This window comes from Oncorhynchus keta, chromosome 19, assembly GCF_023373465.1.
Source record: "Oncorhynchus keta strain PuntledgeMale-10-30-2019 chromosome 19, Oket_V2, whole genome shotgun sequence".
Classification (NCBI taxonomy): Eukaryota; Metazoa; Chordata; class Actinopteri; order Salmoniformes; family Salmonidae; genus Oncorhynchus; species Oncorhynchus keta.
The window spans coordinates 7,965,999-8,038,087 of record NC_068439.1 but is presented as its reverse complement, the minus strand read 5'-3'; the positions used below and the strand labels follow the sequence as shown (position 1 = coordinate 8,038,087).

Here is a 72,089-nt window from a genome sequence, read left to right as displayed (position 1 = left end):
CATCTTCTCCACCTCCTCGATCTCCTCCTTCTACTTGATCTCCTCCTTCTCCTTCTCCACCTCCTCCTCAATCACCTCTTCCTCCACCTTCTCCTCCCCCACCTCCTCCTCCTCCACATCCTCCTCCGCCTCCTCCTCATCCTCTCCTCAAAGACAAGTTCCTGAGGTTCAAGGATAAGGTAGCTGTTCTGGAAAGAGCCATGAAGCAAAAGTATGGAAGGGATGAGCTTTAACCCTACAGCATGAACTGATCAATGGACTGCTGAATGTATAATTATTGATCTTGCATTTTTTTCTTCTCTTTTCCATATTATGTCTATATCTGATAAGCTACACAGGAAGGACTTGAGTCCATATTAATATATGTAGCCTTAGAAATAAGGTTCATGAAATCAATAACTTGCTAACATCAGATAGCATTCAGATATTAGCCATTTCTGAGACTCACTTTAGATAATTAATTTGATGATACATCAGTAGCAATACAAGGATATAACATCTATAGAATATAGTGTATGTGAAGTAAACTGAGAGGTCAAGTTTCTTGGGGACCTGATAATTGACTGGTTTTCAATCAAGCTGTCCGCTCAAGAGGAAGCTTCTTACTGTAACCAGTGCCTGTAATCTGGTTCAGGTTACTAATCAACCTAGCAGGGTGTTTACAAACACTAATTATACCCTGATGAAGACAGCTTGGCTGTCAAAACGTTGGTAATTACATTTTTGCATCTGAGCTCCTAGAGTGTATTTTATTTACAAACACTACAGGAACAAGATCATCCACATGTATTGGTCACATGTTTACTAATACTGTAGAACTTTGTTCTATAGCTGTATCCGTACTCATTGGATGCAGGGATCACAATATAGTGGATATATACAGGAGAGCCAAAGTTCCAACAGCTGGGCCTTAAATAATGTATAAGAGATCAAAACATTTAGCTGTGACTCTTATGTGGATGAAGTCAAACATATTTGTCGGTCTGATGTGATTAATGAGGAGCATCCAGATGCTGCACTTTATGAATTTATGAAATTGCTTCTTCCAATTATTGATAAACCTGTTAAGAAACTGACTGTTAGATCTGTTAAGGCTTTGTGGATTGATGAGGGATTGAAAAAATGCATGGTGATGTATGGTTGAAAGAGACGGGGTAAAAGGAGTGGCTAATAAGTCTGGCTACACATCTGACTGGCTGACTTACTGCACATTGAGAAATTATGTGACTAAACTCAACAACAAAAAGAAGAAGAAACTATATTATGATCAATGATATAAAGAATGTTGGAAAGTTAACTTTGGAGTACTTTAAATGAAATGATGGGCAGAAAAACAAATTCAACTCTTTCATCTAATCAGATCATCAGATGGCTTATTCATCACAAAAACATTTGATGTTGCCAATTATTTTAATGACTACTTCATTGGCAAAGTGGGCAAAATTAGGCAGCAAATGCCAACAATGAACAGTGAGCCATAGTATTTATGCATAAAAAACATATAATGAAAGAAAAGCATTGCAAGTTTGAATTTTGTAAAGTTAGTGTGGGAGAGGTAGAAAAATGATTATTATCGATCAATAATGACAAACCTGGCATTGACAACTTAGATGGAAATCTACTGAGGATGGTGACTGACTCTATAGTCACTCCTATCTGTCATATCTTTAATCTGAGCCTAGAGGAAAGTCTTTGTCCTCAGGCCTGGAGGGAAGCCAGAGTAATTCCGCTACCCAAGAGCCTTTACTGGTTCTAACAGCAGACCTATAAGCTTGCTGCCACCTCTTAGCAAACTGTTGGAAAGAATAGTGTTTGACCAAATACAATGTTATTTCTCTGTAAACAAATGAACAACAAATCAAATCAAATCAAATGTATTTATATAGCCCTTCGTACATCAGCTGATATCTCAAAGTGCTGTACAGAAACCCAGCCTAAAACCCCAAACAGCAAGCAATGCAGGTGTAGAAGCACGGTGGCTAGGAAAAACTCCCTAGAAAGGCCAAAACCTAGGAAGAAACCTAGAGAGGAACCAGGCTATGTGGGGTGGCCAGTCCTCTTCTGGCTGTGCCGGGTGGAGATTATAACAGAACATGGCCAAGATGTTCAAATGTTCATAAATGACCAGCATGGTCGAATAATAACAAGGCAGAACAGTTGAAAAGTTGAAACTGGAGCAGCAGCATGGCCAGGTGGACTGGGGACAGCAAGGAGTCATCATGTCAGGTAGTCCTGGGGCATGGTCCTAGGGCTCAGGTCAGTTGAAACTGGAGCAGCAGCATGGCCAGGTGGACTGGGGACAGCAAGGAGTCGTCATGTCAGGTAGTCCTGGGGCTCAGGTCCTCCGAGAGAGAGAAAGAAAGAAAGAAGGAGAGAATTAGAGAACGCACACTTAGATTCACACAGGACACCGAATAGGACAGGAGAAGTACTCCAGATATAACAAACTGACCCTAGCCCCCCAACACAAACTACTGCAGCATAAATACTGGAGGCTGAGACAGGAGGGGACAGGAGACACTGTGGACCCATCCGAGGACACCCCCGGACAGGGCCAAACAGGAAGGATATAACCCCACCCACTTTGCCAAAGCACAGCCCCCACACCACTAGAGGGATATCTTCAACCACCAACTTACCATCCTGAGACAAGGCTGAGTATAGCCCACAAAGATCTCCGCCACGGCACAGCCCAAGTGGGAGGGGGGGCAACCCAGACAGGATGACCACAACAGTGAATCAACCCACTCAGGTGACGCACCCCCTGCAGGGACGGCATGAGAGAGCCCCAGTAAGCCAGTGACTCAGCCCCTGTAATAGGGTTAGAGGCAGAGAATCCCAGTGGAAAGAGGGGAACCGGCCAGGCAGAGACAGCAAGGACAGTTCGTTGCTCCAGAGCCTTTCCGTTCACCTTCCCACTCCTGGGCCAGACTACACTCAATCATATGACCCACTGAAGAGATGAGTCTTCAGTAAAGACTTAAAGGTTGAGACCGAGTTTGCTTCTCTGACATGGGTAGGCAGACCGTTCCATAAAAATGGAGCTCTATAGGAGAAAGCCCTGCCTCCAGCTGTTTGCTTAGAAATTCTAGGGACAATTAGGAGGCCTGCGTCTTGTGACCGTAGCGTACGTGTAGGTATGTACGGCAGGACCAAATCAGAGAGATAGGTAGGAGCAAGCCCATGTAATGCTTTGTAGGTTAGCAGTAAAACCTTAAAATCAGCCCTTACTTTGACAGAGGGCCAGTGTAGAGAGGCTAGCACTGGAGTAATATGATCAAATTTTTTGGTTCTAGTCAGGATTCTAGCAGCCGTATTTAGCACTAACTGAAGTTTATTTAGTGTTTTATCCGGGTAGCCGGAAAGTCGAGCATTGCAGTAGTCTAACCTAGAAGTGACAAAAGCATGGATTAATTTTTCTGCATCATTTTTGGACAGAAAGTTTCTGATTTTTGCAATATTACGTAGATGGAAAAAAGCTGTCCTCGAAATGGTCTTGATATGTTCTTCAAAAGAGAGATCAGGGTCCAGAGTAACGCCGAGGTCCTTCACAGTTTTATTTGAGACGACTGTACAACCATTAAGATTAATTGTCAGATTCAACAGAAGATCTCTTTGTTTCTTGGGACCTAGAACAAGCATCTCTGTTTTGGCCGAGTTTAATAGTAGAAAGTTTGCAGCCATCCACTTCCTTATGTCTGAAACACATGCTCCTAGCGAGGGCAATTTTGGGGCTTCACCATGTTTCATTGAAATGTACAGTGTGTCATCCGCATAGCAGTGAAAGTTAACATTATGTTTTTGAATAACATCCCCAAGAGGTAAAATGTATATTGAAAACAATAGTGGTCCTAAAACGGAACCTTGAGGAACACCGAAATTTACAGTTGATTTGTCAGAGGACAAACCATTCACAGAGACAAACTGATATCTTTCCGACAGATAAGATCTGAACCAGGCCAGAACATGTCCGTGTAGACCAATTTGGGTTTCCAATCTCTCCAAAAGAATGTGGTGATCGATGGTATCAAAAGCAGCACTAAGGTCTAGGAGCACGAGGACAGATGCAGAGCCTCGGTCCGATGCCATTAAAATGTCATTTACCACCTTCACAAGTGCCGTCTCAGTGCTATGATGGGGTCTAAAACCAGACTGAAGCATTTCGTATACATTGTTTGTCTTCAGGAAAGCAGTGAGTTTCTGCGCAACAGCCTTCTCTAAAAGACTTTCAGCATGATGTTAGAGGACACTCAACATGTACTGAAACTGACACAAATGACTGATGATTGGTTGGAAGAAATTGAAAATAAGAATATTGTGAGAATACTGGTATATTTCAGTGCATCCTTTGATATTATTGACCATAACCTATTGTTGATAAAACATACAGTACTCTGAAAAAGTTTTAGGCAGGTGTGAAAAAATGCTGTAAAGTAAGAATGCTTTAAAAAATAGACATGTTAATAGATTATATTTATCAATTAACTAAATGCAAAGTGGGTGAACAGAAGAAACATCTAAATCAAATCCATATTTGGTGACCCTTTGCCTTCAAAACAGCATCTATTCTTGTAGGTCCACGTGCACAATGTCAGGGCTTTTGTAGGCATGTAGTTAGGTAAATGACTAAACAATTACACCAAACAGGTGCTAATGATCATCAATTCAATATGTAGGTTGAAACACGATCATTTATAAGAAAACTAAATGCACACCTATTTAGGCGAGGTGCTGGCTAGCGGAGTAGAAAACTTGTAAATAAAGGAGAGCCGCACACTCTAGGAGGTCAGATGCAAAAATGTAATATCCAACATTTTGACCAAGCGCCCTTCGGTCTCAACGTAGACTTTGATCTGAAGGCATTCTTGTGATTATTGTGACTTTGGCATTGTAATTGTTTGTACGCTTGTGTAGTTAAATTAATCTATGATCGTATGCTATACATTTGTTGTTTGTATGCTGTTCTTTGTATGACATTTTAATATTTGATTATTAACCAATGATATTAGGCCACTCTTGGCCATGATTACAGACACCTGTGTCTTTCGACACTATATAAACGAGTCATCCCGCAGTGTCAAGACTGAGTACAGCCACAAGACAGAAGGTAGTTATACTGCATCAGCAAGGTCTCTCCCAGGCAGACATTAAGGCAGACTGGTCTCTCAGGTCTCTCCCAGACATTAACGCAGACTGGTATCTCAGGTCTCTCCCAGGCAGACAGGTCTCTCAGACAGGTCTCTCAGGTCTCTCCCAGGCAGACATTAAGGCAGACAGGTCTCTCAGGTCTCTCCCAGGCAGACATTAAGGTAGACAGGTCTCTCAGGTCTCTCCCAGGCAGACATTAAGGCAGACAGGTCTCTCCCAGGCAGACATTAAGGCAGACAGGTCTCTCAGGTCTCTCCCAGGCAGACATTAAGGCAGACAGGTCTCTCAGGTCTCTCCCAGGCAGACATTAAGGCAGACAGGTCTCTCAGGTCTCTCCCAGGCAGACATTAAGGTAGACAGGTCTCTCAGGTCTCTCCCAGGCAGACATTAAGGCAGACAGGTCTCTCAGGTCTCTCCCAGGCAGACATTAAGGCAGACAGGTCTCTCAGGTCTCTCCCAGGCAGACATTAAGGCAGACAGGTCTCTCAGGTCTCTCCCAGGCAGACATTAAGGCAGACAGGTCTCTCCCAGGCAGACATTAAGGCAGACAGGTCTCTCAGGTCTCTCCCAGGCAGACATTAAGGCAGACAGGTCTCTCAGGTCTCTCAGGTCTCTCCCAGGCAGACATTAAGGCAGACAGGGGTTTCCATATGTTCTATCCAAGCTTTTGAAGAAGCACAAAGAAACTGGCAACGCTGAGGACCGTAGACACAGTGGTTGGTCAAATATACTTACTGCAGCAGATGAAAGACACATCATGTTTTCTTCCCTTCACAATCAGAAGATGTCCAGCAGTGCCATCAGCTCAGAACTGTCAGAAAACAGTGGGACCCTGGTTCACCCATCTACTGTCCACTGAAGTCTGGTAAGAAGTGGCCTTCGTGAAAGACTTGCGGCCAAAGAGCCATACCTCCGATGTGGAAACAAGGCCAACTATGCACAAAAACACAGGAGCTGATGTGCAGAAAAATGTCAGCAGGTGCTCTGGATTGATGAGTCAAAATATTTGAAATATTTGCCTGTAGCAGAAGGCAGTTTGTTCACCGAAGGGCTGGAGAAGACTGATACACAAATTAGTGTCTGCAGGCAACAGTGAGGAATGGTGAAAGTTCCTTGCAAGATTGGGGCTGCATTTCTGCAAAGGGAGTTGGGGATTTGGTCAGAATTAATGCTGAGATGTACAGGCAGATACTTATCCATCATGCAATACCATCAGGGAGGCATCTGATTGGCCCCAAATGTATTCTGCAGCATGACAACGACCCCAAACATACAGCGAAAGTCATTAAGAACTATCATCAGCGTGAAGAAGAACAAAGAGTCCTGGAAGTGATGGTACGGCCCCCACAGATCAACATCATCGAGTCTGTCTGGGATTACATGAAGAGAGAGAAGCACCTGAGGCTGCCTAAATCCACAGAACAACTGTGGTTAGTTCTCTAAGATGTTTGAGCCAACCTACCTGCCGAGTTCTTTCAAAAACTGTGTGCAAGTGTACCTAGAAGAATTGATGCTGTTTTAAAGGCAAAGGGTGATCACGCCAAATATTGATTTTATGTAGATTTTTCTTCCATTCACTCACTTTGCTATTAGTTAATTTATAAATACAATCTATTAACATGTCTATTTTTGTAAGCATTCTTACTTTACAGCATTTTTTCACACCTGCCTAAAACTTTTGCACAGTACTGTATGTGTTATGGCTTTTCAACCTCTGCCATGTCGTGGATTCAGAGCTATCTATCTTAGAACTCAAAGGGTTTTCTTTATGTATTGTGACACATTAGGGAAGCCATAGAAAAAGGAATCTGGTTGATATCTCATTCACTGCTCAATAGGGAGGCAGAGGTTTCTAAATAAGAGTCACTTCCTGATTGGATTTTTCTCAGGCTTTCGCCTGCAATATCAGTTCTGTTATACTCACAGACAATATTTGTACAGTTTTGGAAACTTTAGAGTGTTTTCTATCCTAATCTGTCAATCATATGCATATTCTAGCATCTGGTCCTGAGAAAATAGCCCGTTTACTTAGGGAACGTTATTTTTCCAAAAATGAAAATAGTGCCCCCTAGATTCAAGAAGTTAAACAAAGAATGTGTGTCCATATATGCTGATGATTCAACCATATACTCATCAGCAAACACAGCTAATGAAGTCACTGAAACACTTAACCAAGAGTGGCAGTCTGTTTTGGAATGGGGTGGCCAGTAATAAACTGGTCCTGAACATCTCTAAAACTAAGAGCGTTGTATTTGGTACAAATCAAGTTCTAGACCTGGTAATGAATGTTGTGGCTGTTGTACAAGTTGAGGAGACTAAATTACTTGGCGTTGCCTTAGATTGTAAACTGTCATGGTCAAAACATAGATTCAATGGTTGTTACCATGGGGAGAGGTCTGTCAGTAATATAGAGATGGGGAGAGGTCTGTCTGTAATAAAGAGATGGGGAGAGGTCTGTCTGTAATATAGAGATGGGGAGAGGTCTGTCTGTAATAAAGAGATGGGGAGAGGTCTGTCTGTAATATAGAGATGGGGAGAGGTCTGTCTGTAATATAGAGATGGGGAGAGGTCTGTCTGTAATATAGAGATGGGGAGAGGTCTGTCTGTAATAAAGAGATGGGGAGAGGTCTGTCTGTAATAAAGAGATGGGGAGAGGTCTGTCTGTAATATAGAGATGGGGAGAGGTCTGTCTGTAATATAGAGATGGGGAGAGGTCTGTCTGTAATATAGAGATGGGGAGAGGTCTGTCTGTAATAAAGAGATGGGGAGAGGTCTGTCTGTAATAAAGAGATGGGGAGAGGTCTGTCTGTAATATAGAGATGGGGAGAGGTCTGTCTGTAATATAGAGATGAGGAGAGGTCTGTCTGTAATATAGAGATGGGGAGAGGTCTGTCTGTAATGAAGAGATGGGGAGAGGTCTGTCTGTAATATAGAGATGGGGAGAGGTCTGTCTGTAATATAGAGATGGGGAGAGGTCTGTCTGTAATAAAGAGATGAGGAGAGGTCTGTCTGTAATATAGAGATGGGGAGAGGTCTGTCTGTAATAAAGAGATGAGGAGAGGTCTGTCTGTAATATAGAGATGGGGAGAGGTCTGTCAGTAATAAAGAGATGGGGAGAGGTCTGTCTGTAATAAAGAGATGGGGAGAGGTCTGTCTGTAATATAGAGATGGGGAGAGGTCTGTCTGTAATAAAGAGATGAGGAGAGGTCTGTCTGTAATATAGAGATGGGGAGAGGTCTGTCTGTAATAAAGAGATGAGGGAGAGGTCTGTCTGTAATATAGAGATGGGGAGAGGTCTGTCAGTAATAAAGAGATGGGGAGAGGTCTGTCTGTAATATAGAGATGGGGAGAGGTCTGTCTGTAATGAAGAGATGGGGAGAGGTCTGTCTGTAATATAGAGATGGGGAGAGGTCTGTCTGTAATATAGAGATGGGGAGAGGTCTGTCTGTAATAAAGAGATGAGGAGAGGTCTGTCTGTAATATAGAGATGGGGAGAGGTCTGTCTGTAATAAAGAGATGAGGAGAGGTCTGTCTGTAATATAGAGATGGGGAGAGGTCTGTCAGTAATAAAGAGATGGGGAGAGGTCTGTCTGTAATAAAGAGATGGGGAGAGGTCTGTCTGTAATATAGAGATGGGGAGAGGTCTGTCTGTAATAAAGAGATGAGGAGAGGTCTGTCTGTAATATAGAGATGGGGAGAGGTCTGTCAGTAATAAAGAGATGGGGAGAGGTCTGTCTGTAATAAAGAGATGGGGAGAGGTCTGTCTGTAATATAGAGATGGGGAGAGGTCTGTCTGTAATAAAGAGATGAGGAGAGGTCTGTCTGTAATATAGAGATGGGGAGAGGTCTGTCTGTAATAAAGAGATGAGGAGAGGTCTGTCTGTAATATAGAGATGGGGAGAGGTCTGTCAGTAATAAAGAGATGGGGAGAGGTCAGTCTGTAATAAAGAGATGGGGAGAGGTCTGTCTGTAATATAGAGATGGGGAGAGGTCTGTCTGTAATAAAGAGATGAGGAGAGGTCTGTCTGTAATATAGAGATGGGGAGAGGTCTGTCTGTAATAAAGAGATGAGGAGAGGTCTGTCTGTAATATAGAGATGGGGAGAGGTCTGTCTGTAATAAAGAGATGGGGAGAGGTCTGTCTGTAATAAAGAGATGGGGAGAGGTCTGTCTGTAATATAGAGATGGGGAGAGGTCTGTCTGTAATATAGAGATGGGGAGAGGTCTGTCTGTAATAAAGAGATGGGGAGAGGTCTGTCTGTAATATAGAGATGGGGAGAGGTCTGTCTGTAATATAGAGATGGGGAGAGGTCTGTCTGTAATATAGAGATGGGGAGAGGTCTGTCTGTAATATAGAGATGGGGAGAGGTCTGTCTGTAATAAAGAGATGGGGAGAGGTCTGTCTATAATAAAGAGATGGGGAGAGGTCTGTCTGTAATATAGAGATGGGGAGAGGTCTGTCTGTAATAAAGAGATGGGGAGAGGTCTGTCTGTAATATAGAGATGGGGAGAGGTCTGTCTGTAATAAAGAGATGAGGAGAGGTCTGTCTGTAATATAGAGATGGGGAGAGGTCTGTCTGTAATATAGAGATGGGGAGAGGTCTGTCTGTAATAAAGAGATGGGGAGAGGTCTGTCTGTAATATAGAGATGGGGAGAGGTCTGTCTGTAATAAAGAGATGGGGAGAGGTCTGTCTGTAATATAGAGATGGGGAGAGGTCTGTCTGTAATATAGAGATGGGGAGAGGTCTGTCTGTAATAAAGAGATGGGGAGAGGTCTGTCTGTAATAAAGAGATGGGGAGAGGTCTGTCTGTAATATAGAGATGAGGAGAGGTCTGTCTGTAATATAGAGATGGGGAGAGGTCTGTCTGTAATATAGAGATGGGGAGAGGTCTGTCTGTAATATAGAGATGGGGAGAGGTCTGTCTGTAATATAGAGATGGGGAGAGGTCTGTCTGTAATAAAGAGATGGGGAGAGGTCTGTCTGTAATATAGAGATGGGGAGAGGTCTGTCTGTAATAAAGAGATGAGGAGAGGTCTGTCTGTAATATAGAGATGGGGAGAGGTCTGTCTGTAATATAGAGATGGGGAGAGGTCTGTCTGTAATAAAGAGATGGGGAGAGGTCTGTCTGTAATAAAGAGATGGGGAGAGGTCTGTCTGTAATATAGAGATGAGGAGAGGTCTGTCTGTAATATAGAGATGGGGAGAGGTCTGTCTGTAATAAAGAGATGGGGAGAGGTCTGTCTGTAATATAGAGATGGGGAGAGATCTGTCTGTAATATAGAGATGGGGAGAGATCTGTCTGTAATATAGAGATGGGGAGAGGTCTGTCTGTAATAAAGAGATGGGGAGAGGTCTGTCTGTAATATAGAGATGAGGAGAGGTCTGTCCGTAATAAAGAGATGCTCTGCTTTCTTGACACCACACTCCACAAAGTCCTGCATGCTCTAGATCTCCTCTTGATTAATGTCCAGTCATATGGTCAAGTGCTGTAAAGACAGAGCTAGTTAAGCTGCAGCTGGTCCAGAACAGAGCGGCAAGTCTTACTCTCCATTGTAATCAGTGGGCTGATATTAGTACTATGCAAGCCAGTCTCTCTTGGCTAAGAATTGAGGAGAGACTTACGCCATCACTTCTTGTTTTTATAAGAAACATTAATGTGTTAGAAATTCCAAATTATTTGCATAGTCAACTTACACACAGCACTGACACACACACACTTATCCCACCAGACATGCCACCAGGGGTCTTTTCCCAGTCCCCAGGTCCAGAACACACTTACCCCACCAGACATGCCACCAGGGGTCTTTTCCCAGTCCCCAGGTCCAGAACACACTTACCCCACCAGACATGCCACCAGGGGTCTTTTCCCAGTCCCCAGGTCCAGAACACACTTACCCCACCAGACATGCCACCAGGGGTCTTTTCCCAGTCCCCAGGTCCAGAACACACTTACACCACCAGACATGCCACCAGGGGTCTTTTCCCAGTCCCCAGGTCCAGAACACACTTACCCCACCAGACATGCCACCAGGGGTCTTTTCCCAGTCCCCAGGTCCAGAACACACTTACCCCACCAGACATGCCACCAGGGGTCTTTTCACAGTCCCCAGGTCCAGAACACACTTACCCCACCAGACATGCCACCAGGGGTCTTTTCACAGTCCCCAGGTCCAGAACACACTTACCCCACCAGACATGCCACCAGGGGTCTTTTCACAGTCCCCAGGTCCAGAACACACTTACCCCACCAGACATGCCACCAGGGGTCTTTTCACAGTCCCCAGGTCCAGAACAAATTCAAGGAAACATACAGTATTATACAGAGCCAGGAGTACATGGAACTCCCTTCCATCTTATGTAGTGCAACTGAACAGCAAATCGGGTTTAAAAAAACAGGTAAATCAACACCTCACAAAGCCTCTCCCCCATGTGACATACTGGTTGTGTGTGTGTACTGACATGTGACCTACTGGTTGTGTGTACTGACATGTGACATACTGGTTGTGTGTGTGTACTGACATGTGACCTACTGGTTGTGTGTACTGACATGTGACCTACTGGTTGTGTGTCTGTACTGACATGTGACCTACTGGTTGTGTGTACTGACATGTGACCTACTGGTTGTGTGTGTGTACTGACATGTGACCTACTGGTTGTGTGTCTGTACTGACATGTGACCTACTGGTTGTGTGTATGTACTGACATGTGACCTACTGGTTGTGTGTCTGTACTGACATGTGACCTACTGGTTGTGTGTGTGTACTGACATGTGACCTACTGGTTGTGTGTCTGTACTGACATGTGACCTACTGGTTGTGTGTACTGACATGTGACCTACTGGTTGTGTGTACTGACATGTGACCTACTGGTTGTGTGTACTGACATGTGACCTACTGGTTGTGTGTATGTACTGACATGTGACCTACTGGTTGTGTGTACTGACATGTGACCTACTGGTTGTGTGTCTGTACTGACATGTGACCTACTGGTTGTGTGTATGTACTGACATGTGACCTACTGGTTGTGTGTACTGACATGTGACCTACTGGTTGTGTGTACTGACATGTGACCTACTGGTTGTGTGTACTGACATGTGACCTACTGGTTGTGTGTATGTACTGACATGTGACCTACTGGTTGTATGTATGTACTGACATGTGACCTACTGGTTGTGTGTACTGACATGTGACCTACTGGTTGTATGTATGTACTGACATGTGACCTACTGGTTGTATGTACTGACATGTGACCTACTGGTTGTATGTACTGACATGTGACCTACTGGTTGTGTGTATGTACTGACATGTGACCTACTGGTTGTGTGTATGTACTGACATGTGACCTACTGGTTGTGTGTGTGTACTGACATGTGACCTACTGGTTGTGTGTATGTACTGACATGTGACCTACTGGTTGTGTGTCTGTACTGACATGTGACCTACTGGTTGTGTGTCTGTACTGACATGTGACCTACTGGTTGTGTGTCTGTACTGACATGTGACCTACTGGTTGTATGTACTGACATGTGACCTACTGGTTGTGTGTACTGACATGTGACCTACTGGTTGTGTGTCTGTACTGACATGTGACCTACTGGTTGTGTGTCTGTACTGACATGTGACCTACTGGTTGTGTGTATGTACTGACATGTGACCTACTGGTTGTGTGTACTGACATGTGACCTACTGGTTGTGTGTCTGTACTGACATGTGACCTACTGGTTGTGTGTCTGTACTGACATGTGACCTACTGGTTGTGTGTACTGACATGTGACCTACTGGTTGTGTGTCTGTACTGACATGTGACCTACTGGTTGTGTGTACTGACATGTGACCTACTGGTTGTGTGTGTGTACTGACATGTGACCTACTGGTTGTGTGTATGTACTGACATGTGACCTACTGGTTGTGTGTATGTACTGACATGTGACCTACTGGTTGTGTGTATGTACTGACATGTGCCCTACTGGTTGTGTGTATGTACTGACATGTGACCTACTGGTTGTGTGTACTTACATGTGACCTACTGGTTGTGTGTGTGTACTGACATGTGACCTACTGGTTGTGTGTCTGTACTGACATGTGACCTACTGGTTGTGTGTATGTACTGACATGTGACCTACTGGTTGTGTGTCTGTACTGACATGTGACCTACTGGTTGTGTGTATGTACTGACATGTGACCTACTGGTTGTGTGTCTGTACTGACATGTGACCTACTGGTTGTGTGTACTGACATGTGACCTACTGGTTGTGTGTACTGACATGTGACCTACTGGTTGTGTGTCTGTACTGACATGTGACCTACTGGTTGTCTGTACTGACATGTGACCTACTGGTTGTGTGTACTGACATGTGACCTACTTGTTGTGTGTCTGTACTGACGTGTGACCTACTGGTTGTGTGTCTGTATTGCCATGTGACCTACTGGTTGTGTGTACTGACATGTGACCTACTGGTTGTGTGTACTGACATGTGACCTACTGGTTGTGTGTCTGTATTGCCATGTGACCTACTGGTTGTGTGTACTGACATGTGACCTACTGGTTGTGTGTACTGACATGTGACCTACTGGTTGTGTGTATGTACTGACATGTGACCTACTGGTTGTGTGTACTGACATGTGACCTACTGGTTGTGTGTCTGTACTGACATGTGACCTACTGGTTGTGTGTCTGTACTGACATGTAACCTACTGGTTGTGTGTATGTACTGACATGTAACCTACTGGTTGTGTGTACTGACATGTGACCTACTGGTTGTGTGTCTGTACTGACATGTGACCTACTGGTTGTGTGTCTGTACTGACATGTGACCTACTGGTTGTATGTACTGACATGTGACCTACTGGTTGTGTGTATGTACTGACAGGTGTGTGTAACTGATAGATACACACACTACATGTTCATGTTACAGTATTGTGTCTGTAATGTATTGTTGGTGATGTGTCAGACCCCCAGTAAGACTACCTGTCTCCATTGGCATCATCTAATGTGGCAGGCATCATCATTGGCATCCATCTAATCATCTAACCCTCTCATTCTGTCTGCCGAATTCTTTCTCTTTTGCTCTCGTTTTCCTTATTAGGATGCCGGTGGGCGGAGCCGGGAGGGTCGTCAGCGACATGGGACAGGATAAATACACCACTTCCCCATTCATGGAGGAGACTCTCTCCATGCAGACACCTTTATAGATTTTGTTGTGGTGTTTTTGTGGCTGTTTTTGTTTGTTTGCTTTGGCACCTTTCAACACCCTGCATTATCACATTTATGCATGTAAACACTCACTGACACTACTGATTACACACAACATTGTTAATTGTATTAAGTTTACTTTATTTAATAAATACGTATATTTGTTATTCCTTGTCTCCACGTTGTCTCCCTTTTGTTACGAACTTCGAGCCGGTTCGTGACATAATGGGAATCCTCTCCTCCTCCTGTCCTACTCCCCCCTTCCTCCTCCTCACCTCCTCCTCCTATTCTCCTCCTCACCTCATCCTCTTCTCCTTCCCCTCATCCTCTTCTTCTCCCCCTCATCCTCTTCTTCTCCTCCTCCCCCCTTCCTCCTCCTCCCTGTCCTCCTCCTCCCCCTCCCTGTCCTCCTCCTCTTCTCCTCCTACCCCTCCTCCTCTTCTCATTCCCCTCATCCTCTTCTGCCCCTCCTCCCCTTCTCATCTTCCTCTCCTCCTCCTCCCCTTCCTCCTCCTACCCCTCCTCCTCTTCTTCTTCCCCTCTTCTTCTCCTCCTTCCCCTCTCATCCTCTCCTCCTCCTCCTGTCCTCCTTCATCCTCTCTTCCTTACATGTATCTAAAACGTTTGTATATATTTTTCTATATATATAATACATGCTAAATGTATTATATGGAAATGTTATTATAAGTAAATGGTATGTAAATTAAATGTAAATGTTATTATATGTAAATTAAATGTAAATGTTATTATAAGTAAATGATATGTAAATTAAATGTAAATGTTATTATAGGTAAATGATATGTAAATTAAATGTAAATGTTATTATAAGTAAATGATATGTAAATTCAATGCAAATGCTATTATAGGTAAATGATATGTAAATTAAATGTAAATGTTATTATAAGTAAAGTATATGTAAATTAAATGTATTATATGTAACTGTTATTATATGTAAATGATATGTAAATCAAATGTACATGTTAGCCACCCATAGAAGTCAGATAACACAATGATATACCATTAACTTCTTACAAGTTCCATGTAGAACATACGAGAAAATTATTTAAATGTGTTTACATCTTTTCAATCTTTCTCTATATGAGATTTTGCTCTGGAGATTGAATTCCTACAGTACCACAACACAGCAGCCTTGAACTTCATAGCTATGGGGCCGGGTGTTTGACCGACCAACGCGCGCACACGCACACACACACACAAACATGCACGCACACACACACACACGCACACAAACACGCACACAAACACACACACACACACATACACATACACACACACGCACACACACACACATATACACACACACACAAGCACACACACACACACCACACACACACACGCACACACGCACACGCACACGCACACACACACACACACACACACACACACACACACACACTCTACAGGCCTATCCATAGGCATCAACCCTGTCTTTCCATAGAAACAACCCTGTCCTCCAACAACCACTTCGGGGCCAAGATCCATCACCTTTATATAGCTGGCCTACTTTGACCACTAGACCAAGGGTTCATCCCAAATGGCATCCTATTCCCTATGTAGTGCATATAGATGCTATGGGCCCTAGTTAAAAGTAGGGCACCATGTAAGGAATATGGTAATATTTGGGACGCAACCTGGCCCATATCCTCAAAGTGTCTCTGAGTATAATGAGTGTTGATAGAATCAGATCCTCTATCCATGTCATTCTATGTATTGTGATCGAGAAGGCTTTGTCCTTATGGGTGTATTGTGTGTAGATAGGTGAGGGGGGCTCAATTTAATCCAATTCAAATTCAGGCTGTAGCATAAAAAAGGTTGTTCTGAAGGCACTGCAGGACCGTCAAGTACGAAACACATATTACTTTGTGAGTATATACTGTACAGAGTTTACTTTGTGAATATATACTGCAGGGAGATTACTTTGTGAGTATATACTGTAGGGAGATTACTTTGTGAGTATATACTGTAGGGAGATTACTTTGTGTGAGTATATACTGTAGGGAGATTACTTTGTGAGTATATACTGTAGGGAGATTACTTTGTGAGTATATACTGTAGGGAGATTACTTTGTGAGTATATACTGCAGGGAGATTACTTTGTGTGAGTATATACTGCAGGGAGATTACTTTGTGTGAGTATATACTGCAGGGAGATTACTTTGTGAGTATATACTGTAGGGAGATTACTTTGTGAGTATATACTGTAGGGAGATTACTTTGTGAGTAGACACTGTAGGGAGATTACTTTGTGAGTATATACTGCAGGGAGATTACTTTGTGAGTATATACTGCAGGGAGATTACTTTGTGAGTATATACTGCAGGGAGATTACTTTGTGTGAGTATATACTGCAGGGAGATTACTTTGTGAGTATATACTGTAGGGAGATTACTTTGTGAGTATATACTGCATGGAGATTACTTTGACTGAGTATATACTGTAGGGAGATTACTTTGTGAGTAGACACTGTAGGGAGATTACTTTGTGAGTATATACTGCAGGGAGATTACTTTGTGAGTATATACTGTAGGGAGATTACTTTGTGAGTATATAATGTAGGAGATTACTTTGTGAGTAGACACTGTAGGGAGATTACTTTGTGAGTATATACTGTAGGGAGATTACTTTGTGAGTATATACTGTAGGGAGATTACTTTGTGAGTATATACTGTAGGGAGATTACTTTGTGAGTAGACACTGTAGGGAGATTACTTTGTGAGTATATACTGTAGGGAGATTACTTTGTGAGTATATACTGCAGGGAGATTACTTTGTCAGTATATACTGCAGGGAGATTACTTTGACTGAGTATATACTGTAGGGAGATTACTTTGTGTATATACTGTCGAGAGATTACTAAGTGTCTTCATTGCCTGCATTTTACTCACCTAATAAAATGACGACGACAGTTTTAAGGACATTTTCTCATCTCGTTGAGACAGCAGACAGTGATAAAAATGTAATCTACGGTGTTTATTGACGAACAATGATTGATTGGTGACATTTGATGATTGATGGATATTGCTTTTGGCAAGGTGCTGTTTTTTCCAGTTCTCACAGACACAAAGTGAAAAACGGCTGAAGACGATACATCATCAAGACAACTATGTCAGAGATGCTGTCTGTCTGTCTGAAACATTGGGTGGAAGTTATGCTGTGTTTAGTGTAGCGTTTGATAACTCTTTAAAAGGGACAGTAGAATGGAGTTTGCAGTTTTGTGATTTTGTCTCTACGAGGATTAGGTTAAGATTTTGGCGGATGTCAATTGAACCTAGATCAGGTTTTATCTAGAGTAAAGGCATGGGGAAAATGAGCTGAACAGACGTGACTTTGAACATCTTCATCATCATCCTCTTTCTCAGTGAGATATCAGGCTGTGGAATATGTGAGGAAATAAAGAAAGCAGCCTATCACCAACCCCAGTGACGGATGTATCGTTAGGCAGAAGAGGCAATTGGCTCAGGCCTCACATCATCAAGGGGCCTAGTGGGTTGAGCATCATTTAAAAAATATATATATATACTAATAATGATTTAATAAAATATATAATAATCCATTAACTTACTCTGCGTCTCACAAAGACACAGCGTTTGGAACCAAAGAATCTCACATTTGGACTCATCAGACCAAAGGATAGATTTCCACCGGTCTAATTGTCCATTGCTCGTGTTTCTTGGCCCAAACAAGTCTCCGCTTATTGGTGTCCTTTAGTAGTGGTTTCTTTGCAGCAATTCGACCACGAAAGCCTGATTACACACAGTCTCCTCTGAACAGTTGATATTAAGATGTGTCTGTTACTTGGGCTGCAATCTGAGGCTGGTAACTCTAATGAATTTATCCTCTGCAGGAGAGGTAACTCTGGGTCTTCCTTTCCTGTGGAGGTCCTCATGAGAGCCAGTTCCATCATAGTGCTTGATGGTTTTTGTGACTGCACAAGTTCTTGACATTTTCCAGGTGGACTGACCTTCACGTCTTAAAGTAATGATGGACTGTCATTTCTCTTTGCTTATTTGAGCTGTTCTTCCCATAATATGGACTTGGTCTTTTACCAAATAGGACTATCTTCTGTATACCACCCCTACCTTGTCACAACACAACCGATTGGCTCAAACACATTAAGAAGGAAAGAAATTCCACAAATCAACTTTTAAAAAGGCACACCTGTTAATTGAAATATATTCCAGGTGACTACCTTATGAAGCTGGTTGAGAGAATGCCAAGAGTGTGCAAAGCTGTCATCAAGGCAAAGGGTGGCTACTTTGAAGAATCTCAAATATATTTTGATTAAAATATATAATATAAAATATATTTTGATAGTTTTAACACTTTTTTGATTACTGAATGATTCCATATGTGTTATTTCATAGTTTTGATGTTTTCACTATTATTCTACAATGTAGAAAATAGTAAAAAAATAAAGAAAACCCTTGAATGAGTAGGTGTGTCCAAACTTTTGACTGGTACTGTATATATTTCATATCAATATAATCCAAGTTTTTCTCATAATAGTAGAAACGCTTGTCAATAATCACCCACCAACTGGTTAGAAATAATGGACTATTCCTCCCTGACAGAGTTGGACTATTCTACCCTGACAGAGTTGGTCTATTCTACCCTGACAGAGGTGGTCTATTCCACCCAGACAGAGTTGGTCTATTCCACCCTGACAGAGTTGGTCTATTCCACCCTGACAGAGTTGGTCTATTCCACCCTGACAGAGTTGGTCTATTCCACCCTGACAGAGTTGGTCTATTCCACCCTGACAGAGTTGGACTATTCTACCCTGACAGAGTTGGTCTATTCCACCCAGACAGAGTTGGACTATTCCACCCTGACAGAGTTGGTCTATTCTACCCTGCCAGAGGTGGTCTATTCCACCCAGACAGAGTTGGACTATTCCACCCTGACAGAGTTGGACTATTCCACCCTGACAGAGTTGGACTATTCCACCCTGACAGAGTTGGTCTATTCCACCCTGACAGAGTTGGACTATTCCACCCGGACAGAGTTGGACTATTCCACCCTGACAGAGTTGGTCTATTCCCCCTGACAGAGTTGGTCTATCCACCCAGACAGAGTTGGACTATTCCACCCGGACAGAGTTGGACTATTCCACCCTGACAGAGTTGGTCTATTCCCCCTGACAGAGTTGGTCTATTCCACCCTGACAGAGTTGGTCTATTCCACCCTGACAGAGTTGGACTATTCCACCCTGACAGAGTTGGTCTATTCCACCCTGACAGAGTTGGACTATTCCACCCTGACAGAGTTGGACTATTCCACCCTGACAGAGTTGGACTACTCCACCCTGACAAGAGTTGGACTTTTCCACCCAGATAGAGTTTTGTGCATTGATTCGTGTGAAATGACATCAAACATGACTTTCATTGAAATGAAGCTGCATCAATGCTTTTCCGGTGACATCGTTTCAGCCACTTGCAAATTGAAAGAAAGTTGCCGAGGTGCTGGAATTCATTTGGATGAAGGTGCAAAAGGTAACCTTGGCTGGCTTACCCAAACTCCTTTGCTCCTACGCTACGCCAAGCCCACAGACTGTTTGTTTTTTTCTCCGCAATGAGTCTGGATACCTCGCTGATGATCGTCTGTTTGGTCCCAGAAACCAATGGGTTGGACCAGAGCCAGAACACACGTGGATAAAGCAGCGATTTGAAAATGTGTGACTGACATTTTGACAGTCTGATTGGTTGGAGATGATCAGTGGAAGAATTCACTTTCAGTCGGCAAAACAAAAAATGTAACCTACTTTTATAGAGCGTTTGACCATCAGATAAAAACATTGGTTGTGTTTGTTAAAAGGTCATTCATTTTTTTACAGGTCACATGACGTCTCAGACTGGCCTCTGCCCTGGTCCTCCAAATGACTAAATCCATCCCTGACAAACCCACACAGCTAAAGAGTGACTTCGAAATTGGAAGTCTATCCACTAGGGGCAACAGTGAGACTTATTACAATCAAGTCGGCTTGAGTTTTGCGAGAGAGCTGTGGATGCGAGGGGTGGCAGATGGGTGTAATAGTTAAGGTCAGGGTTAACTATTCTGAATGAGTGACTAAATGTTAACCCTGACATTAACTATTCTGAATCAGCGACTAAACGTTAACCCTGACCTTAACTATTCTGAATGAGCGACTAAATGTTAACCCTGACTTTAACTATTCTGAATGAGTGACTATACGTTAACCCTGACCTTAACTATTCTGAATGAGTGACTAAACGTTAACCCTGACCTTAACTATTCTGAATGAGTGACTAAACGTTAACCCTGACCTTAACTATTCTGAATCAGTGACTAAACGTTAACCCTGACCTTAACTATTCTGAATGAGTGACTAAACGTTAACCCTGACCTTAACTATTCTGAATGAGCGACTAAACGTTAACCCTGACCTTAACTATTCTGAATCAGTGACTAAACGTTAACCCTGACCTTAACTATTCTGAATCAGCGACTAAACGTTAACCCTGACCTTAACTATTCTGAATGAGTGACTAAATGTTAACCCTGACCTTAACTATTCTGAATCAGCGACTATACGTTAACCCTGACCTTAACTATTCTGAATGAGTGACTAAACGTTAACCCTGACATTAACTATTCTGAATGAGTGACTATACGTTAACCCTGACCTTAACTATTCTGAATCAGTGACTAAACGTTAACCCTGACCTTAACTATTCTGAATGAGTGACTAAACGTTAACCCTGACCTTAACTATTCTGAATGAGCGACTAAACGTTAACCCTGACCTTAACTATTCTGAATCAGTGACTAAACGTTAACCCTGACCTTAACTATTCTGAATCAGCGACTAAACGTTAACCCTGACCTTAACTATTCTGAATCAGCGACTATACGTTAACCCTGACCTTAACTATTCTGAATGAGTGACTAAACGTTAACCCTGACATTAACTATTCTGAATGAGTGACTATACGTTAACCCTGACCTTAACTATTCTGAATGAGTGACTAAATGTTAACCCTGACCTTAACTATTCTGAATCAGTGACTAAACGTTAACCCTGACATTAACTATTCTGAATGAGTGACTAAATGTTAACCCTGACCTTAACTATTCTGAATGAGTGACTAAACGTTAACCCTGACATTAACTATTCTGAATGAGTGACTATACGTTAACCCTGACCTTAACTATTCTGAATGAGTGACTAAATGTTAACCCTGACCTTAACTATTCTGAATGAGCGACTAAATGTTAACCCTGAACTTAACTATTCTGAATGAGCGACTAAACGTTAACCCTGACATTAACTATTCTGAATGAGCGACTAAACGTTAACCCTGACATTAACTATTCTGAATGAGTGACTAAATGTTAACCCTGACCTTAACTATTCTGAATGAGCGACTAAACGTTAACCCTGACATTAACTATTCTGAATGAGTGACTAAATGTTAACCCTGACCTTAACTATTCTGAATGAGTGACTAAACGTTAACCCTGACATTAACTATTCTGAATGAGTGACTATACGTTAACCCTGACCTTAACTATTCTGAATGAGTGACTAAATGTTAACCCTGACCTTAACTATTCTGAATGAGTGACTAAATGTTAACCCTGACCTTAACTATTCTGAATGAGCGACTAAACGTTAACCCTGACATTAACTATTCTGAATGAGTGACTAAACGTTAACCCTGACCTTAACTATTCTGAATGAGCGACTAAATGTTAACCCTGACCTTAACTATTCTGAATCAGCGACTGTACGTTAACCCTGACCTTAACTATTCTGAATGAGTGACTAAACGTTAACCCTGACATTAACTATTCTGAATGAGTGACTAAATGTTAACCCTGACCTTAACTATTCTGAATGAGCGACTAAATGTTAACCCTGACCTTAACTATTCTGAATGAGTGACTAAATGTTAACCCTGACCTTAACTATTCTGAATGAGTGACTAAATGTTAACCCTGACCTTAACTATTCTGAATCAGTGACTAAACGTTAACCCTGACCTTAACTATTCTGAATGAGTGACTAAACGTTAACCCTGACCTTAACTATTCTGAATGAGCGACTAAACGTTAACCCTGACCTTAACTATTCTGAATCAGTGACTAAACGTTAACCCTGACCTTAACTATTCTGAATCAGCGACTAAACGTTAACCCTGACCTTAACTATTCTGAATGAGTGACTAAACGTTAACCCTGACATTAACTATTCTGAATCAGTGACTAAACGTTAACCCTGACCTTAACTATTCTGAATCAGCGACTAAACGTTAACCCTGACCTTAACTATTCTGAATGAGTGACTAAATGTTAACCCTGACCTTAACTATTCTGAATCAGCGACTATACGTTAACCCTGACCTTAACTATTCTGAATGAGTGACTAAACGTTAACCCTGACATTAACTATTCTGAATGAGTGACTATACGTTAACCCTGACCTTAACTATTCTGAATGAGTGACTAAATGTTAACCCTGACCTTAACTATTCTGAATGAGTGACTAAATGTTAACCCTGACCTTAACTATTCTGAATGAGCGACTAAACGTTAACCCTGACATTAACTATTCTGAATGAGTGACTAAATGTTAACCCTGACCTTAACTATTCTGAATGAGTGACTAAATGTTAACCCTGACCTTAACTATTCTGAATGAGCGACTAAATGTTAACCCTGACCTTAACTATTCTGAATCAGCGACTATACGTTAACCCTGACCTTAACTATTCTGAATGAGTGACTAAACGTTAACCCTGACATTAACTATTCTGAATGAGTGACTAAATGTTAACCCTGACATTAACTATTCTGAATGAGTGACTAAATGTTAACCCTGACCTTAACTATTCTGAATGAGCGACTAAATGTTAACCCTGACATTAACTATTCTGAATGAGCGACTAAATGTTAACCCTGAACTTAACTATTCTGAATGAGCGACTAAACGTTAACCCTGACATTAACTATTCTGAATGAGCGACTAAACGTTAACCCTGACATTAACTATTCTGAATGAGTGACTAAATGTTAACCCTGACCTTAACTATTCTGAATGAGCGACTAAACGTTAACCCTGACCTTAACTATTCTGAATGAGTGACTAAACGTTAACCTTGACCTTAACTATTCTGAATGAGTGACTAAATGTTAACCCTGACCTTAACTATTCTGAATGAGTGACTAAACGTTAACCCTGACCTTAACTATTCTGAATGAGTGACTAAACGTTAACCCTGACCTTAACTATTCTGAATGAGTGACTAAATGTTAACCCTGACCTTAACTATTCTGAATGAGTGACTAAACGTTAACCCTGACCTTAACTATTCTGAATGAGTGACTAAACGTTAACCCTGACCTTAACTATTCTGAATGAGTGACTAAATGTTAACCCTGACATTAACTATTCTGAATCAGCGACTAAACGTTAACCCTGACCTTAACTATTCTGAATGAGCGACTAAATGTTAACCCTGACCAAAACCTTATTAACCTACATTTGGCAGATGGGTGTAACCCCATGACTCTGGATCAGAAGGTTATGAGTTCTATCCCATTGGTGGAAAACTCATATTTAAAGATGTTTAACCATATCCCAAACCATAACCATTACCTTAACCATTCAGAATGAGTGACTAAACTTAATGTTTATGCCATATCCCAGAACCTTAACCATTCAGAATGAGTGACTAAACTTAATGTTTATACCATATCCCAGAACCATAACCATTCAGAATGAGTGACTAAACTTAATGTTTATACCATATCCCAGAACCTTAACCATTCAGAATGAGTGACTAAACTTAATGTTTATGCCATATCCCAGAACCAGAACCATTCAGAATGAGTGACTAAACTTAATGTTTATACCATATCCCAGAACCATAACCATTCAGAATGAGTGACTAAACTTAATGTTTATACCATATCCCAGAACCATAACCATTCAGAATGAGTGATTCAATTTAAGGAGCGGGCTGCCTTTTTAAAGCAACAAATCCATTTAAATTGTGGCATCGATATGAGTCAGAATCAGGTATTCCAGCGTCAGAATTAAACGACAACGTGTAAATAGGATAATGTCGGTCATAAAGTCATTCTTGTTTAAAACAGAGTTTGGTGATCGTTCTCTATCCAATATATTACACAGTGAGACAGACCTGCTCAGCAGCTCCGACTGTTTAGATAAGACAATAAGTCGCAAATATTTTTACTTTAGAAATACTGTACCTTAGATGTCAAATTGCGCAACTAAACACATGAAATGGCAAAAATGACAAAATTAAGTACAGATTTCTTAAGATTCCTCCTGGGGATTTTGAGGAAGTGAAATAGGCTTCAACATCTACAGTGTCTCATGAGGGTAAAACATTACGGGGGACAAAATATCATGAACCAAACACAGAATCGGTCTGGAAACACACCTCCAAGACTGGACCCTTGTTTTTCAAATGGGCAACAGAAAAACACACGTGCCAATCGGCGCGTTCAGCGGCTCTTTTAACCAACGCTGTCCAAAAACCTTGACCTCATGAACTTGACATTTGGAGCAACAGAACAATGCTGAGCAGGAGTCATCCCAGGGTGTCAGAAACGCAACGAAATTGAACCTTTGGAGGAACTTCGAAATGTGACGTTTGGAGAAACGTCTAATTCTACAGTGAGATAGTGAAAGCTTGTTGGCCTGGCCACAGGTCCACACCACAGTAACACATCCCCACTAACACAGGTCCACACTAACACATCCACACTAACACAGATACACACTAACACAGGTCCACACCACAGTAACACATCCACACTAACACATCCACACTAACACATCCACACTAACACATCCTCACTAACACATCCACACTAACACAGGTCCACACCACAGTAACACATCCACACTAACACATCCACACTAACACATCCACACTAACACAGGTACACACTAACACAGGTACACACTAACACAGGTACACACTAACACAGGTACACACTAACACATCCACACTAACACAGGTACACACTAACACAGGTCCACACCACAGTAACACATCCCCACTAACACAGGTCCACACTAACACATCCACACTAACACAGATACACACTAACACATGTACACACTAACACAGGTACACACTAACACAGGTACACACTAACACAGGTACACACTAACACAGGTACACACTAACACATCCACACTAACACAGGTACACACTAACACAGGTACACACTAACACAGGTACACACTAACACATCCACACTAACACAGGTACACACTAACACATCCACACTAACACAGGTACACACTAACACATCCACACTAACACAGGTACACACTAACACATCCACACTAACACAGGTACACACTAACACAGGTACACACTAACACATCCACACTAACACAGGTACACACTAACACAGGTACACACTAACACATCCACAGGTACACACTAACACAGGTACACACTAACACATCCACACTAACACAGGTACACACTAACACATCCACACTAACACAGGTACACACTAACACAGGTACACACTAACACAGGTACACACTAACACACCCACTAAAACACAGGTACACACTAACACATCCACACTAACACAGGTACACACTAACACAGGTACACACTAACACAGGTACACACTAACACACCCACTAAAACACAGGTACACACTAACACATCTACTAACACATCCACTCCAACACAGGTCCCCCTCCCTCCCTCCTTCCCTCCCTCCCTCCTTCCTTCCCCCTACCCCCTCCCTCCCTCCTTCCTTCCTTCCCTCCCTCCTCCCTCCTTCCTTCCTTCCCTCCCTCCCTCCCTCCCTCCCTCCCTCCCCTCCCTCCCTCCCTCCCTCCTTCCTCCCCCCTTCCTCCATCCTTCCCCCCTCCCTCCTTCCTCCATCCTTCCCCCTCCCTCCTTCCTTCCTTCCCTCCCTCCTTCATTCCCCCTCCCTCCTACCCCCTCCCTCCCTCCTTCCCCCTCCCTGCCTTCCTTCCCTCCTTCCTTCCTCCCCTACCCCCTCCCTCCTTCCTTCCTTCCTCCCCCTTCCTTCCTTCCTCCCCCTACCTCCCTTCCTTCCTCCCTCCCCCCCCTCCCTCCTTCCTTCCCCCCCTCCCTCCCTCCCTCCTTCCTCCCCCTCCCTCCCCCTCCCTCCCTTCCCATCTTCCAGTTGTTACATGGAGACACAGAGGACGGCTGCGTGTCAACTGGCAGCCTATTCCCTATACATTCGGCCTATGGGCACTCGTCAAAAGTAGTGCACTATAAAGAGAATAGGGAAGTCATTTGGGATGCTGATTAAGCCTCACATTGGGGACAGATTGATTAAAAAAATGTGTTTAATACAGTAATGCACAGTTACTGTACTAACATTGTCAGCACACACACACCTACACACACACACACACACACACACACCCTACTCCAGGGAATTGACAGATGGCCATTAGTAGTAATTGGTAGAACTGACTGAATGAAGTAATAGAATAAGCAGGATAGACGGGGGGCAGGGGGAAGCAGGAGAGAAAGGGATGGAGACAGGGAAGAAAGGAGGTAGGGAGGGAGTCTGGGGAGAGCAGGAGAGAAAGGGATGGAGACAGGGAAGAAAGGAGGTAGGGAGGGAGTCTGGGGAGAGCAGGAGAGAAAGGGATGGAGACAGGGAAGAAAGGAGGTAGGGAGGGAGTACGAGAGACAGGAGAGAAAGGAGGAAGGGAGGGAGTACGAGAGACAGGAGAGAAAGGAGGTAGGGAGGGAGTACGAGAGACAGGAGAGAAAGGAGGAAGGGAGGGAGTACGAGAGACAGGAGAGAAAGGAGGTAGGGAGAGAGTACGAGAGACAGGAGAGAAAGGAGGTAGGGAGGGAGTCTGGGGAGAGCAGGAGAGAAAGGGATGGAGACAGGGAAGAAAGGAGGTAGGGAGAGAGTACGAGAGACAGGAGAGAAAGGGATGGAGACAGGGAAGAAAGGAGGTAGGGAGAGAGTACGAGAGACAGAAGAGAAAGGAGGAAGGGAGGGAGTACGAGAGACAGAAGAGAAAGTAGGAAGGGAGGGAGTACGAGAGACAAGAGAGAAAGGAGGTAGGGAGAGAGTACGAGAGACAGGAGAGAAAGGAGGTAGGGAGGGAGTCTGGGGAGAGCAGGAGAGAAAGGGATGGAGACAGGGAAGAAAGGAGGTAGGGAGAGAGTACGAGAGACAGGAGAGAAAGGAGGAAGGGAGGGAGTACGAGAGACAGGAGAGAAAGGAGGTAGGGAGGGAGTCTGGGGAGAGCAGGAGAGAAAGGGATGGAGACAGGGAAGAAAGGAGGTAGGGAGGGAGTACGAGAGACAGGAGAGAAAGGGATGGAGACAGGGAAGAAAGGAGGTAGGGAGGGAGTCTGGGGAGAGCAGGAGAGAAAGGGATGGAGACAGGGAAGAAAGGAGGTAGGGAGAGAGTACGAGAGACAGGAGAGAAAGGAGGTAGGGAGAGAGGCTGGGGAGAGCAGGAGAGAAAGGGATGGAGACAGGGAAGAAAGGAGGTAGGGAGGGAGTCTGGGGAGAGCAGGAGAGAAAGGAGGTAGGGAGGGAGTACGAGAGACAGGAGAGAAAGGGATGGAGACAGGGAAGAAAGGAGGTAGGGAGGGAGTACGAGAGACAGGAGGGAAAGGGAGGGAGTCTGGGGAGAACAGGAGAGAAAGGAGGAAGGGAGGGAGTACGAGAGACAGGAGAGAAAGGGATGGAGACAGGGAAGAAAGGAGGTAGGGAGAGAGTACGAGAGACAGGAGAGAAAGGGATGGAGACAGGGGAGAAAGGAGGTAGGGAGAGAGTACGAGAGACAGGAGAGAATGGAGGAAGGGAGGGAGTACGAGAGACAGGAGAGAAAGGGGGAGTCAGGGGAGAACAGGAGGAAGGGAGGGAGTACGAGAGACAGGAGAGAAAGGGGGGTCAGCGGAGGAGCCAGAGAGGTAGAGAGCAAATGCTGGTAACCTATCTCCCTCACACACACATCCCTCACAGCCAGATCTCACAGCATTATCAGACTTGGACGTTGAGCAAGCCAACATTTGTTGCGAAAGCTTTGCACATTTGAGCGGAAAGGACATGCAAATGCAGTTCACATTAGCATTTCATATCTTTAGGGCAACATAGGCTGGGTTATGCCAGGGATTGTCTGTTGTACGTGCGTGCGTGTGTGCGTGTGAGTGATATTCGGTGTGTGTGAACGACGTGGCGAGCAGCAGAGGACTCGAGCAGAACAGAAACAGGATTCACTCTTAGCGGGCGTTTTGATTTCACAAGCACATAGCATAATTTACTGATATTTAAAACCATAAAGACAAAACAGACATGGACACAGGCTGTATCTGTTAAAGAGTATAATTAACAATTAATGTGTATATGAGGAGGGGGGGGGGCAGAAAGTAAAAATGTTTTCAACCCTTCACAGAAAATAAGAGAACCAATTAAAGGGAAATTTAAACCAATTTCACAGCTGGTTACAGCCTGGGTGGTCATTGTCATAGTACATTTCCATAGCAACGAACTGTAAAATGTCTTGGAAACTGTTCACATTACAAAACAATAGAAAAGTGATTCATATTCAAACAAAAAGTGCCTTAGCGGTGAATAAGCAGTACGGTATCAAAACACCACAGTCAAACATAGACATCACAAGCATAGCTTCACGGTAGAGTGTCATAGCTTCACGGTAGTGTCATAGCTTCACGGTAAAGTGTCATAGCTTCACGGTAAAGTGTCATAGCTTCACGGTAAAGTGTCATAGCTTCACGGTAAAGTGTCATAGCTTCACAGTAAAGTGTCATAGCTTCACGGTAAAGTGTCATAGCTTCACGGTAAAGTGTCATAGCTTCACGGTAAAGTGTCATAGCTTCACAGTAAAGTGTCATAGCTTCACAGTAAAGTGTCATAGCTTCACAGTAAAGTGTCATAGCTTCACGGTAAAGTGTCATAGCTTCACGGTAAAGTGTCATAGCTTCACGGTAAAGTGTCATAGCTTCACAGTAAAGTGTCATAGCTTCACAGTAAAGTGTCATAGCTTCACAGTAAAGTGTCATAGCTTCACAGTAAAGTGTCATAGCTTCACAGTAGTGTCATAGCTTCACAGTAGTGTCATAGCTTCACAGTAGTGTCATAGCTTCACAGTAAAGTGTCATAGCTTCACAGTAAAGTGTCATAGCTTCACAGTAAAGTGTCATTGCTTCACAGTAAAGTGTCATTGCTTCACATTCCAGAATCTTCTTCCCTCATCCAGATTCTAATAGAGAGCCTCATAGAACCACCCCTCTTCTTTTTCTAGCGGGGCCAAGGCTCCCTTCTCTCTCCTCTGTAGGCTACATCTGCTCTCTGGTCCTCTGGGCAGCCTGCCCTCCTTCCAGACTGCTCTACCCCAGTATTGGTGCCCTCTACTGGGTCAGTTCTTCACTGTGGAGCCTGACGGTGATCCAGTGCTCTGTCATGTAGAGCCCTGCTGCTCCTGCAACACCTCACTGCAGAGGGGAAAAAAGAGAACACAACCAATTTCTTACAAGAACCAATCTACATTGATAGTATTAGACTATTAGCTGACCAGGATCTTTATTGGCAGTATAAATGAGCATTGGATCAAGGCTGGAAGCCTTTATCTCTCCAAGAGGATGGTTGGTCATTCCTCCCCTCTATTTCAACAACAGCCATCTATCTGGCTATACCAGGAAGGGCTGAAGAACAGCTCGTTTAAAACCACCACCCACCGCTAAGAAAAACTAGCTTGGCAACATAGTTCTGATGTTATTGTCACTTGAAATTTTTACTGCTAGTAGCCCTTTCCTGCAGGTTCAATTTCCTGTCACAATCCCCCAGGGCTCCATGGTTACTGTCCTGTCACAACCCTTCAGGGCTCCATGGTTACTGTCCTGTCACAACCCCCCAGGGCTCCATGGTTACTGTCCCGTCACAACCCCCCAGGGCTCCATGGTTACTGTCCTGTCACAACCCCCCAGGGCTCCATGGTTACTGTCCTGTCACAACCCCCCAGGGCTCCATGGTTACTATCCTGTCACAACACCCCAGGGCTCCATGGTTACTGTCCTGTCACAACACCCCAGGGCTCCATAGTTACTGTCCTGTCACAACACCCCAGGGCTCCATGGTTACTGTCCTGTCACAACCCCCCCAGGGCTCCATGGTTACTGTCCTGTCACAACCCCCCCAGGGCTCCATGGTTACTGTCCTGTCACAACCCCTCAGGGCTCCATGGTTATGGTCCTGTTACAACACCCCAGGACGCCATGGTTACGTTCCTGTCACAACCCCTCAGGGCTCTATGGTTACGGTCCTGTCACTACCCCCCATGGTGCCATGATTCTGGTCCTGTCACAACCTCACAACTCTAGAATCTGTACATTCTCATTAGTCCTGTTCCCAAGGTAACTGCTGACACCAACTGAGCATACTCACTGACTGGGACTGGCAACTGGAGAACAGCTAAGTGTATGAAAAAGCAGGTCTGCGTCACCAAATGGCCCCATTTTCCCTTTATATTGCACTACATAGGGAATAGGGTGGGACGCAGATCAAGTCCTGTTATCACTGCAGCATGATCCTTGGCTCTCCAGGGTGGTGCTACGAAATGTACCAAAAGCCCCAACTATAGTACAAGTGTAACACGCCAACTTGGCTGTGAAGGCTTGGAACCAAACCTCCACAAGAGCCTTATAAAAGAGAGCCTTACAGGTTCTGACAGCGCCCAGTGTTGCGGACAGCGCCTAGGGTTCCGGACAGCGCCTAGGGTTCCGGACAGCGCCTAGGGTTCCGGACAGCGCCTAGGGTTCCAGACAGCGCGTAGGGTTCCTGACAGTATGTAGGGTTCTAGAAGTAACATGTGTATTGGTTTATCAGCCACACACACTCCTGGAATGTGGAGTTTCAGTATCAGTATAGCTGACATTATAGCTATACATCTGGACCTGTACTCATAGTGTCTCAGAGCAGGAGTGCTGATCTCGGATCAGGTCCTTCCTGTCCATATTATTTAAGGACAGCGCCTAGGGTTCCGGACAGCGCCTAGGGTTCCGGACAGCGCCTAGGGTTCCGGACAGAGCCTAGGGTTAAGGACAGCGCCTAGGGTTCCGGACAGCGCCTAGGGTTCCGGACAGCGCCTAGGGTTCCGGACAGCGCGTAGGGTTCCTGACAGTATGTAGGGTTCTAGAAGTAACATGTGTATTGGTTTATCAGCCACACACACTCCTGGAATGTGGAATCAGGTCCTTCCTGTCCATATTACTTAAGTATTCAGACCCTTTGCTATGAGACTCAAAATGGAGCTCAGGTGCATCCTGTTTCCATTGATCATCCTTGAGATGTTTCTACAACTTGATTGGAGTCCACCTGTGGTAAATTCAATTGATTGGACATGAATTGGAAAGGCACACACCTGTCTATATAAGGTCCCACAGTTGACAGTGCATGTCAATGCAAAAACCAAGCCATGAGGTCAAAGGAATTGTCCGTAGATTTCCGAGACAGGATTGTGTCGAGGCACAGATCTGGGGAAGGATAACAAAACATTTCTGCAGCATCGAAGGTCCCCAAGAACACAATGGCCTCCATCATTCTTAAAACGGAAGAAGTTTGGAAAAACCAAGACTCGTCCTAGATCTGGCCGCCCGGCCAAACTGACCAATCAGGGGAGAAGGGCCTTGGTCAGGGAGGTGACCCGATGGTCACTTTGAGCAAAGTACAGACAGATCCTTGATGAAAACCTGCTCCAGAGCACTCAAAACCTCGGAAGGTGAACCTTCGCCCCAGTCTAACAGGACAACAACCTCAGCCTACATACAGCCAAAACAACACAGGAGTGGCTTCAGGACAAGTTTGAATGTTCTTGTGTGACCCAGCCAGAGCCCAGACTTGAACCTGTCCAAACATCTCTGGAGAGACCTTCACATAGCTGTACAGCAACGCTCCCCATCCAACTTCACAGAGCTTGAGAGGATCTACAGAGAAGAATGAGAGAAACTCACCAAATACAGGTGTGCCAAGCTTGTAGCATCATACCCAAGAAGATTTGATGCTGTAATCATTGACAAAGGTGCTTCAACAAAGTACTGAGTAAAACATCTCTGTTTTAGGGTCTGAATACTTTTTATGTCTAAAAAACAGTGTTTGCTTTGTCGTTACTGGGTATTGTTTGTAGATTGAGGGAACAAAACAATTTGATCAATTTTAGAATAAGGCTGTAACAAAATTTGGAAAAAGTCAAGAGGTCTGAATACTTTCCATTGTAGGAGCATCGTTATATCTCAGATCTGTTTCCAAATGCATTGTAGGAGCATCGTTATATCTCAGATCTGTTTCCAAAAGTCAAGAGGTCTGAATTACTTTCCATTGTAGGAGCATCGTTATATCTCAGATCTGTTTCCAAAAGTCAAGAGGTCTGAATTACTTTCCATTGTAGGAGCATCGTTATATCTCAGATCTGTTTCCAAATGCATTGTAGGAGCATCGTTATATCTCAGATCTGTTTCCAAATGCATTGTAGGAGCATCGTTATATCTCAGATCTGTTTCCAAAACCATTTTTATTCAGCGTTGCACTTGGAAACGCTTGCAATCTAACGCCTGCCTCAGATCCCTCGTAGATCAGCAAAGTACGTCGGTAGATGCTTCTTACCCCCCTCCACACGTCACTTTGTTTCTTAAAAGTCTAAGTCGTTGGGGAGGGGGGTTCTAAGATGGGTATTATGACTCATATGTATGACCGTAAAACAGTCGTTGGGGAGGGGGGGGTTCTAAGAAGGGTATTATGACTCATATGTATGATGTATGACCGTAAAACAGTCGTTGGGGAGGGGGGGGTTCTAAGAAGGGTATTATGACTCATATGTATGACCATAAAACAGTCGTTGGGGAGGGGGGGGTTCTAAGAAGGGTATTATGACTCATATGTATGACCATAAAACAGTCGTTGGGGAGGGGGGTTCTAAGAAGGGTATTATGACTCATATGTATGACCGTAAAACAGTCGTTGGGGAGGGGGGTTCTAAGAAGGGTATTATGACTCATATGTATGACCATAAAACAGTCGTTGGGGAGGGGGGTTCTAAGAAGGGTATTATGACTCATGACTCATATGTATGACCATAAAACAGTCATTGGGGAGGGGTTCTAAGAAGGGTATTATGACTCATATGTATGACCATAAAACAGTCATTGGGGAGGGGTTCTAAGAAGGGTATTATGACTCATATGTATGACCGTATAACAGTCGTTGGGGAGGGGGTTCTAAGAAGGGTATTATGACTCATATGTATGACCATAAAACAGTCGTTGGGGAGGGGGGGTTCTAAGAAGGGTATTATGACTCATATGTATGACCATAAAACAGTCGTTGGGGAGGGGGGTTCTAAGAAGGGCATTATGACTCATATGTATGACCGTAAAACAGTCGTTGGGGAGGGGGGTTCTAAGAAGGGTATTATGACTCATATGTATGACCGTAAAACAGTCGTTGGGGAGGGGGGTTCTAAGAAGGGTATTATGACTCATATGTATGACCATAAAACAGTCGTTGGGGAGGGGGTTCTAAGAAGGGTATTATGACTCATATGTATGACCGTAAAACAGTCGTTGGGGAGGGGGGGGGGGTTCTAAGAAGGGTATTATGACTCATATGTATGACCATAAAACAGTCGTTGGGGAGGGGGGGGTTCTAAGAAGGGTATTATGACTCATATGTATGACCGTAAAACAGTCGTTGGGGAGGGGGGTTCTAAGAAGGGTATTATGACTCATATGTATGACCGTAAAACAGTCGTTGGGGAGGGGGTTCTAAGAAGGGTATTATGACTCATATGTATGACCATAAAACAGTCGTTGGGGAGGGGGTTCTAAGAAGGGTATTATGACTCATATGTATGACCATAAAACAGCCGTTGGGGAGGGGGTTCTAAGAAGGGTATTATGACTCATATGTATGACCATAAAACAGTCGTTGGGGAGGGGGGTTCTAAGAAGGGTATTATGACTCATATGTATGACCGTAAAACAGTCGTTGGGGAGGGGGTTCTAAGAAGGGTATTATGACTCATATGTATGACCATAAAACAGTCGTTGGGGAGGGGGTTCTAAGAAGGGTATTATGACTCATATGTATGACCGTAAAACAGTCGTTGGGGAGGGGGTTCTAAGAAGGGTATTATGACTCATATGTATGACCATAAAACAGTCGTTGGGGAGGGGGGGGTTCTAAGAAGGGTATTATGACTCATATGTATGACCATAAAACAGTCGTTGGGGAGGGGGGGGTTCTAAGATGGGTATTATGACCATAAAACGTAGCAGTCATACAGGGAAAATGGTTCCAATAGTTTTTGCACCATTCATTGTTCCCATAGGTGATTTTAGAAACACTTAAAATATGGGCTGTGTTTGGCGTAGGCGTGACATTTTGATAACCATGTAAAAACTCTCTCGGACAGGGAGACCTAGGCCTTTTTCAATCACATAGAAATACATGTTAAGTTCAATCAGTTGAGTTCTATTTTTCTACTTGTAGGCTACCACCTGAAAATTGTCTCAATATATTTAACAATGTGTAAAGTGTGCAATCATGTGTCAGATCTGAGATTAGTGCATTATAGGGCATAAGCATTAGAATAAGCCGCCTCGATATTTGTAGCCGTAGGTGGTAATACGTCTCTAGGAGCTCATGTTGAAATAACTATAATGTTAAGGCAACATTTGAACGGAGAAAACTGATCCGAGAGCAACGCTCCATTTCTTTCCAGCCTATCAGCTCCAACGATGTAATTAGCGACCGTTCTCCCTGCAAGGTGTTTTGGGAAACGAATGTTACATCTTCAGCCGTTGCAGGAAAGATGCATCGTTAAAAAAAAACACTTGTTTTAAATTCAAATTAGAAGTTTTAAAATAAGCTTAAATTCCATCGATACCTGACACAAATGCCTACCTGAGGTATGTATGGTATCATCTCTCCAGTAAGCCGACCTCTGATTGGTTGTCTCTCTCCAGTAAGCCACCCTCTGATTGGTCCATGACTGACTAATAGTTGGACCTGAGGGAAGAGACACACTAAATCCATAACCAATGGGAAAACACTAGTGGACAGTTCAGTTAAAATCATGCAAAATGGACAGAGTAATTGTAGTCATGCAACTCAAAGCTTTAGTCCATTACGTTCTACAAAATATGTAAAACGTGTTACAGTATATGCAATGTTTACACAAATATCGCAAAGAAAAAGTAGCAGCAGCTCAACTGGTTCAGAAGATATTGATAAAGAGTCGGCTTTGCAGATTTTCATTTTAGCTAGAGTTGCATTATTAACACTATTGTAGGATATTTTGTTAGTACACAGAACATTTATTTTAGTAAATCTACAACTACAATAATATTTGGAAGTTACTTTACTTTAGATGTGTTGTTGTTGTTGACGACATGACTAGAATTCTTCTTTTACTAAATTACACGCATTTACCAGCCCCTTAATTCAATATATAAAACACACTATCAACAATGACACATTTAGGGTTAAGGTTACCTTTATAGTGGAACGATTACAGTTTAAACCATCCTCTCCCATTGCACTGCCATTACTCTCTTTCCTAAAGAAGCCACCGCGTCGGCCACTACACATGACATGTGAACATCGAGGTCAAACCCTGAAACCTACAAGACTTCAAATGGTTGGAGTCCAGTTAATTTATTAAACAAGAGTCTTAGCAATGCATTTCTCATTAAAGTTGTTCTACGACCACAGGTAAGATGGATTGAGAAAAGTCTTTATACATACCCAAGGCACTCAATGCTTTAGAGCTTTAAAACACATTAGGAACCAGGTTATTTTACAGGATTTACCTCTGGCTCCTTTTTAAAAAGTATAGAAAGAGAGAGAAAGAATAAGTTGTGTTGCTTTTTTAAATAAAATCAATCAAGACATCATTTAGTATAAGTTAAGGGCTACAATACAAATCATTTAAATTTAAAAAATAAAATTAAAAAAAGTGTTTTTTTTTTGTTGTTGTAGAGAAATACAAAATAACAATACCTCTCACTACCAGGCTGTTAAAGGTTATTTAAAAATATTCAAGAAATAAACCAAGTTACGGAAGTTTCATAGAAAAAAACAAACTAAATCTTTATTGACAAACTGCTACAAAACATCTTCTGGGCAGATGTAGTAGTACCTATTTAGACAAGCCTTACACATAGAGCATAATGCATTTTTAATGGAGAGGGTACATATACCAGTGGCAGAATAGTGGATAGGTACAGTTTGGACGTTTATTTTTAAAAGTATGTACAAAGACACCAGATTAATGAACTGCAGGATCCCTTCTCTGTGGAAAGAGAAAACCCATGTGGAGATTTTTGTCCCAATCCTTCATTTGCGTCATTTTTTTTACATGCAGTTTATAGACTCAGATTCAACCAATAAGATCCTGTAGTAAGACATGTTGTTTTCTCTTTATCATCATATATTATCTACTTCTAAGAAGTAGAATAACACAGAGACATAATAAAAATGTACTTTAAAATGTTGAACAATTTTAATAAACAAGTGAAGTATGTGAGGACAGTCCATCTCAACAGTGGTTATTAGGCCTATATTTCAAAACTCTAAATGTACAATGACAAAATATCATTTATATAAATCCCTTGCTGCCTAAATCTAAATGGACAACTTTTAATTAAAAGACTATTTAAAACCAATGGGAATTATAAATCAAGAATGAATAGATCGCTGCTAGAAATAATTAACATTGGTTTGTTTTTACTGTTTCCTTTGACTTGAGTTGACGTTTTTTTTGTTTGGTTACTGAAACAGCGTTGAATTTTCTTTTACTTCGCTTTCTACTTATTAAAACAGAATTTTGAAATGTAGCCTAAGTGGGAATCTGCAACTGTCCCTTAACAAAATTATTTTTTTAACACAATAATTAAAAATAGTTTTCTTAAGATGCTCTAGAAGAAAAGATCTTAAGATCTTCTTAAGATGCTAACAAGTGGATAAGCAGTCTCCAACTCCACTCGTAATGAGTTTAAATCCAAAATGTTTAAAAAAATAAAATAAAATAAAAAGTTTACGGTCAACAATGCAAAAAAAAAAGCCAAGGGAGAGATAAAAAACAGATTAACTAAAACTTCAAACTAAAATACAGTTATATTCTCTAACCCATCTAAAAAAAATGCTTTAGGGTTTTGCTCTGAATGAAATATCAAACCAGCTGCAATAAGTGAAGATCATCATTTTCCGTTTGTAAAAGTCCATCGTAGTAGAAAATACCACAACAAAAACAAAAACGGACAATTACTTTTTTTCGAGGTTTTTGCTTAGAGCGAGAGCTGCCGTGGTAGACAGGTTGGTTGGTTGTCAGGGCAACTCGTTAGCGTTGGTCGCTAGGCGCTGTCATGGTGAGTTCAGTATTGTCTATAGGGGTGTTCTCGGTAAGGGCCCTTAGCCGCTCTGGAAGGTGGGGCCTTCCCCGCCGGTGCCGCTCTCTGGGCTCCGTTCCAGTCATCCTGGGCTGGAAGGATGAACCAGACACAACAGAGGGACAAAAAACAGAAATGTCATTACAAAACTAACTTGCCTGTCACGTAGACAATCTCCAACTAAAACACCATTTCCTTCCGTTTCCCAAGGATGTATTGAACACGATGATGTTGTTGTCGGCATTATGCATTAAATTTACCGACTACAGAACCAAACCAAATGTTGGCACATGCTGAGAGCATTATAATCAAGCGAGAAAACAGATTTCCATAAAGGGTGAGAGGTTCGGCTTGAGAGTGGAGTAGTAATGTCTTACCGTAGGGTTCATATGCCTCCTGTACCTCTCCATGTCCGTAGTCGTAGTACTCTGGCTCTCTAAGAGAAGAACAGAGGAGAAAGAACATTTCAAATAGCAGCACACCAAGCTAGCAGGCTGAACAAGCTAACCAGGTAGGTTGCTAACTAGCTCATCAAGCTAACCAGGTAGGTGGCTAACTAGCTTATACAGCTAGCCAGAAACACAAGCTAGCCAGCAAACCAAGCAAACCAGCTGTCATCGTTGAGTTACATTTCATTCATAAAATCACTTAATATGTAAATAGAAAAGCTTTAATAACAGATGTTAGCCAAGCGATAACCTAGCCACAGTTAGCTGAAACAGCAGCCCATATCTTCCTCCGATTAACACGTAGACTCAAAATAATCCAACCAAAGAGGTAGGAAAGTTAATCCATATGAACTCAAAAAATATAGCCTATTTCAGTCCCTACAGTCCCCATAACTCAATAATCCAGTTTGTAAGTAGGGTAAGTGCAACCGTGAAGAGCAAGGAGGTGAGAGAGCAAGACCATGCGCGAGTGTGTATGCGCTAGTGTGTGTGTTGTTTGATGCCAATAGAGAGAGATGGGTGACTCACGCCTGTGGTTGACTGTAGTAATTGTCGTATGACTCGTACGCTGGCTCTGTGTAGCCCTCATCATAAGCCTAGTGAGAAGGGGAGAGCGAGAGAGAGACAGAAAGAGTGGGAGGGGGTCATAAAGAGTAGCAGAGAGAGAGAGTAAAAATAAACATAAGAAAGGCCTTTATTTGATCCTTGACCTGTGAACTGATGATGATGCAAGATGGCGCGGACAGATGGGGCAGCTCTGCTTCTAGCTCCTAAGCAACTTTGCAGTATATATATTTGTTGTGTGTTATTTCTTACATTATTAACCCAATATTTTTGGGGTGTTATTACATACAGCCTGAAATAACTTTTGGATATCAGAGCAGCAGTAACTCACCAGCATTGCGGCCGGGAATACGACTTTCCCGAATTTGTTCTTACCCCCCAGGACAATTGAACTGATTCCAGAGGCTGATCCAAAACACAGCCGGTGGAGGTATTCGGAGTGGACTTCTAGTCCGACTCAGGAGGCGCGCACACCATCCACCGCTTCCGAGTATATTACTCGCTAATGTTCAGTCTATGGATAATAAAGTAGACGAGCTCAGGGCGCGGATCTCCTTCCAGAGAGACATCAGGGATTGTAACATACAGAAACATGGCTCTCTCTGGATATACTGTCTTTGTCCATACAGCCAGCTGGGTTCTCAGTATATCTCGCAGACAGAAATAAAGAACTCTCCGGGAAGAACAAAGGCGGGGATGTATGTTTCATGATTAACCACTCATGGTGTGATTGTGATAAGATACAGAAACTCAAGTCATTTTGTTCACCCGACCTAGAATACCTCACAGTCAAATGCAGACCGTATTACCTCCCAAGATAATTCTCTTCGGTTATAGTCACAGCCGTGTATATTCCCCCTCAAGCCGTCAAAGAACTTCACTAGAAACCACATATCCTGAGGATGTATTTATTGTAGTTGGAGATTTTAACAAAGCAAATTTTTAGGAAAACGCTACCTAAGTTCTACCAACACATTGACTGTAGTACTCGCGCTGCTAAAACACTCGACCACTGCTACTCCAACTTCGGGGATGCCTACAAGGACCTCCCCACCCTCTCTTCAGCAAATCCGATCACAACTTACTTTTGCTCCTCCTCAAAACAGGAAGTACCCGTGCTAAGGACTATTCAACGCTGGTCTGACCAATCGGAATCCACGCTTCAAGATTGTTTTTGAGCAAGCAGACTGGGATATGTTCCCGGTCTAGCCTCTGAAAATAACATAGACAAATACATGGATACGGTGACGGGGTTTAATCAGTAATTGTATAGGAGAGTATACCAACTGTGACTATTAAAACCCTACCCTAACCAGAAACTGTGAATTGATGGCAGAATTTGCGCAAAACTGAAAGCTCGAACCACCGCATTTAACCATAGAAAGGTGACTGGGAATATGGCCGAATACAAACAGTGTAGTTATTCCCTCCGTAAGGCAATCCAACAGGCAAAACGTCAGTATAGAGACAAAGTGGACCTGCAATTCAACGGCTCAAACACGAAACGTATGTGGAAGGGTTTACAGACAATCACGGATTACAAAGGGAAAACCAGCCACGACGCAGACACCGACTTCTTGCTTCCGGACGAGCTAAACACCTTCTTCTCTCGCTTTGAGGATAACACAGTGCCACAGACGCGGCCCGCTACCAAGGACTATGGGCTCTCCTTCTCCGTGGCCAACGTGATTAAGACATTTAAGCGTGTTAACCCTTGCAAGGCTGCCGGCCCAGACGGTATCCCTAGCCACATCCTCAAAGCATGCGCAGACCAGCTGGCGGGAGTGTTTACGGACATATTCAATCTCTCCTAAGACCAGTATGCTGTCCCCACATGCTTTCAAGATGGCCACCATTGTTCTTGTACCCCTGAAAGCAAAGGTAAATTAACTAAATGACTATCACCCCGTAGCACTCACTTCTGTCATCATGAAGTGCTTTCAGAGGCTAGTTAAGGATCATATCACATCCACACTACCTGAAACCCTCAGCCCACTTCAATTTGCTTACCGCCCCAATAGATCCACAGACGATGCAATCGCCATCACACTGCGCACTGCCCTAACCCATCTGGTTAAGAGGAATATCTATGTAAGAATGCTGTTCATTGATCATAGTTCAGCATTCATCACCATAGTTCCCTCCAAGCTCATCATCGAGCTCAGGGCCCTGGGTCTGAACCCCGCCCTGTGCAACTGAGTCCTGTACTTCCTAACGGGCCGCCCCCAGGTGGTGAAGGTAGGAAACAACACCTCCAATTCGCTGATCCTCAACACAGGGGCCTCACAAGGGTGCATGCTCAGCCTCCTCCTGTACTCCCTGTTCACCCATGACTGGCCACGCACACCAACTCAATCATCAAGTTCGCAGATGACACTACAGCAGTAGGCTTGATTGCGAACAATGACAAGACAGCCTACAGAGAGGAGGTGGGGGCTCTGGGATTGTGGTGTCAGGAAAACAACCTCTCACTCAACGTCAACAAAACAAAGGAGACGATCGTGGACTTAGGGAAACAGCAGAGAGAGCGCGCCCCTATCCACGTCGACGGGACCGTAGTTGAGAAGGCGGAAAGCTTCAAGTTCCACGGCATACACATCACTGACAAACTGAAATGGTCCACCCACAGACAGTGTGGTGAAGAAGGCGCAACAGCGCCTCTTCAACCTCAGGAGGATGAAGAATTTTGGCTTGGCACCTAAAACCTTAAGAAGAAAAAATAGAAGACCATCACGGACAAAAACCACCCGAGCCACTGTCTGTTCACCCCGCTATCATCCAGTAGGCGAGGTCAGTACAGGTGCATCAAAGCTGGGACCGAGAGACTGAAAAACAGCTTCTATCTCAAGGCCATCAGACTGTTAAATATCCATCACTACCTGGCTACCACCCGGTTACTCAACCCTGCACCTTAGAGGCTGCTGCTCCATATACAGACTAGAAATCATTGGCCACTTTAATAATGGAACACTAGTCACCTTAATAATGTTTACATATATATATATATATATATATATATATACTGTATTCTATTCTACTGTATTTTAGTCTATGCCACTACGACATTGCTCATCCTTAAATTCCTTAATTCCAATATTTATTTTTAGGTTGTGTGTATTGTTGTGAATTGTTAAGACATTACTGTACTGTTGGAGCTGGAAACACAAGGATAGTACTACACACGCAATAACATCTGCTAAACATGTGACTGTGACGAATAAAATGTGATTTGAATTCCATTCACCTGAAGATGAGTTCTAGACTGTAAATAAATTGTCAAGGAAGAACTTCCATTAAAACCTCTTGGAACTACCCATCCCGGATCCGGGAGAATTGTCATCAACTACACTAATTAGCATAGCGCAACAGCCAAATAATCTTACTAGAAAATATTCATATTCATGAAATCACAAGTGAAATATAGCGTAACACAGCTTCGCCTTTTGTTAAGGGGTAATCAGTCTGTTAGAGCTGGTTTTACTGCAATGTTGTGTACCTTGAGCAGCCATTACCAAACCTTAACCCAGGAGGTACTGAGCTGTCAATACCAAACCTTCACCCAGAGGTACTGAGCTGTCATTACCAAACCTTCACCCAGAGGTACTGAGCTGTCATTACCAAACCTTCACCCAGAGGTACTGAGCTGTCATTACCAAACCTTCACCCAGAGGTACTGAGCTGTCATTACCAAACCTTCACCCAGAGGTACTGAGCTGTCATTCCCAAACCTTAACCCAGAGGTACTGAGCTGTCATTACCAAACCTTCACCCAGAGGTACTGAGCTGTCATTACCAAACCTTCACCCAGAGGTACTGAGCTGTCATTACCAAACCTTCACCCAGAGGTACTGAGCTGTCATTCCCAAACCTTCACCCAGAGGTACTGAGCTGTCATTCCCAAACCTTCACCCAGAGGTACTGAGCTGTCATTCCCAAACCTTCACCCAGAGGTACTGAGCTGTCATTCCCAAACCTTCACCCAGAGGTACTGAGCTGTCAATACCAAACCTTCACCCAGAGGTACTGAGCTGTCATTCCCAAACCTTAACCCAGAGGTACTGAGCTGTCATTCCCAAACCTTAACCCAGAGGTACTGAGCTGTCATTCCCAAACCTTAACCCAGAGGTACTGAGTGGTCATTCCCAAACCTTCACCCAGAGGTACTGAGCTGTCAATACCAAACCTTCACCCAGAGGTACTGAGCTGTCATTCCCAAACCTTCACCCAGGGGTACTGAGCGGTCATTCCCAAACCTTCACCCAGAGGTACTGAGCTGTCATTACCAAACCTTCACCCAGAGGTACTGAGCGGTCATTCCCAAACCTTAACCCGGAGGTACTGAGCGGTCATTCCCAAACCTTAACCCAGAGGTACTGAGCGGTCATTCCCAAACCTTAACCCAGAGGTACTGAGCGGTCATTCCCAAACCTTAACCCAGAGGTACTGAGCGGTCATTCCCAAACCTTAACCCAGAGGTACTGAGCGGTCATTCCCAAACCTTAACCCAGAGGTACTGAGCGGTCATTCCCAAACCTTAACCCAGAGGTACTGAGCGGTCATTCCCAAACCTTAACCCAGAGGTACTGAGCGGTCATTCCCAAACCTTAACCCAGAGGTACTGAGCGGTCATTACTAAACCAGAGGTAGATAAAATAAACGTGAATCCAAATATAAAACAGGGTGATTCTTTAAAATGTCACTGTACCAATGTCTTATAAAAAGGTAGACCAGGCAAGGTAGACCAGGCAAGGTAGACCAGGCAAGGTAGACCAGGCAAGGTAGACCAGGCAAGGTAGATCAGACAAGGTAGACCAGGCAAGGTAGACCAGACAAGGCTGTTGCTTCACTCGATTTGCTCTCTACAATAAACACATTACTAGTCGACTCCCACTACTAATACTGTCTTGACCTAGATCTGATCTCCCCTGGTGAAATAGAGTTCAACTAACCTGGATAAACGAGGGTTAACTAACCAGATTACATTCTTATCTATTCCTTATCGGCTTCAAAGCTTTCCACAATGAAGGTGTTCTCTGAATCCTAGTATGGTCATTGTTACAATGTATCTTAGTAACTACAACATGATTGGTTGGAGAAAAAAGAATCTGACGTCATAGAAGAATAGATGTTTCATGCATGGAATGATAAAGGACTGAACAGTCATTTTAAAATTAATTGATATTTTAACTTACATATTCCTCATATTGTTCCGGTCCTGGGCCGTGTTGGTGCTGGTGGGGGGGTGGAGGGGGCATCCTCGGTGGTCCCCCAGGGGCAGGGGGTCTGGCTCGGGGCGTTGCTGCCCCTCGGGCGGGGGCAGCTGGAGGTCCCCCTCTTCCTGCCGGTGACCCCCTCACTACCCCAACTCTCGCTGGCCCTCCGCGGGGCGCACCTCCCCTTGTGACACCTCCACGTGGGAGCATACCTCTACCCCTGGAGAGATGGAGGAAGAGAAAATGAAGGAAAGAAGGGGACCAGACATAGATAGACCAGACAATAAATTCTCACCAGCCACCTTGATAAATGTCCTGAGTCTGTCTGTCTGGTTACCTGGATGCCCCCGTTTGACCCGGTGGCCCTCCTCGGCCCCTGGGGCCCGGTGGTCCGCCTCTACCTCGTGGGGCCCCTGGCCCGTGCTCCTGGCCCCCGTTCAGATAACCCATCTCCATGAACTGTTCCTGACAGATGTCATCCATCATGTCCTGCACAGACAGAGAAAGAAGGGAGCGAGAGGAAGAGGACAGACAGAAAGGAGGAGGGTTGGTAGTAAAGAGGGAAGGAGGATAGGGAAGAGAGGGAAGAGAGGAAGAGGACAGACAGGAGGAGGGTTGGTAGTAAAGACGGACGGAGGATAGGGAGGATAGGGAAGAGAGGAAGAGGACAGACAGAAAGGAGGAGGGTTGGTAGTAAAGAGGGAAGGAGGATAGGGAAGAGAGGGAAGAGAGGAAGAGGACAGACAGGAGGAGGGTTGGTAGTAAAGAGGGAAGGAGGATAGGGAGGATAGGGAAGGAGGTAAGAGAGGGAAGAGAGGAAGAGGACAGACAGGAGGAGGGTTGGTAGTAAAGACGGAAGGAGGATAGGGAGGATAGGGAAGAGAGGGAAGAGAGGTAAGAGAGGGAAGAGGACAGACAGACAGGAGGAGGGTTGGTAGTAAAGACGGAAGGAGGATAGGGAAGAGAGGGAAGAGAGGGAAGAGAGGTAAGAGAGGAAAGGTAATTACTAAGCCGCTCAATACAAACCATTCCTCTAATGACTAAAAGAGCGAGGCAGCAGGCAATAAACAGCATGTCTCATAAAGCCTTTTAAAACAGTGTGTGTGTGTGTGTGTGTGTGTGTGTGTCTCACGCAAAGCGTGTCAACGCAGCACCCCAGTCCCTACATAGGCAAGGTAAAATAACTAGTAAAAATGTTCTCGAGTGGTAAATCTTCCACACATTCCTCTGTTTATTGGAGAGGTTTAAAAACAGATAAAAATGATACATAACCCTGCAGTAGGGAACCTTTCACACACCAAGCATCAAAACATAGTCTTTCTCCAGAGGGTCATTTTGAGGGGGAAACCACGGTCCGATGCTGTGTCTCAAAACACCACCATCTTTATACTGTTCCAACTACTATGGGCCCAGGCTACTGCATGCATTATGGTTATTTATTATTTTATTTACATTTAAGTCATTTAGCAGACGCTCTTATTTGACCTTTATTTAACCTAGGCAAGTCAGTTAAGAACAAATTATTATTTTCAATGACTGTTAAGGGGCAGAACGACAGATTTGTACTTTGTCAGCTCAGGGATTTGAACTTGCAACCTTCCGGTTACTAGTCCAACACTCTAACCACTAGGCTACCCTGCCTCCCCCCTCTAACCACTAGGCTACCTGCCTCCCCCTCTAACCACTAGGCTACCTGCCTCCCCCCTCTAACCACTAGGCTACCTGCCTCCCCCTCTAACCACTAGGCTACCCTGCCTCCCCCTCTAACCACTAGGCTACCCTGCCTCCCCCTCTAACCACTAGGCTACCCTGCCTCCCCCTCTAACCACTAGGCTACCCTGCCTCCCCCTCTAACCACTAGGCTACCCTGCCTCCCCCTCTAACCACTAGGCTACCCTGCCTCCCCCTCTAACCACTAGGCTACCCTGCCTCCCCCTCTAACCACTAGGCTACCTGCCTCCCCCTCTAACCACTAGGCTACCTGCCTCCCCCCCTCTAACCACTAGGCTACCTGCCTCCCCCCCTCTAACCACTAGGCTACCCTGACGCCCCCTCTAACCACTAGGCTACCCTGCCACCCCATGAATTAGGGAGCCATGTTCTCCACTCATCTCTAGAGCGACAACACACAGAACACCACCATTTGTCTGATTATGTATTAATCCGGATTGCCTTTGTTTGTTTTAACAATTTAGACAGTTAATACATTGGATGATTTCTACCTAGGCTAACTAATTATTAAGACTAAACAGAGGGGTTTTTTTTGGGGGGGGGGGGGCAGGGAGAGAGACCGTGTCTTCCCCCAGCTTAAAAAATCAAACCACTTCAAACTAGACAAAGGAAGCTCGCTAACCTAGAATAATTTTCAGAGGGATACGTAAATGGGTGTAATATGGAGCACTCCACTCCACTCTAAACAAGTCTGGGAAATCACACTGTTACACCAAATCACTACATTGACCCATATGAACCAAACCAACAGTACCAGTCAAACGTTAGGACACACCTAACCAGCTAGGATGGGCTTCCTGCTGAGCGGAGACTGTTGTGCTCGACGGAGAGAAATCAAGCTAGCTTCAATAAAACACTAAAGCAAAGGCTCCCAGAATGAGTTGTCGTCAACCAGAGCTTCTAGAGCCCATTAAAGGACAGAGGAGTTCATTATTTGATTCTCCACATGTGCATGTGTCCAGCGGTCAGTATGAAAGAAGTGTGTTCCTCAGAGTGTCGGGCTAACCTAACCAACAGTACCAGTCAAACGTTAGGACACACCCACTCGTTCAAGGGTTTTTCCTTTATTTTACACATTGTGGAATAATAATGAAGAAGACATTAAAACTAAATAAATCATTTATTTAGCGTGTTAAATAACATTATTAGAGATTCTTCAAAGTAGCCATCCTTTGCCTTGATGAAAGCTTTGCACACATTTGGCATTCTCTCAACCACCATGACCTGGCAAGTTTTCCAGCAGTCTTGAAGGAGTTCCCACATATGCTGAGCACTTGTCGGCTGCTTTTCCTTCACTCTGCGGTCCAACTCATCCCAAACCATCTCAATTGGGTGGAGGCCAGGTCATCTGATGCAGCACTCCCATTTACTCTCCTTCTTGGTCAAATAGCTCTTACACAGCTTGGAGGTGTGTTGGGTCATTGTCCTGTTGAAAAACTCAATGATAGTCCCGCTAAGCGCAAACCAGATGGGATGGCGTATCGCTGCAGAATGCTTTGGTAGCCATGCTGGTTAAGTGTGCCTTGAATTCTAAATAAAATCACTGAGTGTCACAAGCAATGCAGCCCGACACCATAACACCTCCTCCTCCATGCATCACGGTGGGAACCACACATGCATTGATCATAATTTCACCTAATCTGCATCTCACAAAGACATGGCGGTTGGAACCAGAAATCTCAAATTTGGACCGAAGGACAGATTTCCAGAAGTCCATTGCTCATGTTTCTTGGTCCAAGCAAGTCTCTTCTTCTTATTGGTGTCCTTTAGTAGTGGTTCCTTTGCAGCGATTCAACCATGATTCACACAGTCTCCTCTTAACAGTTGATGTTGAGATGAGTCTGTTACTTGATCTGCGTGAAGCATGAATGAACTCATCCTCTGCAGCAGAGATACCTCTGTGTCTTCCTTTCCTGTGGAGGTCCTCATGAGAGCCAGTTTCATCATAGCGCTTGATGTTTTTTGCGACTGCACTTGAAGAAACTTTCAAAGTTCTTGAAATTTTCCTGGATTGACCTTATACTCGTTAACTGATGTTAAAAGCTTTACAACAAAGCTTTCTTAGTATTCAACAAGATTTCTCTACCCTTAACCTTTTTCTGAACACCTACAAAACAAAGGTAATGTGGTTTGGTAAGAAGAATGCCCCTCTCCCCACAGGTGTGATTACTACCTCTGACGGTTTTGAGGTTGAAGTAGTCACCTCATACAAGTACTTGGGAGTATGACTAGACGGTGCACTGTCCTTCTCTCAGCACAGATCAAAGCTGAAGGTAAGGTTAAATCTAGACTTGGTTTTCTCTACCGTAATCTCTCCTCTTTCACCCCAGCTGCCAAACAAACCCTGATTCAGATGACCATCCTACACATGCTAGATTACGGAGACATACTTTATAGATTGGTAGGTAAGGGTGCTCTAGAGCTGCTAGATGGTCTTTACCATTCGTCCATCAGACTTGCCGCCAATGCTCCTTATAGGACACATCACTGCACTCTATACTCCTCTGTAAACTGGTCATCTCTGTATACCCGTCACAAGACCCACTTATTTATGCTTATTTATAAAACCCTCTTAGGCCTCACTCCCCCCAATCTGAGATACCTACTGCAGCCCTCAACCGCAACATACAACACCAATTCTGCCAGTGACATTCTGTTAAAGGTCCCCAAAGCTCACACATCCCTGGGTTGCTCCTCTTTTCAGTTCTCTGCAGCTAGCGTCTGGAACGAGCTGCAAAAAAAAAAAACTCAAACTGGACCGCTTTATCTCTTCACTCAGACTCAATCATGGACACTCTTACTGACAGTTGTGGCTGCTTCATGTGATGTATTGTTGTCTCTACCTTCTTGCCCTTTGAGCTGTTGTCTATGCCCAATAATGTTTGTACCATATTTTGTGGTGTCATGTGTTACTGCCATGCTATGTTGTCGTCTTAGGTCTCTCTTTGTGTCGTGATGTGTGTTTTGTCCTCAGTTTTAATTTGATGTTATATTTTTAATCGCCCGTCCCCGCAGGGGGCCTTCTGCCTTTTGGTAGGTCGTCATTGTAAATAAGAATTTGTTCTTAACTGACTTGCTTAGTTAAATCAAATATAAATAAAAACCTTAATGTCTTAAAGTAATTATGGGCTGTTGTTTCTCTTTGCTTATTTGAGCTGTTCTTGCCATAACATGGACTTTGGTCTTTTACCAAGTAGGACGATCTTCTGTATCCCACCCCTACCTTGTCACAACACAACTGATTGGCTCAAACGCATTAAGGAAATAAATTCCACAAATGAAATTAGCAAGGCACACCTGTTAATCGAAATACATTCCAGGTAACTACCTCATGAAGCTGGTTGAGAAAATGCCAAGAGTGTGCAAAGCTGTCATCAAGGCAAAGGGTGGCTAATTTGAAGAATCTCAAATATATTTTGATTTATTTAACACTTCTGGTTACTCCATGCTTTTACAGGTGTTATTTCATTGTTGAATAATAGTGAAGACATCAAAACTATGTAGAAACTAGTAAAAAAAAATAAAGAAAAACCCTGGAATGAGCAGGTGTCAAAACGTTTGACTGTATATGATTTGTGCATCTTCTTTACAGAGAAATTAAGATATGCAATTAGTGCATAGGTAGAATATCAATAACCAAACAATTTCTAAATACATTTCTTACTTTTAATACTTTGACTGTTTTATGGATATGATAGGTAAGGACCTTTTGGTTTTAATTCGGGAGATGGTCACACTTTAAACAACCGCTCTCGTGGTGCCCCAAATTCCTAATGGGTTAATAATTACATGATTCATTTAAAAATCAGGTAACAATTATACACAGTTGATTCGATAAATAAACATCAAATGAATTAAAGTAAAGTCACAACAAAATACTGCATAGCTACAGATATAGGATATTAATTTGACCAGTTTCTCACAGTAGGAAAATATTCCTGCGGCCAGAGGAAATGGGAATTATCGTGGACCTTTTTGTAGGGGTTGATACATTTTTCGTTAGGGCAAATTAAGTCAGAAATGTTCAAGTGGAAATTACAAACTTTCGAAGCCTCGAACACACTACAAGTTCACATTTCCTTCTATACAGGACATTTCCTGTAACTACAGGTTGATCAAATTAATATCCTACATCTGTAGGATAACAATATTAAAACGAGGTCATCAGATTCCAGAATTCCAACCATAATTCTCCAGCTTCGAATCCTTCCAAAAGTATTAGAGATAACATGGCTACAGGAATGGGCCACCAGAATTGAGCTGGGGGACATTTTCTCAGAATGCTGTTACTCAAGGTCTCCACAGAAACAGATCTGGGATAACAGCAACCTCTATATGCAAAACGTTTCTAAGAATTTTTCTAAATATTAGGAGGTACCTTTTTTTTTGTATTATCAGTGCTATGCTCTTGGCCTATGCCGAACAAACGCCTTCACAGCCTGTATGTGTAACCTGTTCATTTCAATGAAACCTGGGAGTAAAGCAACACAGCTTCGCGAGACGTTCGCACTGCACAGTGTAAAATTCCACTCTATTTTCAAGAATTCCGCTCACGCTGGCATAGCTACGGATCCAGAGAAGCAGTTAAAAGACAACTATTTTCCAGATAACTCAGTGTAACTCTGCAGTTAGAGGAGTGTCTCTGGGCAGCACTGCCCTCCTCTTCTAACACAGGAGGCTTACGGATATTTAGAGCCATATGGGGGCACCCTGCTGGCGCGGTGAAAGTGACCCAATTCTTTTTAAGCCGATTGTTTAGAGGCTCAGACTCGCTGCCCTATCAAGGCTGGTTATTCCAGGTGAGCCGACGCATCGTCGGTCAGTCCATCGGATGACGTGGTGCTTGCTTTGTGTATCGTGTCAAACTGTTCAAACAGACCAATCAATAGCATTTGATAAGTGTTAAGGGAACCAGAACCATTTCATCCAAATAATGAAACAAATATGCTGTTTTTTTTGTCTTGAAAAGTAGCCTGCACTTGCCTAATGAAAATACTACAGGTTATAGTGAGGGGAACGGCACCTCAGTACCTCCAGGCTCTGATCAGGCCCTACACCCAAACAAGGGCACTGCGTTCATCCACCTCTGGCCTGCTCGCCTCCCTACCACTGAGGAAGTACAGTTCCCGCTCAGCCCAGTCAAAACTGTTCGCTGCTCTGGCTCCCCAATGGTGGAACACACTCCCTCACGACGCCAGGACAGCGGAGTCAATCACCACCTTCCGGAGACACCTGAAACCCCACCTCTTTAAGGAATACCTAGGATAGGATAAAGTAATCCTTCTCCCCCCCCTTAAAAGATTTAGATGCACTATTGTAAAGTGGCTGTTCCACTGGATGTCATAAGGTGAATGCACCAATTTGTAAGTCGCTCTGGATAAGAGCGTCTGCTAAATGACTTAAATGTAAATGTAACGTAAATGTTATTTTTGCAACTGATCATGACCTTGACAAGGTACACTGTTTATTAAATGGTTCTTCCTCAGCTCTTTAAGGTTCCTTGGAGAGCTCTTGCCCGATAAAATAACCTTTGGGTGAAGTGTGGGGTTCTTGACATGGCATCAAATGGCTCTTCAGAATTCTAAAAGGTTCTTGAAAATGTATGGAAGCCTGCAGCTGTGTCCCTTTCATAGCACACAGCAAATCGGGCAGTCTTAGCTAGTGTTGATTTTTCAGTGTAAAGTTTCTAGTGTTGATCCAAGAGTTAAGTATGGTGGTGTAAAAAGAACCCCAGTGTTGGTGTTAATAACCAGAGTTTAACCACACATCATATTTCCCAGCATGCTCTATTGCAGGTTGATTTTTTAGAAGTGTTTGTTTCAATATCTGTTTCTGCAGGTACATTGATTGATTGATTAATGTTATGCTTCTCAAATATGTTTTATTTAATCTTTATTTAACTAGGCAAGTAAGTCAAGAACAAATTCTTATTTTACAATGGCAGGCTACCCCGGCCAAACCCTAACCCGGACGACGCTGGGCCAATTGTGTGCCGCCCTATGGGACTCCCAATTACCACCGGGAATCGAACCAGGATCTGTAGTGACACCTCTAGCACTGAGATGCAGTGTTTTAGACCGCTGCACCACTTAAAAGCCCCGAAACATAAATAAAAGCATTTTTCTAAACTATTCCAATCTGTTACTTGGACTTAATGCACCTGTTGCTGAAATGCTAGTTCCAGTTTAAATGGTTTATGTAGTGTGATATTTTAAATCCTACCCTGGCAGTCATTCTGATTGCATGTTGCAGGTGAATAACAAATCCAAATGTTGGATATTCCCACTCTTACTTCGCAAGCCAGTATAATGTGATTTGCAGTTTGATGCAGCCTGTAAACTAGGCCCTTAAAAAGGGAGTAAACTAGGAGGTTCAGGCCACTGTATTAGAGTAAAACTAGGAATATCAGGATACTGTATTAGAGTAAAACTAGGAATATCAGGATACTGTATTAGGGTAAAACTAGGAATATCAGGATACTGTATTAGAGTAAAACTAGGAATATCAGGATACTGTATTAGAGTAAAACTAGGAATATCAGGATACTGTATTAGAGTAAAACTAGGAATATCAGGATACTGTATTAGAGTAAAACTAGGAATATCAGGATACTGTATTAGGGTAAAACTAGGAATATCAGGATACTGTATTAGAGTAAAACTAGGAATATCAGGATACTGTATTAGAGTAAAACTAGGAATATCAGGATACTGTATTAGAGTAAAACTAGGAATATCAGGATACTGTATTAGGGTAAAACTAGGAATATCAGGATACTGTATTAGAGTAAAACTAGGAATATCAGGATACTGTATTAGGGTAAAACTAGGAATATCAGGATACTGTATTAGGGTAAAACTAGGAATATCAGGATACTTACTGTATTAGAGTAAAACTAGGAATATCAGGATACTGTATTGGGGGTAAAACTAGGAATATCAGGATACTGTATTAGGGAAAAACTAGGAATATCAGGATACTGTATTAGGGTAAAACTAGACCCTTAAAAAAGACCTTATGAAATATGTATTGTAATTTCAATGACAACATTCACTTAGGAGGCCACTTGGTGAAGGCCACAAGACTAAAAATGAATACAACAATCATGTCTGTCACTAGCAAACACAGCCATGGTGGTAAAATAGTAACTTGAAAATTCACTAGAAAAAAGGGACCCTGGGAAATATGTAAATAAGGCGTAAAACCACACAGCAACTCTGGTCCTAGAGGGCCGAAACGTTTCAGGTTTTGTTTGGTTCTTCATAGAACCTTCCCATTTTGTGGTTTTTTCAGAGACACTAAAATGGTTCCCGTACAGCACTGCTCTGAGGATCCATAGTTGGATTCAACTTGCAACTTTATTATTATTATTTTTTAGGGGCAGACAGGGAAAATAAAAGTTACGAAACAAAGCACTGGAACTTACAGAACCACCACACTTAATAAAAGTCTACTTCTACTCACAGGAAACAGGAACTTCTTGACTTCCTCCATGGCGTGCGCCATGCGTAGGTAAGCCTCGGGCACGGGGGCAAACACTTCGATGAAGACATGCAGCTCCATAGACAGGTGAGCGTACTTGGCCTCGCCACCTTTCCTCAGACCCTCCTCCTGAAACACAACACAGGACAGTTAGAGAGTTAATTGAGGAAGACCAGCCACCTCGGTCTGGGTGTCTGTAACGTGCCAGGTGTCTAACGTGCCAGGTGTCTGTAACGTGCCAGGTGAGTGTAGCGTGCCAGGTGTCTGTAACGTGCCAGGTGTCTGTAACGTGCCAGGTGAGTGTAGCGTGCCAGGTGAGTGTAGCGTGCCAGGTGTCTGTAACGTGCCAGGTGTCTGTAACGTGCCAGGTGTCTGTAACGTGCCAGGTGTGTGTAGCGTGCCAGGTGAGTGTAGCGTGCCAGGTGAGTGTAGCGTGCCAGGTGTCTAACGTGCCAGGTGTCTAACGTGCCAGGTGAGTGTAGCGTGCCAGGTGAGTGTAGCGTGCCAGGTGAGTGTAGCGTGCCAGGTGAGTGTAGCGTGCCAGGTGAGTGTAACGTGCCAGGTGTCTGTAACGTGCCAGGTGAGTGTAGCGTGCCAGGTGAGTGTAGCGTGCCAGGTGAGTGTAGCGTGCCAGGTGTCTGTAACGTGCCAGGTGAGTGTAGCGTGCCAGGTGAGTGTAGCGTGCCAGGTGAGTGTAACGTGCCAGGTGAGTGTAACGTGCCAGGTGAGTGTAACGTGCCAGGTGTCTGTAACGTGCCAGGTGAGTGTAGCGTGCCAGGTGAGTGTAGCGTGCCAGGTGAGTGTAGCGTGCCAGGTGAGTGTAGCGTGCCAGGTGAGTGTAGCGTGCCAGGTGAGTGTAGCGTGCCAGGTGAGTGTAACGTGCCAGGTGTCTGTAACAGGTGTGCATCAGCTCACTCACCTTCGCCTTGTCCCTCATGGAACCTTTGCCCAGTACAGAGATCTTGGCCCCAGTCTCTTCCTGAAGGCGTTTGATTGTGTTGCCCTGAGGGCCAAGAATCTTCCCCACAAAGTTGAACTGGAAACAGGACAAACAAGACAGGTTTAGACTACAGAATATCTGCGAGGTTCCTTGTGTACCAGTGTGCAGGGAAGCATATGGCTGTGAGTTCTGTACTTGTTGCATAAACCACAGTGTTTCAGTGTGGGTCATTAGTGGTGCATGGTTCACCCGCACCCACACGTAACTGCTAATAACCCACACGTAACTGCTAATAACCCACACGTAACTGCTAATAACCCACACGTAACTGCTAATAACCCACACGTAACTGCTAATAACCCAACTAAATAAACTCTTGCTCAACAGAATGTCATAAAGGGATAGAATGAATGATGTCATAAAGGGATAGAATGAATGATGTCATAAAGGGATAGAATGAATGATGTCATAAAGGGATAGAATGAATGATGTCATAAAGGGATAGAATGAATGATGTCAAAGGGATAGAATGAATGATGTCATAAAGGGATAGAATGAATGATGTCATAAAGGGATAGAATGAATGATGTCATAAAGGGATAGAATGAATGATGTCATAAAGGGATAGAATGAATGATGTCATAAAGGGATAGAATGAATGATGTCATAAAGGGATAGAATGAATGATGTCATAAAGGGATAGAATGAATGATGTCATAAAGGGATAGAATGAATGATGTCATAAAGGGATAGAATGAATGATGTCATAAAGGGATAGAATGAATGATGTCATAAAGGGATAGAATGAATGATGTCAAAGGGATAGAATGAATGATGTCATAAAGGGATACAATGAATGATGTCAAAGGGATAGAATGAATGATGTCATAAAGGGATACAATGAATGATGTCATAATGGGATAGAATGAAGGCTTCAATCTAGTTGACGTCGATACATTTCTGTCATTTCTTCTTCTTTTGCAGAGCAAAGATGTAAAAAAATTCTGCCTGTTCCCAAAACTATTTGGCAATTAGGCTGTAGGCTATTTCGCATGCGTACAGTTAGGACCTAAAGGTTAGGCTTACGCACTAGGCCAGATAGCCTAAAATAATGGAGGGGAAAAACCTTGATTTAGCCAAAATGTATAAAATTGCACAATAAATATGCATTTATGGATTTTTTTAAGGTATCGTTTTTGGTCTTTATTCCACCCACCCTTCATCCACGCAACATGTCATGACGCAGACTGGTAGAACGGCTGTACACCCACACCCTGTGGTCAGGCACCCTGTGGTCACGCAGCCTGTGGTCAGGCACCCTGTGGTCAGGCACCCTGTGGTCAGGCACCCTGTGGTCAGGCACCCTGTGGTCACACGCACCCTGTGGTCAGGCACCCTGTGGTCAGGCAGCCTGTGGTCAGGCACCCTGTGGTCAGGCACCCTGTGGTCAGGCAGCCTGTACACCCACACCCTGTGGTCAGGCACCCTGTGGTCAGGCACCCTGTGGTCACGCAGCCTGTGGTCACGCAGCCTGTGGTCAGGCACCCTGTGGTCACGCACCCTGTGGTCAGGCAGCCTGTGGTCAGGCACCCTGTGGTCACGCAGCCTGTGGTCACGCACCCTGTGGTCAGGCAGCCTGTACACCCACACCCTGTGGTCACGCACCCTGTGGTCAGGCAGCCTGTGGTCAGGCACCCTGTGGTCACGCAGCCTGTGGTCACGCACCCTGTGGTCAGGCAGCCTGTGGTCAGGCAGCCCGTGGTCACGCAGCCCGTGGTCACACGCACCCCGTGGTCACGCACCCCGTGGTCACGCACCCCGTGGTCACACAGCCTGTGGTCAGGCAGCCTGTGGTCAGGCAGCCCGTGGTCACACGCACCCTGTGGTCATGCAGCCTGTGGTCAGGCAGCCCGTGGTCACACGCACCCCGTGGTCATAGGCAGCCCGTGGTCACAGGCACCCCGTGGTCAGGCAGCCCGTGGTCATAGGCAGCCCGTGGTCAGGCAGCCCGTGGTCATAGGCAGCCCGTGGTCACAGGCACCCCGTGGTCAGGCAGCCCGTGGTCATAGGCAGCCCGTGGTCATAGGCAGCCCGTGGTCACACAGCCCGTGGTCACACAGCCCGTGGTCATAGGCAGCCCGTGGTCACAGGCAGCCCGTGGTCATAGGCAGCCCGTGGTCATAGGCAGCCCGTGGTCACACAGCCCGTGGTCATAGGCAGCCCGTGGTCATACAGCCCGTGGTCATAGGCAGCCCGTGGTCATAGGCAGCCCGTGGTCATAGGCAGCCCGTGGTCATAGGCAGCCCGTGGTCAGGCAGCCCGTGGTCAGGCAGCCCGTGGTCAGGCAGCCCGTGGTCATACAGCCCGTGGTCAGGCAGCCCGTGGTCAGGCAGCCCGTGGTCATAGGCAGCCCGTGGTCATAGGCAGCCCGTGGTCATAGGCAGCCCGTGGTCATACAGCCCGTGGTCATAGGCAGCCCGTGGTCACACAGCCCGTGGTCACACAGCCCGTGGTCATAGGCAGCCCGTGGTCATAGGCAGCCCGTGGTCATAGGCAGCCCGTGGTCATAGGCAGCCCGTGGTCATAGGCAGCCCGTGGTCACGCAGCCCGTGGTCACGCAGCCCGTGGTCACGCAGCCCGTGGTCAGGCAGCCCGTGGTCAGGCAGCCCGTGGTCAGGCAGCCCGTGGTCAGGCAGCCCGTGGTCAGGCAGCCCGTGGTCATAGGCAGACCGTGGTCAGGCAGCCTGTGGTCATAGGCAGCCCGTGGTCACACAGCCCGTGGTCACACAGCCCGTGGTCATAGGCAGCCCGTGGTCATAGGCAGCCCGTGGTCATAGGCAGCCCGTGGTCATACAGCCCGTGGTCATAGGCAGCCCGTGGTCAGGCAGCCCGTGGTCATAGGCAGCCCGTGGTCAGGCAGCCCGTGGTCAGGCAGCCCGTGGTCAGGCAGCCCGTGGTCAGACAGCCCGTGGTCAGGCAGCCCGTGGTCAGGCAGCCCGTGGTCATAGGCAGCCCGTGGTCAGGCAGCCCGTGGTCATAGGCAGCCCGTGGTCAGGCAGCCCGTGGTCAGGCAGCCCGTGGTCAGGCAGCCCGTGGTCAGGCAGCCCGTGGTCAGGCAGCCCGTGGTCACACAGCCCGTGGTCACACAGCCCGTGGTCAGGCAGCCCGTGGTCATACAGCCCGTGGTCAGGCAGCCCGTGGTCATACAGCCCGTGGTCAGGCAGCCCGTGGTCAGGCAGCCCGTGGTCATACAGCCCGTGGTCATAGGCAGCCCGTGGTCAGGCAGCCCGTGGTCAGACAGCCCGTGGTCATAGGCAGCCCGTGGTCAGGCAGCCCGTGGTCACACAGCCCGTGGTCATAGGCAGCCCGTGGTCAGGCAGCCCGTGGTCACACAGCCCGTGGTCATAGGCAGCCCGTGGTCATAGGCAGCCCGTGGTCACACAGCCCATGGTCATAGGCAGCCCGTGGTCACACAGCCCGTGGTCATAGGCAGCCCGTGGTCATAGGCAGCCCGTGGTCATAGGCAGCCCGTGGTCACACAGCCCATGGTCATAGGCAGCCCGTGGTCACACAGCCCGTGGTCATAGGCAGCCCGTGGTCACACAGCCCATGGTCATAGGCAGCCCGTGGTCACACAGCCCGTGGTCATAGGCAGCCCGTGGTCATAGGCAGCCCGTGGTCATAGGCAGCCCGTGGTCATAGGCAGCCCGTGGTCATAGGCAGCCCGTGGTCATAGGCAGCCCGTGGTCATAGGCAGCCCGTGGTCACACAGCCCGTGGTCATAGGCAGCCCGTGGTCACACAGCCCGTGGTCACACAGCCCGTGGTCACACAGCCCGTGGTCACACAGCCCGTGGTCATGCAGCCCGTGGTCATAGGCAGCCCGTGGTCACACAGCCCGTGGTCATAGGCAGCCCGTGGTCATAGGCAGCCCGTGGTCACACAGCCCGTGGTCACACAGCCCGTGGTCACACAGCCCGTGGTCATAGGCAGCCCGTGGTCACACAGCCCGTGGTCATAGGCAGCCCGTGGTCACACAGCCCGTGGTCATAGGCAGCCCGTGGTCACACAGCCCGTGGTCATAGGCAGCCCGTGGTCACACAGCCCGTGGTCAGGCAGCCCGTGGTCATAGGCAGCCCGTGGTCAGGCAGCCCGTGGTCAGGCAGCCCGTGGTCAGGCAGCCCGTGGTCATAGGCAGCCCGTGGTCATAGGCAGCCCGTGGTCATAGGCAGCCCGTGGTCATAGGCAGCCCGTGGTCATAGGCAGCCCGTGGTCATAGGCAGCCCGTGGTCAGGCAGCCCGTGGTCATAGGCAGCCCGTGGTCATAGGCAGCCCGTGGTCACACAGCCCGTGGTCATAGGCAGCCCGTGGTCACACAGCCCGTGGTCAGGCAGCCCGTGGTCATACAGCCCGTGGTCACACAGCCCGTGGTCACACAGCCCGTGGTCAGGCAGCCCGTGGTCAGGCAGCCCGTGGTCATAGGCAGCCCGTGGTCAGGCAGCCCGTGGTCAGGCAGCCCGTGGTCATAGGCAGCCTGTGGTCACACAGCCCGTGATCACGCAGCCCGTGGTCATAGGCAGCCCGTGGTCATAGGCAGCCCGTGGTCATAGGCAGCCCGTGGTCACACAGCCCGTGGTCACACAGCCCGTGGTCAGGCAGCCCGTGGTCACACAGCCCGTGGTCAGGCAGCCCGTGGTCACACAGCCCGTGGTCATAGGCAGCCCGTGGTCACACAGCCCGTGGTCAGGTCATAGGCAGCCCGTGGTCACACAGCCCGTGGTCATACATCGTGCAAAGTTCTGCCTACCATGTAATCACCATATAAATAGAGTTTCAGTGCTACTTAAAATAACAAGGGACCAGGAAATTGATTAATAATCCATTTCATAATAATTTAAAAAAAAACACTTCTTATTCTCATTCTCTCTCCTTCTAATCAGCTGCTGACTCAGAACTGGGACCCTGGGTGACCAGAATCTCTGACCGATTAGGGAACCTTACTCAAATACAACCAGAACTACTCTAGACATCAAAGCTCTGATTTAAGGAACCCTGTCTAGAGAAAGTTGGCAGTCTCCCTGGTCTAAGTGGAGTCACCTACTGTATCTTAGTCTATTCTACTGTATCTTAGTCTAGTCGCTCTGGATAAGAGCGTCTGCTAAATGACTTAAATGTAATGTAAATGTAGTCTACTGTATCCTAGTCTATTCTACTGTATCCTAGTCTATTCTACTGTATCCTAGTCTATTCTACTGTATCCTAGTCTACTCTACTGTATCCTAGTCTACTCTACTGTATCCTAGTCTATTCTACTGTATCCTAGTCTACTCTACTGTATCCTAGTCTATTCTACTGTATCCTAGTCTATTCTACTGTATCCTAGTCTATTCTACTGTATCCTAGTCTATTCTACTGTATCCTAGTCTATTCTACTGTATCTTAGTCTATTCTACTGTATCTTAGTCTATTCTACTGTATCTTAGTCTATTCTACTGTATCTTAGTCTATTCTACTCTGGCATTGCTCGTCCAAATGTCTTAATTCAATTCCTTTACTTTGGAGTTGCGTGTGTATTGTTGTAAAAGTGTTAGACATTACTTGTTAGATATTACCTCACTGTTGGAGCTACACAACACAAGCATTTCACTACACCTACAATAACATCTGCTAAACACGTGTATGTGACAGATCAATGTATCGGTCCACCAAGCTAAAGCCTAGAGCTTTTGAAACCTACACAAGCCTGCCGTCTCAGGAAGAAAAACATTACTCATCACGGAAGGAGCCACGGCGAACCACTTAACTACACTTATATTTGTCATATTTGTCATATGCCTACTAGTGATGGGAGGCATCAATACAGGTACATATTGGGAAATAATGTTTGACAATATATCGTATAGTTGTGACAATATTGCAATATTATTGTTTTTTGCACTAGTTGGCTACATCTGCACTAAAACTCCAGTATTTTTCATTCATAGCTTGTTCTCAATCATTTAAACAGGGAGACAATTCGTTTTCAGTACTTTTATTTCCATGACTGATTAAAGCTGGTTTTTCCAAAGGCTCCCTCTTGTCCCTCTGCAGCAGACATATGATGAGCAATATTTATTTTATTTTATTTTTTATTTCACCTTTATTTAACCAGGTAGGCTAGTTGAGAACAAGTTCTCATTTGCAACTGCGACCTGACCAAGATAAAGCATAGCAGTGTGAACAGACAACACAGAGTTACACATGGAGTAAACAATTAGCAAGTCAATAACACAGTAGAAAAAATAGAGTCTATGTACATTGTGTGCAAAAGGCATGAGGAGGTAGGCGAATAATTACAATATTGCAGATTAACACTGGAGTGATAAATGATCAGATGGTCATGTACAGGTAGAGATATTGGTGTGCAAAAGAGCAGAAAAGTAAATAAATAAAAACAGTATGGGGATGAGGTAGGTAAAAATGGGTGGGCTATTTACCGATAGACTATGTACAGCTGCAGCGATCGGTTAGCTGCTCAGATACCAATTTCAAACATCTGCTGAGGGAGATAAAAGTCTCCAACTTCAGCGATTTTTGCAATTCGTTCCAGTCACAGGCAGCAGAGAACTGTAAGGAAAGGCGGCCGAATGAGGTGTTGGCTTTAGGAATATGTTTGGAACATGGAACTGCAGTAAAATCACAGTATCGAATTACAATACATATAAAATCATGAGGAACTATATTTAATTTTACCTTTATTTAACCAGGCAAGTCAGTTAAGAACATATTCTTATTTTCAATGACGGCCTGGGAACAGTGGGTTAACTGATCTAGGAACAGTGGGTTAACTGCCTGTTCAGGGGCAGAACGACAGATTTGTACCTTGTCAGCTCGGGGGTTTGTACTCGCAACCTTCCGGTTACTAGTCCAACGCTCTAACCACTAGGCTACGCTGCCGCCCACTATATACATATCGTATCGGCACCTTGGGGGAGGGGGGGTCAAACAATAGTAAGTTGGCCAACGTTTAGACACTCCTACTCTGTAATCTCGTTTGACCCCCCCAGTCACCCATGCAATTCAAGCCCTGCTGCTGAATGAAGGGGAAAGGAGAGGTAGAAGGCTTACCCTCGGATACTGTTTGACCCCCCCAGTCACCCATGCATTTCAAGCCCTGCTGCTGAATGAAGGAAGGGGAAAAGAGAGGTGGAAGGCTTACCCTCAGATACTGTTTGACCCCCAGTCACCCATGCAATTCAAGCCCTGCTGCTGAATGAATGAAGGGGAAAAGAGAGTTAGAAGGCTTACCCTCGGATACTGTTTGACCCCCCAGTCACCCATGCATTTCAAGCCCTGCTGCTGAATGAAGGGGAAAGGAGAGGTAGAAGGCTTACCCTCGGATACTGTTTGACCCCCAGTCACGCATGCATTTCAAGCCCTGCTGCTGAATGAAGGAAGGGGAAAAGAGAGGTGGAAGGCTTACCCTCGGATACTGTTTGACCCCCCCAGTCACCCATGCAATTCAAGCCCTGCTGCTGAATGAATGAAGGGGAAAAGAGAGTTAGAAGGCTTACCCTCGGATACTGTTTGACCCCCCAGTCACCCATGCATTTCAAGCCCTGCTGCTGAATGAAGGAAGGGGAAAAGAGAGGTGGAAGGCTTACCCTCGGATACTGTTTGACCCCCAGTCACCCATGCAATTCAAGCCCTGCTGCTGAATGAATGAAGGGGAAAAGAGAGTTAGAAGGCTTACCCTCGGATACTGTTTGACCCCCAGTCACCCATGCAATTCAAGCCCTGCTGCTGAATGAAGGAAGGGGAAAAGAGAGGTGGAAGGCTTACCCTCGGATACTGTTTGACGGGTATGAGCACGCGTTCCTTCAGTTTGATATTCTTGACGGTGAAAAGGTCCAGATATGAGTCTCCTCCTTCCTTCTTGGGCTCACCTTTCTGGATTCTCTCGATTTCTACAAGGGAGAATTCAATTCATTCTCACACGAAATCTTACTATGTTATAACAATTTAGATACCATTTAATGTAATTACTGTGAAAACATTAAAGCCGCAATAGGTCATTTTTTTGGGGGGGATGGGGGCGACCTGACCAAATTCACATAGAAATGTGAGTAATAGATCTGTAGATACGATCTATGTGAGATATTTCTAAGCTCTCTTATTCTTACTTTTACTTTCAATTTTGTACATCAGCTCCAAACATCTGAAAATGTAAGAATTTTTGGTCGTTGAAAATATTGATCACAGCGGTTAAGATGGTACAATGATTCTCTACACACACTATACTAGATTTTATTTATTTATTTTTTTGGTCAAATAATTTCAGTTTATCTAAACTAGTCCAAGTTTTGCAACCAGGAAATGGCAGAGCTATTTCCTGCATATTGCACCTCTAATTGCCAGACCATTGACTTGTTAGAAGTCATACAGCCATGCAGGAGCCTTAAAGTCTGTAGTACAGTACAACGCCATTCATTTCGGACCGCCGCCTCACTCCCTGCGATGACAGTGTCTCAGCATGCCACACGCAAACGTGTCAACTACACTACCAGCTGGGAGCCAGAGGTCTGTTAGCAGCTGTGTCTGGGTGGCTGCTGTGTCTGGGTGGCTGCTGTGTCTGGGTGGCTGCTGTGTCTGGGTGGCTTCTGTGTCTGGGTGGCTGCTGTGTCTGGGTGGCTGCTGTGTCTGGGTGGCTGCTGTGTCTGGGTGGCTGCTGTGTCTGGGTGGCTGCTGTGTCTGGGTGGCTGCTGTGTCTGGGTGGCTGCTGTGTCTGGGTGGCTGCTGTGTCTGGGTGGCTGCTGTGTCTGGGTGGCTGCTGTGTCTGGGTGGCTGCTGTGTCTGGGTGGCTGCTGTGTCTGGATGGCTGCTGTGTCTGGATGGCTGCTGTGTCTGGATGGCTGCTGTGTCTGGGTGGCTGCTGTGTCTGGGTGGCTGCTGTGTCTGGATGGCTGCTGTGTCTGGGTGGCTGCTGTGTCTGGATGGCTGCTGTGTCTGGATGGCTGCTGTGTCTGGGTGGCTGCTGTGTCTGGGTGGCTGCTGTGCTGCACACACATTGAACCATGTGCCACTATGCATCTATTGTTCTGTACTTATCCAGCCAGTCACAACACTACTACAGTCACGTACAGGCTCTGTAGCACGCTAGTCATATCTAGCACTACAATCTGAATGATTATAAGGTATGGACAAAGGTTCCATGGTGAGATATACAGTAGCTAACTTATGCAACCTGTGTTACACCCGTCATACAACCTGTATAGTAGGCATGTATATAGCCATATCGTTCAGACAGCATTTGGTTGACATTTACATTTTAAAAAGGTGACAGGATAAAGTCACATCCGGGTCCCAGTCTGGGTCTTTAGGATGAGCTCGTGACAGATTATCTTTATCGAGGTCAGTAACATCAAACACGGCATCGGGCTGATTTAACCTCGCAGGTTGCTTTGTGATTCACTGCGATACATTTATCTAGCAGCAATGAAGAAGCACGCCTTCATGTGTGATCACAAAAGACACTGACTGGTATTGATAGTGTTGCACACGCGTCCCAACAACACACGCACACAATTTAGGAAATTACTGACTAACGCTTTTTTTTCCTCTCACAATTCAGGCCATCCGGCTACACAGTTATCTATAAAACTAGATCCGCACCCCCATCAAATGGTAGGCTCGAGTACCAGTGCTAGATTTTAATTCCAGAAGGTCCGTGTTGTAATGAGAAACACATGGTTGGAAAGGACCTATGGAGAAAACATATTTCATCATGGAAAAAGTGTCAGATCCAGCTGGAAGTCGAGGCTATACACCTTCCGGATACGTTTTTTAACAACTCACTGCTGTGCTTCTCCGGACAAAAACCTTTCAACGTCTTATCTGTAATATTTTGATCGTCTGATTTAACAGAAGGGGCGGGTTTCCAAAACACAAATTAAGCGCAGGCCTGGACTAAAACCTATTGTAATTTCAATGAGGACTCTCCATTGAAGGTCATTTTTTTGGTCCAGGACTAGACATTCAACGGTGTCCGGGAAACCGACCCATAAACACATAGCGTCTATCACTGACCGAATAGGAACAGGACACGTGTTTTTGCAGACAAACGCTACCATATATTCTTACACTGTGGCGAAACAAATATTGTTACACACGCAGTTACAACGTGTCAACATATCGACACACAAGTTATAACGTATCAAATTGAAGCTGTTACAAAAAAACGTAGCCTAGTTGTCTTTTCCACGCTCACAACTTTCGCTTCAATAGTAGGCTATACAAAATAAACAACCACAACTGGTAAGCGTTGACATGTGATTATACACATGTCAAAGTGACCTACATCCAGCTCTGAATATCATCATTTCTATCCAAAATAAACTATTTTAGGCCTACCAACCAGAGAACAGCAAACATACATTTCATTTTTGGTGATAGTGATTAGCTGTGACCTACTATAACACACACACACACACACACACACACACACACACAATAAAGGGCTGTACTGTATCTGCCAGACAACAACAAAACAGACCCGAGAGCATCCTATCATACTCCCTCTCGGGGTTGCGGACATTGGCTATAGAAAGCCCATTCGGTCCATGTTGAGAGGGAGCTGCAGCTTTGAAAGTAGGAGTTCGGTTAGGCTACTTCTTGCGCATTTTCAAGTGAGTTCGCTATTTCAGAAAGGGAAAGTTCGCAAACTCGACTAGAATTGGTTCCCATTCAACCATTAGTTTCCAACGCTTGCTAAAACCGTGTCTAGATCACGTGTCACCCTGTAGCCGAACTGCGGTGTGGTGACGGGTCGTAGAAAGGCTATGAAAGGATGTGTTGTTTGCAGGGTTTTACAGAACCGCTATAACCCGTCCCGTTTGGTGCACACAATCCAGCCAGGGTGCGTCCTTTTCAAAACGCACAAAGCAACAACAACAAAACTTAGCGCTATCCATAAAATATACATCCTTTTGAACGAAGGACGCGGCAAAATGTTGCTAATGACATTTGTTTTTACCTGCGGATAAAAGTTTCATCGCGTGCGTAAATGACACGTCCAGACTGTCTTTCTCCGCGAGGAGCTCCGGGAGATATTTGCCTTCTTGATTCTCCATTTTGAGTTGGATATCAGTTAGAAATGCGAATTGGGCAATTACAAACAAACTTCGGGTGGATAGAAAACATAAACAACAACAGTAGAATAAATAATCCAGTAAAATGATGTAATCAGTGCGTGAATATCCACTTATTCGTGCAGATTAATTTCGCTGCTTCGCATGAATTGCTCTCGCTGTTACCGCACGGCTGCTGACGAGGGCGGCTGGGTGCTCCTGTCGCGGCGCTTTGCCTGTTGAAAATGGAGACGGATGCATGCGACTGTCGAATAAAGAATTAACGGAAGTGAGCTCAGTGAGATAGGTTTACTGCCCGCTGCTTTGGCGCCACCCAGTGTCGATTTTTGCATATAAATCTTGGTGGGGCAACAAAAAAAAGTGGTGTGCATGCCAGCATATCCACTACACTACACTACACAACACTAAACAATACATTACATTACATTAGTTGCACCATAACGGTGACAAACGGTGCCCACAAATGGCCTACATAAAGCTGTCCCAACAGAAGTCCCAACATCTTACCACTGCAACACCTGGCTATCAGCAGAACCTTGTCTGGCAGCAAAACAGTTCCTTCAGCCTCATTTACTGCCTTAAAAAAACATAGCTGATATGGCTGACTTGCTTAAAGAAATGTTGTTTCTAATGACAATTTAAATGTACAAACTATGGCATAATGGGACGACAAGCGGATAAGAGGCCATACGTAATTTTGATTAAGACATTATTGAGCGAGCTCGGACAGACATAGTCAATATAACTATTTGTTTAGCACTTTTGACATGTACAGCGATAGAATTCAGAACATGGGCCGTTCTTACAGTATTCTTCCTGTACACCAAGTCAGAAATGTAGAATAAGTTAAGGGGGCATAAAAGCAGACAATGAAAGCTCTTACAATATTCAATGATTACATGTCTCTTAAACAGGCTATAGGCTACATGTGCACCACCAAGTCAGAACAGTAGGTGAAATTAAGAGGGGTAAATAGACCAAATTATTAGGGTAAGACACATGGGCTACTAACATCTTACTACACAACATACACTTAGTATTACTTTCTTAGCTACAGTATAATATGTCCCTGTCATATTACATCATTTATTATTATTATTATTATTTTTTTACCTTTATTTAACCAGGCAAGTCAGTTAAGAACACATTCTTATTTTCAATGACGGCCTGGGAACAGTGGGTTAACTGCCTGTTCAGGAGCAGAACGACAGATTTGTACCTTGTCAGCTCGGGGGTTTGAACTCACAACCTTCCGGTTACTAGTCCATACACCATACACCATACAAGGCATTTTTGGACATTTTTGGACTCACCTTGTCGTGCTGTGCTCACATGAACAGGAAGGTGGGCAGGGTGTTATCCGTCATGGGCAAAATGTGTCGTCAAAGCCTGGCATTCTCTGGATTTATGGAGCTTTGAAGACAACTGGGGGGAAAAAAACAAGGTTGAATCATGATGACGGCCTTGATCTTCAGGTCGGAGCTCTAGAATCGGATTTACAATTCCGAGTTGGATGATCATTCAATACATATTTTTTCCCCGTTTTCTTGAACTCACTGAAGTGAAGTTTTCGAAGTTCCGAGTTAACGGCTATTTTTTAGCGCGGCACAAATCATGCTTCATTGACAGCATGGCCAATGTTGAATGTTTATCATTTTAACTTGGAAAAGAGCCCCTTAAACCCAGATTTGGGACCACACAGCCACTCCACTGTACAGCAGGCTAGTGATTGCATTGCAATGCTTGTAGTTAGCCACTGTCACTGATTTCCTTCCAAACCACTCACTGTTGAATTTGCAATTTCCAAATAGTTTTGTAATGTTTATGTCCAATGGTTGATCGAGCACCAATATGTTTTTATCTATAATTTCTCTTCCTTATTTCTCTTCATATGAAGGATTTAAAAAGGATTTACCAGTAGATTGTCATCTTGATTCATGACTACTAGCAAAGATGATGAAAGTATGACGGTGACATGATCTGTCCAATCAAAGCTGCTGTACATACGTTATTTGACGTCATTTTATTTGTGGCCAATGACTTTGAGACTTCTTGGATGGGCACTTCTAATGTAACTCTATAGCAGCACCCAAGGCGCTAGAATTTTATAGCTCTTCCCTTAGACTTGGCGGTGCCGTAGTGTCCCCGTGAGTGACCGAACACTGAGCCAATCACGGCGCAACGCTCCATATCTTCTGCTGGCTTGCCCCACCAACACACAAAGCACTGAGGCAGGATGAAACACATGCATTTTGGAGCTGCCTTACTCAAGAAAACAAAAAATAGACCATGTTTGTATGCAGCGTTATTTACTAAATGATATATATTTATTTTTTACACTGTTTGCAAACTTATATGTGACAGGTATTAGTGCCAAAATACCATGCAAAAACAGAAAAAAAGTTTATTTTTCTTTTTTGCTAAAATGTGGGGCTCTGCCAGAATGGATTTAACTCATCGGTTCAGCAAAGGCCAAACATTGATATATGGATTGGTGTAGAAGCAGCCAGAATATCATAACAGTTGAACCACTGGATTTTAAATGTGCACATGATACTGCCTCCCCCAGGGACAATAAAGTCAGTAAAAGTGAAGTAGATATAACTCTTAACTCTGCTACTGAGCAGCTGGAGCAGGAGAACGGGGAAAAACATTGGTTGACTTGAAAACATACACAACGAACTGGCACAGAGAGACAGGAAACACTAGGCTAAATACACTGGCATAGAGAGACAGGAAACACTAGGATAAATACACTGGCACAGAGAGACAGGAAACACAGGGATAAATACACTGGCACAGAGAGACAGGAAACACAGGGATAAATACACTGGCACAGAGAGACAGGAAACACAGGGATAACTACACTGGCACAGAGAGACAGGAAACACAGGGATAAATACACTGGCACAGAGAGACAGGAAACACAGGGATAAATACACTGGGGGAAATAAACGGCACCACGAGGGGAGAAAATCACAAGGTCAGGTGAAACAGATGAGGGAGTGACAAAAGTATTGGGGCAGTGTCACATTTTTGGTTGTTTTGGCTCTGTACTCAAGCCCTTTGGATTTGAAATTATACAATGACTATGAGGTTAAAGTGCAGACTGTCAGCTTTTATTTGAGAGTCTTTTCATCCTTATCGGGTGAACCGTTTAGATATTACAGCACTTTCTGTACATAGAATTGTGAAGTCAGTTTTATTATAAATAAGAATTGAATATGTTTTTTGAAACACTTCTACATGAATGTGGATGCTACCATGATTACGGGTAATTCTAAATGAATCGTGAATAATTATGAGTGAGAAAGTTACATATATATATATATATATATATACCAGATATCCACAAGATATGATTTCCTCTGACCATTACCAATAACAGGGGAGGTTTGTTTTTTGGGGGATATTTCTCACTGATCATTATTTATGTTTAATTCATAATTATCTGTAATCATAGTAGCATCCCCATTAATATAGAAGTGTTTAGAAACATATTAGGTAAGAGCCAAATGCAGAAACGTTGAATAAACAATGGTATAATTGTCCAAAGGGCAGGCTAGAGACCAAAACTGGGAGGACTAGGAAAAAACTGAGACAAGGACAGAACTGAGACAAGGAAAGAACAGAAACTAGGAAAAAACAAACTAGGAAAAATAGAAACTAGGAAAAAACGCAGGTAAGCTTGACAAGACAAAATGAACTGGCAACAGACAAACAGAGAACACAGGTATAAATACACAAGGGATAATGGGGAAGATGGGCGACACCTGGAGGGAGGTATAGAGACAATCACAAGGATAGGTGAAACAGATCAGGGTGTGACACATATTATATTCTTATTTACAATACAAGTGAGCACAAAATAAAATAAAATAATCTGAAACAAAACCAAAACAAACTGTAGATGCATCCAACAAGTTTGTTGAGTCACAAGCTTGATGTAGTCATTGCATTTTCATTTTCCCATTTACTTTTGGTTCCCTAAAATGTGTGAACTATGTTAAAAAAAAACTGCTGTAATTTCTCAACGGTTCACCCGATGTGGATGAATATACCCTCACACTAAAGATGATGGTCTGTACTTTATCTCTTTAAATCCAAAAGCCAAAAACAACAAAACATGTGTCCACTGTCCAAATACTTTTGGACGTAAGTAATGGAAATATCCAGCAAACCTGAACGCTGCCGGTATTCCAACCCTGGCTCAAGGGAGGTTCCTGTATGACTGGGGATGTGACCCGGAAGCCTCCAAACAATTCATTTTAGGATCTATGCTGCCCCTCTGTGGTCAAAGCAGTCATTACTTCCCATGAATGGCTCTATAGATCAGTGAGTGGTTATGGTTTCACATTGTTGTGACTTGTGACCCACCTAATAGCTTTCACGTGTTCCTCAAACTCACTAAACTGTATTTGTAGACATCGATCAATCTACTGTGTCAGTAGCCTATAGCCTATAGCCTCTGTGTGTGATCCACTAGTAAATCACCAATGGGGACCATCAGGGTAGAATTAACGAGGACACACCGTAGCAAAACGTTTTCAAAACGTTTCAAAATGTTGTGCAACGGAAAATGAGTCCAGGTGGTCCCTCCCTGTTTCATTCTGGTTTCTTCCGTCGGGTTCCTAATGAATACAACCCAGCTGCAGGAAACCAGTATTCCAAAACTATTACCATCGACCCCCTGTGTGTACCCGAGCATGAGTCTATTTTTAAATAAATGAAAGGTAAATTTGGTGGGCAGTGAATGCTTATGGGAGGTCGTGGCGTCTACGTCCTCTCTTTAACTCTCAGCACTCAAGCTGATCTATCACTGACCATTACCATGGTAATATCCCAAATGGCACCCTATTCCCTATGAAGTGCACTACCTTCGACCAGAGCCCCTGCCGTTTGGGACACACCCTATGTTGTTAGCACTAGGGGGCTGCATGGTTGTCCTGATGGCTCTTGTCATTGACAAAATGGATGCTGTGTCAACTGAATAGCAATGGGCTCATAAAAGGAGGATGGACTTTTTCTTGGCAAGTGAGTGCAGTTCCATATAGGAAAGCTCACTCCTTTGCCTTCCGTCTGCACTTGTTCACTCCCTTTCATTCCCTTTGCCCTCTGTCTGCACTTGTTCACTCCCTTTCATTCCCTTTGCCCTCTGTCTGCACTTGTTCACTCCCTTTCATTCCCTTTGCCCTCCGTCTGCACTTGTTCACTCCCTTTCATTCCCTTTGCCCTCTGTCTGCACTTGTTCACTCCCTTTCATTCCCTTTGCCCTCTGTCTGCACTTGTTCACTCCCTTTCATTCCCTTTGCCCTCCGTCTGCACTTGTTCACTCCCTTTCATTCCCTTTGCCCTCCGTCTGCACTTGTTCACTCCCTTTCATTCCCTTTGCCCTCTGTCTGCACTTGTTCACTCCCTTTCATTCCCTTTGCCCTCTGTCTGCACTTGTTCACTCCCTTTCATTCCCTTTGCCCTCTGTCTGCACTTGTTCACTCCCTTTCATTCCCTTTGCCCTCCGTCTGCACTTGTTCACTCCCTTTCATTCCCTTTGCCCTCTGTCTGCACTTGTTCACTCCCTTTCATTCCCTTTGCCCTCTGTCTGCACTTGTTCACTCCCTTTCACTCCCTTTGCCCTCTGTCTGCACTTGTTCACTCCCTTTCATTCCCTTTGCCTTCAGTCCATAGCCGCAGGAAGTAGAGGTGCTAAACTCCTGAAAATTCACAATTAAACAAATATATTAATACAAATATATACTGTATATATTTTTTTAATAAATATATATATTTTTTTACAAAAGTAGTGCCCTGGGCCTTTACTAGTACTAGTGGACTGAAATAGATATCTGTAGCACAAACCCTACATTTACATCGAAAGGTGCGAAGTTATGGGCAAAGACAAACTAAAATGTACATTATGTACATCATCTAGGTCTGTACCTATCACTTATCAAGTAGAGTGAATAAGTGACAGAGTGAATAAGTGATAGGGTGAATAAGTGATAGGGTGAATAAGTGACAGAGTGAATAAGTGACAGAGTGAATAAGAGACAGGGTGAATAAGTGACAGAGTGAATGAGTGACAGAGTGAATGAGTGACAGAGTGAATAAGTGACAGAGTGAATAAGTGACAGAGTGAATAAGTGACAGAGTGAATAATTGATAGAAGTGACAGAGTGACAGAGTGAATAAGTGACAGATTGAATAAGTGATAGGGTGAATAAGTGACAGCGTGAATAAGTGACAGAGTGAATAAGTGACAGAGTGAATAAGTGACAGAGTGAATAATTGATAGAAGTGACAGTGACAGAGTGAATAAGTGACAGATTGAATAAGTGATAGGGTGAATAAGTGACAGAGTGAATAAGAGATAGAGTGAATAAGTGACAGAGTGAATAAGTGATAAAATGGATGTTGTGTCAATAGCAATTGGCTCATAAAAGAAGGATGGACTTTTTCTTGGCAAGTGCGTGCAGTTCCATATACGAAAGCTCACTCCTTTGCCCTCCGTCTGGAGTGGGCCAATGCCGCCTGGAACGGGCCCAACTCGGCGAGGGGTCACTAACCGGAGTTCAGCCGCCGTTTTCGGGCCGTGTTCGATCACCCTCCGGAGGGCCAAGCGGCGGTGAGAGATTATTCCATCTCAGGCAGGGGTCGAGGAGCGCGCAGGACTTCGCGCTGGAGTTCTGGACCTTGGCCGTTGGAGCGGGGTGGAATGACAGGGCCCTGATAGACCATTACAGGTGTAGCCTGAGAGAGGACGTCCACAGGGAGCTGGCTTGTCGGGACAC

General features: G+C 44.5%; 1 protein-coding gene and 1 long non-coding RNA gene across 3 annotated transcripts; one reads left to right on the top strand and one right to left on the bottom strand.

Moving 5' to 3' along the window:
* The first annotated feature begins 25,705 nt into the window (after nt 1-25,705).
* On the top strand, nt 25,706-26,008 carry LOC127909184 (uncharacterized). The gene is made up of 3 exons (XR_008070069.1): nt 25,706-25,765; nt 25,850-25,895; nt 25,942-26,008. It is a non-coding gene; the product is annotated as an uncharacterized LOC127909184 (long non-coding RNA).
* Nucleotides 26,009-36,122: 10,114 nt separating this feature from the next.
* Nucleotides 36,123-65,537, bottom strand: LOC118373240 (KH domain-containing, RNA-binding, signal transduction-associated protein 1-like). Of its 2 annotated transcripts, XM_052469279.1 has the most exons (9): nt 65,187-65,537; nt 61,997-62,121; nt 54,156-54,272; nt 53,219-53,365; nt 44,361-44,512; nt 44,003-44,243; nt 38,775-38,842; nt 38,175-38,233; nt 36,123-37,889 (listed from the first exon to the last, which is right to left on the bottom strand). In XM_052469279.1, exons 1-9 carry the CDS (start codon nt 65,281-65,283, stop codon nt 37,783-37,785), a joined length of 1,113 nt encoding a protein of 370 aa, XP_052325239.1. In that variant the 5' UTR covers nt 65,284-65,537; the 3' UTR covers nt 36,123-37,782. The 2 variants fall into 2 exon arrangements, with proteins under 2 accessions (XP_052325239.1, XP_052325240.1); XM_052469280.1 differs by lacking the exon at nt 38,775-38,842.
* Between the last annotated feature and the right edge of the window lie 6,552 nt (nt 65,538-72,089).

What these genes read in the sequence shown, in the direction of transcription:
- LOC118373240 (XM_052469279.1), bottom strand. Translation starts at nt 65,283, where the DNA reads ATGGAGAATCAAGAAGGCAAATATCTCCCGGAGCTCCTCGCGGAGAAA. An exon ending in CCGTCAAACAGTATCCGAGG is followed by an intron (nt 54,273 to 61,996) that starts GTAAGCCTTCCA and finishes TCCTGTTTCCAG; the next exon opens with TTCAACTTTGTGGGGAAGAT. An exon ending in TACTACAGTCAACCACAGGC is followed by an intron (nt 38,234 to 38,774) that starts GTGAGTCACCCA and finishes TTCTTCTCTTAG; the next exon opens with AGAGCCAGAGTACTACGACT.